This window comes from Canis lupus, chromosome 18 (genome assembly GCF_003254725.2).
Source record: "Canis lupus dingo isolate Sandy chromosome 18, ASM325472v2, whole genome shotgun sequence".
NCBI classification, from domain to species: Eukaryota; Metazoa; Chordata; class Mammalia; order Carnivora; family Canidae; genus Canis; species Canis lupus.
Window position 1 is genome coordinate 23,953,078 of NC_064260.1, and position 72,089 is coordinate 24,025,166.

A 72,089-nucleotide genomic window follows, 5' to 3' on the forward strand; every position below is an offset into this window, starting at 1 on the left:
AGACAATATTCAGTAACATAGGATGCGATTATTTGTTCATGAAGCCATATCCAAAAACATACTCATAGTTTTATTTTTTAAAATCATGCATAATGACCCCTATTTTTATGTTGGAAACATTCCTCATACCCTCAAAATATATATCTTTAAAATATAAGTTTCCATTATTTGGGAGAGATTAAATTACACTATACTGGTATAATATAAACATAGTATATGTGGTTGATAATATTCCAATAATAATGTTCCAGCTCAGCCAGTTAAAAATTGCTCAGCTATCTTTTTCCTTTTTTTATTTTGCTTTTTGTTGTTATTATTATTGTTCTTTGGAAGATTTCTGAGAAAGTGATCATATGACATATGCATATGTGTATGTGTGTATACACAAACACACACACATACACACACATATAGTATCCATTCATGAATTTTAAGGATCACTGCACTTGAAATAGGATATTTGTTTCCTAAAGCCTGTCTTTACTTTTGCCTGGAAGGTTTAGTAGTCATCATCAATCTTCTATCCTAGGGAAAAGGGAAAAAAAAAGAACTTTACTAGAACCATTTCAAGACCAATTGACTTTATTGCCTACATACCAATTCTGCAGAATTGTTTGGGAAATGAAGCAGAAGGAAGCTGCTGAGAAAGCACAGTAGGAATCCATCTAGAAAAAAAAATTAAAATGAACTAAATCACATCATCTTGATATATTACAGAATGTCATGAAGAAGGATGAAAAAAAATTAATAATTGGAAAAAAAAGCCAGGAAGAACATGTCTGCGATTATGAGAGCCAATTCATTTAGCACACAAATAAATAACATATGATATGTTATATATACGTATCTATTACAGTAAATCATGTTCAGTATTCTGATGTATACATACGTAAATGCAAAATGTATATTAAAACACTGACACATATAAAATTTTCTATTTAGTGCCTTTGACACATTTTCTAAACATTTAGCTCTGTCTTCAGGGCTGTTAATTAAAACATGACCCGTTAACTCCAATTTCGGGTTCGGAACTCACCGGTTTAGTGCTCTACTGAAACTCCGGGAGCAGGCGTTTTGGAGCAGCTGGAGCCTCGCTACCCGAGAGAAGGACGTCTGTGCCCCCCAAAGGCTCTGCGGCCGCAAGGGCTTCTCTCCCAGAGGGGCACGAGGCACTGGGGACTGCGGGAAGCCCCGTGCTCCTGCAGCTAAGCCCGAGGGCACATTCCAAGGGGGCAGCTTAAGCTCCCCGAAGCCTTACTTACACCAAACATCGCGGCAAATGGTAAAATAAACACATTTTGCATTTTAACACGAACTGTTCTCTTTGTTAGTGCCAAATATGCGCTTCCTGACAGCTTCAATGAGGAGCTACAAGTGCATTTTCAGGCTTCTCCATCAGTGGATTCCTGGAATTTCAACATGCCCCCTGTTTGGTGAAGAGCTGCCTTGATGAATCTTTTCCACTTACTTGAGCTCCATTTGTTAATTATTTGAACAACACTTTCTATTTGCTTGCTAGGATCTGTAAAGAAATAGTTAAATATTTTCCTGCTCTCCAGGTTTGGGTCAAAAGACATGAAAAGCACAAGAATGAAGTTTGCTGTAACAGAAGTCCACGAGAAACACATCGTGGGCCTAAGAAATGTGTTGGTGCCTTTACCTACGCAGAGAAACACACACTTTAGGGACGCCCGGGGGGCTCAGCGGTTGGGCGCCTGCCTTCAGCCCAGGGCGTGACCCAGGGGCCCCGGGATCGAGTCCCACTTCCGGCTCCCCGCATGGGGCCTGCTTCTCCCTCTGCCTTTCTCTTGGAGAGAAAACAATGCCTTAGAATAATCCTTAAAATAGCAGATATTTTCCAGACATTAAAAAAAAGGAAGAATGAAAAAAAAAAAAGAGGAATGAAAGAAAGACTGAAGTTCAGAAGTATCAAGACGATTAATTTATTTGACTATTAAGAAAACTTACATGGAGATTTTTTTTTTTTTTTACCTATTCTTTTGCTTTTCTAGTAATGAAATAGCAAAAGTATTTTCCAGGAAATATAATTAGTATTAAGAAAAGAGCACAGATATTTAAATATTAAAAAGTTATCATTGAAGTACACTTTTCATGGAACAACAACAAAGACGTTAGATTAGGTATATCTAATTCCAATCTGCTGGTACAAAATTTTGAGACAGGACATTTACATGAAGGGAGCCAAAGGGGATATCGCCCTCCGAGGCTGAAATGTAGGAAACTCGAGTTGCCCGTCTAATGTATTTGCACACTAAAATATTTCCATTATTACATTGTTTCATCAAAGAATAGGAAAATAATTTCTCCAGTTTACAGTCAGTGACATATAAATTAATTATATGAAAAAAAGTTATGCTGGTCTCAGGGCAAAAATCCTCTTAATTTACAAAAAAGTGACAGTTGTTGGTGACAAATCACAAAGCTAATAAAAAAAACTTACATTTTCTAACATAAGCTTTTCTTTCACTGCTTATTCTCCACTCGGGTATAGTGAGTGAGTGGCTAAAATTTATTCAGCTGGCAGCAGGGGAGAAGTCTAACACATGTTTTTTATGTGAGTGCGCATATTGGAAAAAAATAGAGAATTTATATAATGAAAATGGACTTCTCACTCCTATCTTTACTTGCAGGAAAAAATGGAAATCTTGACCTCAATGTATATGGACTATTCCACACAGCACATAACCACCAGTGAATAGGACGCTGTAAACATGACCTTTCTTGAACTAGTACTCCCAAATATTAAACCTTCAAATTTCGCTTTAAGACAGAACCAATTTGTTGTGTTCAGTGTTGCCGCCTCAGACGTAACTGAAACGGCGGCTTCTCCACCCTGCGCTCTGTTAGGCCGCCCAGATGCAGGGGCCGCAGTGACCTCTAGGAGGCGCGGTGGATGATGACGGATCAAGAATTTAATCAGATGCAATGGTTGATACTGGCTTTTATTTTTCTCTTTAATGTGCTAGATAGGGGATCCTTGGGTGGCTCAGCAGTTTAGCACCTGCCTTTGGCCCACGGTGCGATCCTGGAGACCCGGGACTGAGTCCTGCGTCAGGCTCCCGGCATGGAGCCTGCTTCTGCCTCTCTCTCCCTTTCTCCCTCTCTCTCTACGTCTAACATGAATAAATTTAAAAAAAAAAAATCTTTTATGTGCTAAACATCTAGATCCTAGTTATATGCATTTCATCAAAATATTTTTCTCCTCTATTGAAAAGCACTGCCTAGAATCTTCCAAAGTGCAACAAATCCTTTAGTTAGGTGCAAAAGTGTTTTTAAGTTTTGTAAGGGAGATACACATAAGACACATCACTGGTATTCCAGCAAGGATTCACACTTCCTCAAGTCTTGCTAAGGAAGGTTTACTTCTCAAAGGTAGAAAGAGGGCCTTATCAAAAAGTCTGCCTCTAAGATACTTCTCCCCTGGTGTCTCCATATAATCTCCTTTGGGTATTCAGAAAATTGGTTTTAAAAATCTGATATTGAAATACTATGACTTTATTTCTCTGAGTTAGTTCCTATCAAAGTGTTCATTTTTGTCGGATTGAAGAACTGCTATATGTAAATGGAAACAATATGTTTGAGAGGACTCATTTCACTGTGCCCTCCATCTATTTTTGGAATGTGGACAGTGATGTGATAAACTACTTTTTATGTTAATTCTCAGAATTCATATCCTCTTATATTTTCCACCAAAATGCCACATTTTGTGATTTTTGTATAAAGTGTGCAATCACTTATTTCTCTCAGAAATAAATAATATAAAGCTAAGTAAAAAATGTCATTTTCTGGGGACCCCTGGGTGGCTCAGCAGCTTGGCGCCTGCCTTCGGCCCAGGTCGTAATCCTGGGGTCCCAGGACCGAGTCCCACATCGGGCTCCCGGCGTGGTGCCTGCTTCTCTCTCCTCCTGCGTCCCTGCCTCTCTCTCTCTATCAGAAATAAATAAATCTTAAAAAAAAAAACTCTTTAAAAAAATGTCACTTTCTTAGTGATGCATCACAAAGCCAACACCTTATGAAACACATTTGGGATGCATTCCAAACCATAAATTACAACTTCATGAATGTTATTTATAATAATCATCATAAATACTTTTTTTAAATCCCTCAAACTCAACAATTACTATTCGAACTAAAAAAGGTATCAAAAGATCATTTAAATTATTAAGAATCTGACTGATTTGTGAAAAGTTAATGGTTATATATTTGGAAACATGTAAAAAAAAGAACCTGAAAACACTAAAAGTATTTGATGAGTAATTATCAGTGAAAAATCCTAGAGTAAAAGCCTTTCAAAATTGTAAGTACTTTTCTGTGCAAAAGCGTACAACCATCAGGCTTTGTTTTTAGTTGCCTTTTCTATATTTTCTGTATTTTTCAATATAGAAGCATCCATAGAAAAACACCGAGCTCAGTGTCTCTCCTCCATATAAAATATGTGCTCCAAAGGAATCTTGCAGCGATTATGTGAGCCCAACGCTCCCTCAAGTACTTTAAGCGTGTGGCTGCCCCGCGCGGCCGCGGCACCCGGGTCAGTGGGCGCCGCTCTGGGGGCCGGTCCTGCTCCCCTGGGCGGGCGGCCACGGGGCTCCTGCCGGGGCCCCCGCGCCCGCCCCGCTCCTCCTGCTGGTGCTCCTCCCCCCCGCTCCCACTCCTCCTGCTGGTGCTCGCCCCTCCTGCTCCCGCTCCTCCTGCTTGTGCTCCCGCTCCCTGCTCCCGCTCCTCCTGCTGGTGCTCCCCACCCCCCCCCCCGCTCTTGCACGCACACTCTCGTGCTGTTATAGATAGATAGATAGATAGATAGATAGATAGATAGATAGATAGACAGATAGATGGATGGTAGATAAAGTAAGCAAAGCATCAATGCCTTTTATTACCGGAACAGAAACGGAGTCCGGGCAAGGCCTGCCGCGGCCTCCGCAGAGCAGCCCGCCCGCCAGGTAGCCCGCGGGTCCGGAGCGCGAGCTCAGGCCTGCACGCTCCCCGCCCAGGGTCTCGGCTCCCACCCTAAGGAGGCGGCTCTTGGCCTGGGAGCTCGAGCTCTCCGGGCCCCCGCCCCTGCCTCCCCCGCCCCCCGGGCCCTCCTGCCCCCTCCCGCCCCCTCCCCCGCCCCGGGGCGCTGTCCTCGCGCAGCCGCCGAGCCCCGGGTCCAGGCCCCGCCGCCCTCGGGTCTCCGGGGCCGAAGCAGGGCGGGCGGCTGAGCGGAGGCACCACTCGGGGCCGCGTCCACACCCGCCGCCTGGCCCGCGGACTCCTTGGGGCGGTGAGGACCTCTGTCCCTGATCGTAGTCACAGACGTCATGAACAAGTTCATCAAAATCTACAGGTCCTCTTAGGTGAAGGCGTCACAGCAGACGGAAGGCGGAGGCGCTGGGAGTCCCCGACGTTCCGCAGTCAAAAGCGCGGGGACGCGCGCCCTTGACGACCCTTCACGTGCGGCCCTCCGAGCCGTGCTAGGAGTCCTGGGAGCCGTCACCTCCGCAAGGACTACACGCTTGTTATTTGACCAGGTACAGAGCCTAATGGATGTATCTTAATCTCCTCTTCTGTTAAAGTAAGACTCGCATTTCCTTTATCCCTTCTCAGTTCTGAAATAGTAATGTAATAATTATGTATAACTTATAAATCTGAGGTTAATTGTTCACAATTAACCTCTCTTTTCCTGGATTAAGTGACCCGTAGTTTCCATCCAAATCAGTGGTTCTGAAACCTTGTTACATTACATTTACCTGAGGAGCTCCTACAAAAGCAAAACAAAACAAAACAAGGGCACCTGGGTGGCTCACTGGTGAGCATTTGCCTTTGGCTCGGGTCATGATCCCAGGACCCCCGCAAGGAGCCTGCTTCTCCCTCCGCCTGTCTCTGTTGTGTCTCTTTGTGTCTCTGTTGAATAAATAAATAAAATCTTAAAAAAAAAAAAAAAACACTCATGCCCATGACACAACCCAGGAATTCCGGTGTAATATGATTGAGTGGGAATTGAGCATCACCATTGTTTAAAAACCTCCTAGGTGATTTTAATGAACTGTCAGGATTGAGAACCAGTGAATCCAGTGTGTACAATCCAGTGCATATAATCTTATAAATTTTTTGGTTGCAAATATACAATGATACCAACAGAGGTGTCAAATAAAGGAATGTGATTATCTTATGCATTTGAATAGTCCAGGGATGGCTTTGAGTTCAACATGACAAGGACTTAAAAAATGTGCCCAAGGCTTGCCTCTGATCTTTTAGCTCTGTGTGGGTGCCGTTCTCAGTGTGACCACATGAGCACAAAATAACTGCAAGCAACTCTAGGAGTGCACCTGCATTCCTCCTCATTCATATCCAATAAAAAGAGAACATCTCCCCCCGACCCCCCCACCCCCATGTATTGAAGATAATACTGTTTTTCACTTTAGTCATATTCCCTTCCCTAAATTAATCTCTGTGGTCAAAACCATGAAATGTATGCTGCTTGCCTCAGGCCTAAATGCTACGGTTTACCCAAGAAATAGGAGTAAAAATAGCCCCCTGTAAATGCAGGTGAACAAAATTTGGCATTCTGATTCCATGAAACCAGACTGCAGAGCCTTTATACAGTATTCACATTTGTAATTAATAGGGGTTAACATTTATCTGTTATATGCTGTGATATATATATATATAGTAAGTACATCATTCCAAATAGGGAAACAATGATATTACAATATGCAACGATTATATGTTATTGTACTCAGAGTGTGAACACTAAATACTCAATAACATAAAGGTAAATCCAATAAAATTGATTTGCCTCTTTGGCTATCGGTAAAATATATTCAGAAAATTCATAAAAAGGAAAAAAAGCCCTGTGGAACTATTTTATGATCCTTTCCAAATACTAATTATAGCTGGTACCATATGTAGTTTAAAATAAACCCCAAACGACTGCTGATGGACTGTTATAATGGAATTCTCAAAGTAGAAATAATCAGGAAAATAAAAAATCAGAGTTTGACATGCATGCTGTTTAATAATGTGCACAATTGGCAGCTTTCAAATTGTTTTACTACGTGAATCTAAGTAAGAAAATTATAGATAATTTTGACAGCTATAAACTCCACAAACATGGCTTAAAGAGAATGTAAATGTATGAATAATCAGGATACAAGAATCCACTAAACTGGTAGATTTCATTGTTCCCAACATAAACACATCCTACAATTATTTCAATTGATTTTAATCTAGGCTTCATTTACACAGGTCTAGCAAAATTATAGTTATGTTTTATGTAAGTTTAATTACATATTATATAGAGAGATCTTCCTATGCCCAGGTATACATTTCCAGTGATCATCTTAAATTAAAATTATTTTTTCAGCAAGGAAATGAATATTATGTTTTTGTGTGTGTGTGTTGGCTCTGGCAAATGAGAGGTAGGTGATATAAGAATCTGATATACTTATGAATGTTCTAAAATTTTAAAGTTATACTTATCTATTCTACCGTTTTTAAAATGTCAAACATAATTTACCTACTTTGAATTTAATGAGAACACAATATTCATAAATTATATCATTGAATATTTAATTAAAAATGGATTTCTAGTCTATTTCTTAATCAAAGATTTAAAATGTTAACGAGTGCTAAGATGACTAAATAATTTATAAGGACTCTATAAAACAGTAGAAATGGTAATTAAATAAAATAAGAAAAATTAAATGTATTACAAGATGGAAATGAAACTCTAAAGTGATAAAGAGGAAAAAACTGAGAGAGAAAACTAGTCAAAGCAATAGAGTATGGTAGAAATAGGCTCTCATACATTTTAAAATTTCACAGGGAGAGTTTTCAGAAACATTATAATTTTTTTAAAGATTTTATTTATTTATTCATGAGAGACACACAGAGAGAGAGGCAGAGACACAGGCAAAGGGAGAAGCAGGTCCCTGCAGGGAGCCCGACATGGGACTCGATCCCGGGTCTCCAGGACCAGGCCCTGGCAATAAACCGCTGAGCCACCTGGGCTGCCCTAATTTTTAAAATCTAAATTCAACTGGGGCACCTGGGTGGCTCAGTTGGTTAAGCCTCCAACTCTTGGTTTCGACTCAGGCCATGATTGCAGCATCTAGGATTGAACCTGGTGTGGGACTCTGTGCTGGGCCTGGAACCTGCTTAAGACTCCCTCTTGGGGCACCTGGGTGGCTCAGCTGGTTAAGCATTGGATTCAGCTTCAGCTTATGTCATGATCTCAGGGTCCTGGGATAGAGCCCAGCAGGGAGTCTCTCTCTCTCTGTCTGTCCCACCCCTCACTCACACACTCTCAAATAGTAAATCTTTTAAAAAAAGGAAAAAAAATAATCTCTCTTCTTTTCCCTATGCCCCCCTCTTTTTCTCTCTCTCCTTCTCTAAAAACGAAACAAAACAAACAGACTCACTGTGAACAATTAACCTCAGATTTAAAAATAATTAAATCTAAGTTCAACTACTTTCAACTTCATGCATTCTTCCAAACTTTCACAATTAGGCTGATGAAATGATAGATCAGAAATACGATTATTAATGGAGTTCATTTATTGAACATTTTATTGAGTGCCTAATACATGCTAGGGGCTCTACTAGGCAATAAGGATAGTGTTGAAAAAAGTAAAAACACACTAAAAATATCTTAGTACCTGGAGTTTATGCTGTAGTGAAGGAGTCAGACAAAAGAAAAATAAGTCAATTCTATGTATATGATGTGACAAGTATAAAAGAAAAGGTTTAGCATAGGAGGAAAATATTAAAATGGATATTACAGAGTTATATGGTAAGGCCTGAAAAGGTGACATTTGATTCAAGACCTAAAAGTAAGGAGATAAATTATATGGGTATTATTATGGACTGAAATTTTGTGACCCCACAAATTTATATGTTGAAGCCCTAGACCCCAAAGTAATGGTATTTGGAAGTGAGGCCTTTGAGAGGAAATTACATGCAGTTATGAGTTGAGGCTCTGGTCCCATTAAGTCAGTGCCTATATAAGAAGAGATACAGAAAGCTTGCTTGCTCTCTGTCTGCAATGGAGGCCAAAGTCAGGAGGTGTTCACCTGCAAGCCAGGAAGAGAGCTCCCACCAGGAACCAAGTCAGCTGGCACCTTGATTGTGGACTTCCCGGCCTACAAACTGTGAGAAGTAAATTTCTGTTTCTTAAGCCACCCTATCTGTGATATTTTGTTATGACAGCCCGAGCTGACTCATATAGATACCACCCAGAGCTTGCAGCATAGTACATCACCGCCGTAGGGGGAGTGGGCCTGGTGTGCTCGTGTTTGTGGAACGAAGAGTGGAGTGATGGAGAGTGAGTTCACAGAGTAATTTGGAACCTTATCATGTACACCCTGGTAGTCATAGAAAAACATTGGCTTCCACTCTGAGTGAAATGGGACATCAAGGAGGGTTTTGAGCAGAGTGGTATATTTTTAAAATATTAAGTAGAATTCTCTCATGAAACTACTTGGGTTTGAAGATTTATTTTACAGGTGATTTTTACATGCAAATTTCAATTTTATCAATAATTATAGGGCTATTGAAACCACCCATTTCATATTAGATGAGTTGTGGTAGTTTATACTTTTTGAGGAGTTGGTTCATTTCATCTGAGTTATCCAATTAATGTGTGTAGAGTTGTTCAGAGTATACACTTATCCTTTGTTATCTGTAGTGTGTCTGCAATGATACCCCTATTTCATTCCAGAGGTGAGTAATGATGACTTCTCCCTTTTTCTTATGTTCATGTTGGCAGTGTTTTGCCCATTGAAGCAATCTTTTCAAAGAACCAGCTCTTTGATTTATTGATTTTCTCTATTACGGGCTGGGGGGTCAATTTCATTCATTTCTGTTCCTCATTATTTCCTTCCTTCTGCTTGCATTGGGTTTATTTTGCTCCTTTTCTAGTTTCTAGTTTCTTGGGAGGTAAAATTGTTAGGGACTTTTTCTCTTCTTCTATTGTTAGCACTATTTTAGCCATATCGTACAGATTTTTATTTTTATTCTGTTCAATATATTCTTTAAAGACTTTTTTGAGGGTGCAGTTTCAGGTTTACAACAAAATTGAAAGGAAGGTACCGAGGTTTCCCACATGTCTCATGCCCACAAACTGGCATAGCCTCCACCACCAGAATGATGATCATTTTATCATAAATAAGCATACACTGATACATCACTGTCTCCCAAAGTCCATAATATACCTTAGGGTTCATTCTTGGTGTTGTACATTAGATGAGTTTGGACAAATTTATGCTCAAAATATTAAATATATCTTGAGACAATCTAAAAATTGATTACACTCTGTATGACTTATTTTCTTTTAAAGTTTATTTATGTCTCCATCCCTTCCTACCTCAAGCTGATACTAAAAATGCAATTCTCTCATCTCACAGAAGAAAGCTCATCCGTGGAGAATCTTCCTCCATAGCAAAGGAAGCACACATTTCCATATGCCCCAAACTGCTCCAGACTCACAGTACATACTTTCAGGGTGTGTTGAAATATACGCTGAAATGCCACAACTACTGTAGGAGGAACTATGAATACAACTAAAAAGAAGAAATAAAGGATTTTCTCCCATTCAAAATGTAGCAACAAATGTGAGGGTAATTTTTTCCAGAGTTGGGAAAGGCTTGAATCTTTACAGTGGAAATGGAGGACCCATAGCCCAAACATTTTGCTGGGTGAAGCAGTGCATGGAAAGAATCTACTGCAACATAGAGAAAAACAGATTTTTAAAAAGTATCTTGATGTAACAGAAGTTAGCAATCAAAATAAGCTTCACTGGTGATTTGTGTGATTTGGGGACTGCAGCTGCCCATCCTGCCAACTAACCCAGGAAAGGTAGCCCAGCTGTTTCCAGTGAAGAACTGCAACAATGGGAATTCTGTTCTCTGGGAGACAGGAGGATTAGCTGCCAATGATCCCAGTTGTGTGTAGGACCACACACAACTCAATTCAAACAAAAACCCAAAGTACAGCATTTGAGTGCCATGATATTTGTAAAATTCTGAGCTAATCCCCTAAAGGAATATACCATTCATGAAATAATTATAAATAAAGCGGTAACACTAAATAGTCTTTTCGGAAAAATGACTTAAGAACTGTTCACTGGTCTCTAAGTTGTTTAAATAGCCACCCATTTTATTATCTACATTGCTTATAAAATATATTGACTTTCCCCCCTCCCCGACAATATGTCTAGAAGTAAAAATTATAGGAACAATGGCTGCTTCGTTTGATGGCAGTCCACGGGCGTGCCGGACTCATTCTTCATTATATGGTTAGCCTTCCCTTTGAACGTTCATTTTTCCTCTTCTGTTACTATTTACGAAAATAAAATTTGACTCTATTTTAATTAATAAAATGCCTTTTTAAAGGATACTTGTCTCTTTTTGGAAAGAACCACATGCCTCAATCTTTAAAAATGGAAAATGAACAATGCCAAAGAGGGAAAGTCTGATCTTTGGTTTGTTATATACTTGGTTCAAGTGCTTCCATGGTTCTCCATGACCCATTGGAGAAAACTCAAGCCTTTTCAGGGCTCAAGAGTTCTCATTCCCACATCTCGTCCTCAGTCACATATCCAACTGCTCCCTGCTTTTCCCCCTATAATTTGGAAAAGTAACTGAATTTTCAGCTTTCCATAATTGTCATTTTTATAAATTCCTCTGTGGTTTGTCAGATGTAATGTTCTCTGCCAGTAACAAATGCCTTTCTGCAAACTTCAATCCACCTAGCAAACATTTTTAAAGATCCAGCTCAAATTTCACTGTAAGTAGCCTTTCTTGAGTAATTTCATGGAGAGATCCTGTACCATCACTTATGTTTTTACATACTTTTATAATAGTCCTATCACACTGTATTACAGTGGATTGTTTATGACAGTATCTCTGCCCAGGGAGTTGTGAGCTCTTTGAAGACAAGTGTTCGTGAAATTAAAATCTATTTTCCTAGGACCTTAAGTTAATTGCTTGCTCTACTATAGACATTAAGTAAATATTTCTTATAGTTATGAAAAACAATGTGCCAATGACTAAAATTTTTTGTGCTTTGGTACCAACCAACCACAGGGTGCTGTCTCTCAGCCTACAGCCTGCCCTAACCCTGCACTTGTAATTAGGACTTAAAGCAGAAGACGGTCATGTCTGTTGGTTGACTTAGCCCCTGGCCAAAAGTGGAAAGCTCAGCGAAGAACTGCTTCAAAGCATCTTCTTGTTCCACTGCCCACACCCCCTTGTAATACTGTCCTAACAACAACAGCAAACTACCAAGCAAACAAGAAAACCAGAAAGGGAAAACTATTGCTAAAAACCCAAACCACACATTTGTTTTTGTTTTTTGTACACTGTTAAGCTGTGGGTGAACAATGCCAGAGTATGTTATTACTGGTCCTTTTCTCCAGGGCATTATTCCTTTTATGCAAACATTACAGTTTTATTAACAGTCAAAATAGTTTAGAGATGTGTACAAAAACATATCTCCCATACATATTTAATTCCACCTTCTAAAGTAACCAGGATTATCAATTTGGTATCTATCCCCATATATTTGTTTTTAATGTGGGTAGAATATATTTGGAATGTGCTGTTTGTTCTTTAATGATATCGAGATCCAACATGATTTTGCATCCTTCTTTTTTAGATTTCACTTTTCTCTTCCTTTTCAAATTCTGACCAAAGTCAGAAACATGTCAACACTAGCATTCCTAGAGGGTAGCTAATGTTTGATGACTTTCTTCCTCCCTCACTAAAGACTGAATGTGACACCTATTTTGTCCCACTTTGCAGCCCTTCAGTCAATGAGGAAATTAAATAGGATTATGACTTCTACACTTCAAAGGATGTCATTTTACACAATAACAACTTGCAACACCAAGACAAGTCTGATTAGGTTCTCTCTCTGTCTCCTCCCATTTCCCCGTTTCTCTCTCTCTCTCTCTCTCTCTCCTTTTTTTTTCTCTCTCCTTTTCATGCATATGCAAACACACATGCCTACCTAGAGGCAGAAGCAATGCCTCAACTCTGAAGTTCATTCTTTGTCCATTTTCAAATTTCTTCAAAAGTGGTTCTACTCAAGATTTGATTTAGTGAAGCAGAAATTACTAATTCATTCAGCACGGGGATAATGCTTTCCTGCGTTACCTCTAACAAGTGACATTTTGTACACTCTAAGTGCCAAATAATTATTAGTTGAAATGAATGAATAAATCTCACACTACATCCATCCTGTTTTAGCTTTCCTTATACATTATGAAGTCCATGGTATTCTGGTAAACATTATTTATTTTCTTCCTTTGATGGTGGTCATTGCTTAAAATATTTCTAATGAAGCCATCTTAATGCCATTCTCAAAGCTATATAGTTTATAATTGAAATTTAAATTTTACTCTGACATTTTGTCAGGAAGAACTTTATAAATATTTATATTTGACACAAAATTTAAAATAACACCTGAGAAGAACAGCAAGTGGAAATTGCAGATCCATGGTAGTAGTGATGGTAGTGGGACAGTAGAGGTGTTTTTTCACTCAAGGAGAAATATACAGGATTGAAAGATGTTTATTTTCAGTTTATGTTCAGTCTTCTCATTTTTCCTTATGATTATACTCTCATATTTAGATTTCCTTTCTGTAAGTCTATTGTATCTTTTACCACTCTCTATATTCTAAAATGCTCCATTCTGCTTTCCATCCATTCTGCTATTTTTTTATTCTTCCCTAAATACATATAAGATTTTTAAAAATAGCAATACTGTCTTATAAAAAATAAATTAAACAATTATCTAACACCCCTGTTTCATAACATAACAGACATGTCTATCAATTTCTTTCTTTTTATGTATATTTTTGTCTTTGTAATCCAACTAAAGGTGGCAGTAGAGAACATAAAGAGATTTATTCATTTTTCTAAAATTTCATTTTATAGTTGAGGAAACTAAGAGCCCAAAATGCCAAATATCTTATCGACAGTTATACAGCTAGTTTGAGCAGATCCTGGCCTACAGATATGTCTACTGACAGTCAGTCTGTGTTCTTTCCACTACACTTCATTATCTTTCAAATAAATCCAGTATTTTCCCACAATCACTTAACTTGGTGCCATGGCATAGGTTGGTATTAAGTTAATATTATATATTTATTATAAAAAGAAAATAAATTATTGCCATCTTATTAAAAGTAGAATACAAAAGTGATAGTTTAAGCGGTATGTGTTTCTAATAATAAAAAACTATGATATTGATAGCTTTATGTTTTGTAAAAGAATAACCTGACATTTAATAACTTCAATTAATACTTTTCAACTGCCAGACTAATACTAACTAGTTTGTCATGGAGTTTCTAAATTATGGCCACAAAATAATAATAGTTCCTGTTAAACATGAAGGAAAGTAATAAGATACTTTAAACATGTCCTCATAACGTGCAATGGAAAGAACCACACACATACAGTAATGGTTCTAAATTAATGCTCAGAGGTGCACTAAAAGTATTTTTATTATATAAAGCTCCAAACACTGGAGCAAAAGAGAAGTCAACTATAAAAGTAGATGATGTTTGTTATAGTTACCATTGGCATTTTTGAAATTATCTAAATATTCTAAGCTATCTAAAAGAAGTGATTTACTTTATCATTTACTATACTGATGAGTATGTCAAGGATTTTATTCTAAATATTTTTTCCAATAGTATGGCCTAATCACTCCTTCTGTAAACACACTTATTTGCTTCCATGACCTTTATTGCTAAATTATCTAAGTTTATTGGAGGATTTAGCAGGGCTGTTAGCTTCTTGGGAAGAAGGAGATGTTGCAGCAGAGAACTAGTTAGAGCTATAATAGTTAATAAAAAAATTAGTCGTAAAATTTCTATAAGAACTTGACTCTAACTTTAAAATCTTAGAAAGGGTTGCTTCTCCTTTCAAAATTTTAGAGGAAGAACCAAGTTCTTACTGAAATTTCAGGCACACGCACACATACATATACATGCACGTATGTATGTGTGTACGTGTGTATGTATGTATGATGCTAATAGCGGCCGACCTGGACGGCAGCCCTAGAGCACAGCAAAGCCACCGTTCCCTTCTGCTGTTCTCTGCTATGTCCTTGCCTGTAACATCCCCAATGCTTTACACATTCTCAGCAACTGTTTTGACCTTACCCTTTGCCTTTTAAATCATAGCCTGCACGTAAGTATTAGTGAGGACCACTAAAAACCAGAATTTTTTTATGCTTTAAAAAATTAAATCACTTAAATTACACATAAGCAAAGTGCAGGTTTGGTGTATAGTTAGTTGATATTAATGAGTTCACAGAAAATTGTGCCAAGAAACATTTGCAAGAAAAAAGGAAATATGGAAGGGGATAATTTAAATATATATTGTAACCTCATCCAGACACTGAGGTGTCTTTTTCTGATTTAATAGTAAGAAATCTACGCCACTAGCCCAAGAAGTATTTTGATAGAGACTTACTGCAATTTGTAAAATTATGTGGCTTTATAGATAGATTGAAAAAAAATTTCTTTGCTGTATACCTTTATTTGAGCATTTTACAATGTGGAGTACAAAATATTTATCATAGACACTCAATAACTCCTTGACTTAATAAAAATAACGTGACAGTTTCTTTAATTCAGTACAGTGTAGGAATAATTCTACATATAAAAAACAAATGTTTCTTAAAGCATTTTTGTAAGAGGAAAGTGAAAATTCTAAACAATTAAGTTTCTTCATTCAGTTATTCAGCAGAGGTACCTCAACAATTAGACTGGAAAAGTCGAAGTTCAACGCTCTTCAAATTGATGTTTACATCCTTTGAGAATGGGACAGGGCTCCTACTTGCTGGAAAGCTGCTTAAGTTTGGATTTGGGGTTCAAGTAGAAGAAATGTTCACTTATTTGAGGGTATTCTGTGAAAACTGACAACATAGTCACATACCATCTCAATTCATAATACTACTGGTAAGAGCGACCCTTACTTGTTTCTTCCTACCTGCTGATCACCATGTTAACTGTTCATTTAGGATTATCTCATTTAATGTGCATAACTCTTAATAAGAATGTTTTTCATGAGAAAAATTGAAATCAATTTTGTCATATGATTTCACATATGAGAAAACTGAGACTCATAGGGTATGTAAGGCAAGATCATATGCTGAGTGACAACAAAGGACTGTGATCACAGATCTCATAAACTCCCAATAGTAGTGTTTAATAAGAGGTAAAATAGAGGTGGAAGCATTAAAACCACTAAAACACACACTGAATAGAAAAATAAGGCTACAATTTGTGATTATTTTAGAATATGTGAAGAAGAATAAAATTAATTCAATTGAGATGCCTGGGTGGCTCAGCGGTTTAGCGCCTGCCTTTGGCCCAGGGCGTGATCCTGGAGACCCAAGATCGAGTCCCACATTGGGCTCCCTGCAGGGAGCCTGCTTCTCCCTCTGCCTGTGTCTCTGCCTCTCTCTCTCTCTCTCTCTCTCTCTCTCTCTGTGTCTCTCATGAATAAATAAATAAAATCTTTAAAGAAAATTAATTTAATCACTCCAATTAATTCCAATATTAATGAGGGATGATTCCATTAAAAGAGGGGTGATCATGTCCCCTTTCCATGTGTCCTGTCTAGCTGTCTGTTCAATTCTGCTCTAATGGCTTTGGTTCCTCACAGTGAGAACTACCTCATCATACTGCAGTTTCCATTTATGTGGATTTATAATATTAATTAAACGACTTAAATTTTTAGAGGATAAATCCTTGTGATATAGGGATATAAAATATTTCATTTATATAGGAATTTTTTGATCTTACACTAATAAAAGCTATTATTATCTTTTTGAATAGAAAAGTACAAAGAATTTTCAAGCTTATCAAGTACAGAATCATAATTACTAAAATAATAATTTTTTGAAGTCCAAAGTTACAACAGTCATCCCTTGTCTAAAAAAATTATGCAACTGTTAAGATGCAAACATACTCTTTATACACCACTGTGTAATATATAGATTTCTACATTACTCTCAAAGATTCTATATGCACTTTAGCAAATCCAGATAAGAACTTGAAAATGTGCATCTTTTCATTCCTTTGTTATTACTCTCTTTCTCACAGAAAAACTAATATAGAGGCACCTGGGTTGTTTAGTGGTTGAGCATCCGCCTTCAGCCCAGGGCGTGATCCTGGGGTCCTGAGATCAAGTCGCACATGTAGTTCCTACAGGGAGCCTGCTTCTCCTTCTGCCTATTTCTCTGCCCCTCTGTCTCTCTCATGAATAATTTTAAAAATCTTAAAAAAAAAAGAGTAACTAATATAAATTATTATGTCTGGGGCCTTGTAAGGAGCCAGTCACTCTTTAGAGAAGGTAGCTCTACCAGTAGAGCAGCTTATATTCTTACCAATTCAAGATGGCAGCAATCATTAAACCATTATGCAGAAGTTATTAGAAATGTTACACAATGGTAAGTATACACATAGATCCTTAGATATACTTATCTTTTTTTTTTCAACCACTTCAACCATTTTTTTTATTGATAATACTTATCTATAACCAATTTACATTCATCCATTATAGATCACTTTCTAAAGTTCTCAGCCCACCAAAATAATTACACATCTATTTCACTCAGCAATGATTTTCCAACAATGACTAGCTGGTTTTGTGCTTCGTTAAGCATTCCCTCCTGTTTCTATTCTTCATATTTTGGCAACTAAGCTTTACAAGTTGACATATGGAATTTACAATCAAAACTACCTCAAACGAGCTCTTTCAGTAAACTTTAATGAGGAATGATGCAATCCAAGAAGTACAAAAACATCTTGGACTCATTTCTTTTTCTTTTTCAGAAAATTATCAAAATACCAGCATTTAATGTGATTATAATTCTTTTACTGCCATAATTGAAATTAATTAACAGACAATAATAATTCCCAGGAACGCCTGGGTGGCTCAGGGTTTGAGCATCTGCCTTCGGCTCAGGGAGTGATCCCGGGGTCCTGGTATCGAGTCCCACATCGGGCTTCCTGCATGGAGCCTGCTTCTCCCTCTGCCTGTGTCTCTGCCTCTCTGTGTGTGTCTTTCATGAATAAATAAATAAAATATTTTTAAAAATAATAATTTCCAGACAGAAACATTGGGCCAGAAAGATATACTAACACTGATACACAAGTGTTTCCATACTGGATAGTAAGATGATTAAAAATCACTGGTACCATGTTAGTGCTTATATTCCAATTTGATGCAATGGAGGATATATTACTTATTTTGGACTTTAATGGTGTTATAATATGTTTGTTTTTCTTGAATGTCCACAAGAGAAAGACCAAGAAATTGGTTGGGTTTTGTTTTGTTTTGTTTTGTTTTTTATCAGGGCAACTCAATTCATTCACAGTACAGGTAAAATGCATAAGTACACATAAATATTCACTTACACACATGGTTGAAAACTGTTGAGTTGAAAGAGGAAGAGAGAGAGAGGAAAAAAAAAGAGAGCACAAGCCATGAGTATCACTGCTTATATTTTGGAACACTATACATCAGAATAGAATAAGACCTCAGTTCCATGCATTTCAAACACACATCTCAATTAAAAAATTGAGAATTTATAGAAAAATCAATTTCTTCAAATATGAAATCCACAGAAACAAGCCACGTATTGAGAAAAAATTTTTGAAAGACACATTTCTGATAAAGGACTTGGATCTAAAATGTTAAGAATTCAATAATAAGAACACTAACAACTAAAACAACTCTCTGAGTACCAAAAAAAGATACAAAGATGACAAATAAGTACATGAAAAGATGATCAATATGATTTGTCACAGGGAATTACAAATTTTCAAATTTTTCAAAAATGAGGTATCTCTACACAACAATTAAAATGGCTAAAATCTAAAACACTGATCATTTCAAATGGAGCAAGAGGAACTCTCATTCAGTGCTAGTGAGATTGAAAAATGGCATAGCTCCCCTGGAAAACAGTTTGGCAGTTTCCTACAAAGTTAGACATAGTCTTATCTTAATATTCTGTAATTGCACTCCTGGGTACACAAATAAAATGGCACAAAAATCTGCACATGAATGTTTCTAACAGCTTATTTACAATTTCCCAAAACTGAAAGAGCCAAGATGCCCTTCAACAGATGAATGAATAAACTGTGTTACATACATCTTTATAGGGGATAAATAAATTTTTATTTAGCAACAAAAAATAATTATCAAGTAATTAACATTCATAGTTGTATCTTAAATGCCTATTGTAAATTGAAAGTGAAAAACAAGGGAATTATTTTTAGGATGGTGAAACTATTCTCCGTAGCACTGTCATTGTGGATATATGACATTATGCATTTGTCAAAATCAATGGAACTTTACAGCACAAAGAGTGAACCTAAATGTATACAAGTAAAAACAATTAGGAGGCTGGGTATATCTTAGGATGGAGCACAGAGTATGACAAAACTATCTAACTATCTTACGAAAACCTCACTAAAGAAATTTGGGAGAATGTACTGACATAGGTAACTCTGGAGATGAATGGAGTCTTTATGAATAAAAGAAAAGAAAGGCACTGCATTCTAACTGATAAGCATATTTCCCACAGTTAATACGGGTTAGAAATTTGTATACTGTTACACACACACACACACACACACACACACACACACACAGCAATTAGGTAGAGCTGGGAAATGGTATTAGCTAATCGTGGATAGAAAAAGGGGAGAAGAAAATGGCTACTACATTAAAGAGAGGGGTCTGTCTCCTGAAGAGGAGGAAGAAAACTGCAGGGGAGGGAGAGCAAGGATGCCACCGTCTCTCTACTTTGGAATGAGATGAGATTTCGAAGCATGTGATTGACCACATATCCCAAGTCATGAGTCTGGGGAAATGATTAACGTACACATGTGACAGAAGGAACATATCCAATTATAGGCATGGCTGAGGTGACTATGCTATGCCAATTTCCTCTAGGACAAGCCACTGTCTGTCCCGAGAAGCAGAACTGTAAGCGAAGAAGTTAGGCATAGCACCTGTTACAGTAAAGCGAGATGCTGAGGATCCAGGAGGTGGCCGTGAGGAGTAAGAGGAAACCTGCAAACTACAGGCCTCCTATTACATGCTTCTGTTAAAAAGCAGTGGTGGTGACAAGTTAACAAAATAGATTAGAGTAATTTCATCGTTAATTTTTCCCCTAAATTTAAGGTATCCTTCGGGGGTTCCTCAGGTTATGAGTGGCATTATAATATTTCGGTTGTATTGGGGCTTTGTATTGAAATGACTGGGTTCAAAAACTTGTTCCATATAAGTTTAATCATCTGTAAATGGAAATAATGGGGAAAATACTGAGAAATCTATCATAGATTTCTTAAGAGAATTAAAAACGCATATAGTAATAACAGTTTGGGCTTCCTAGGATTATTGTAAGAATTACATGTGTTGATAATATATAAAACACCTCGAACTTGGCCTTGCACATTTAAGGACTACATACTACTTACTATTATTTTTATTCTTATCATCATCATGACCATCTCATCATCTCCTGAACTATCACTTTACTACCTGCAGTCCAGGTTTTATGCTGCCAGGCTTTCCTTCATTCTGACACCAAAGTAACCATTTAGAAAGGCAATGCTGGTCCCACTATGTGCCAGTTTAAATTATCCAGAAAATACTAATTTACTTCAGTGAAATAAAAATGTGTTTACGTGGCGTATTAGGCCATTCATGATCTATCTATCGTGCAAGCATCAATTCAGATTCATATCCTACCTCTTGCAACATGCATCTTCAAAGTTAGCCACAGTTAGCTTGTTCCTACCCTCTAAAACCTGCTATATTTCATGTTCCCTTTGAGTCCAGGACAATGCTGCACTCTGCCTAGAAAGATCTCCTTCAGCTGCTGGACCTCATTCTCATTCAAGACTCTCTCGGGATATCACTTTTCAGGAAGCCTTTTTATTCCTTTTCTATTTTGGCATCAGTGTGTGCACCCAGGCTTATATAGCATCACATGCATATGCCTCTGATACAGTTCTTATAATACAACACTGTATTGTTCTTTTCATTCATCTGTGCTTAGTAGATACTTAATGTATATTTAGGGGTAAAACAAAGAATGAGTGTCATGATCTGAGGTCAGAATAATAATATAGAATAAAAAAACCACATGTCTATGAAGGATTCAGGTTTTATAGAGCCTCAAAATGTCTTTGAAATCCTCCAAATTCAGTGTGAAAAAAAAATACGATTATGTAATTATGGAGTGGGTTTTTTCTTAAGATGTTATTTATGTATTTATTATTTTAGAGAGAGAGAGAATATGCAAGCAGGAGGAAGGGCAAGGGAGAGAATCTTGAGCAGACTCTGTGCCAAGTGCAGCAAATGAGCCACTCACGCAACCCTGGAATGTCTTTTGTTTTTGCTTTTTATCAACCTAGATTTTAAAAAAAGTAAATGGATAGCTTTTGATGAGACCTAGACTTCTTACTGCCAGAGTGGGAGGTTATATATAAATAAGGAGCATAGGCTAGAATGTTCCATATGGTAACGGATTACAATTGGAAACCTCAGTATTAATTCATGTTTAGCTTAATATGGACACAGATGACTACATGTAGAAATATTCACAGGTATATGTATATGCACGTGTTAGTATACACATCACTGTCTCATAGGAGAGGGTGTAGAAGGAACACCAGCTCAGCAGCAGTGAATACGCTTGGCAACCATATTTTGTTTTGCAATATCCTTCTCCAATAAAAGAAACATGAGATACCTACAGAAATGACTAATTCTAGGAGTGGGGTAGGAAATACACAAGATGAGTCCTCTTGTACTGCCAGAAAGAAAATGCTAAAAACAAAACAAAACAAACAAACCAAAACATATACACGATGATGGGAGTATCTCCAAGGGACACCGGAGCCATCTAACCAATACTCTCTTTGATTTTTGCCGTGTATAAGCATACATACGGGTGTGTATTTGTGACGCAACATAAAGAGCTGGAAGTCATCAAATATGAAATCTCTTATAAAAACCTTAATTTCCTAAGAAACTGTTCCAAATCTGTATTTTCTTTAAATATAGCCTGCGCCTGAGTATTTCCATCAGAAGGAGGTATTATGTCAGACCGTATGCAATTTTAAAGGAGGTCTCCTATAAATAATTTCAACTTTTACCCAACTTCCATTCTCCACAGTTCCCAGCCCTACATGAGATTGACACAATTATTTAAAACAAATTTCTTTTATTATTTTTTTAAATTTTTATTTATTTATTCATGAGAGATACAAGGAGAGGGGCAGAGACACAGGCAGAGGGACAAGCATGCTCCCTGCCGAGAGCCTGATGTGGGACTTGATCCCGGGACCTCAGGATCATGCCCTGGGCCGAAGGCAGGCGCTCAACCGCTGAGCCACCCACCTCCTTAAAACAAATTTCAATCCACAAGGAATAAATTATTCAAAATAATATATTTAAAGCAACTTTCTAGAAACTTGTAGAATAAGATTAGCTAGATAAATCATCTGTCTGTGTTTAGCTTAGTTTACATTAAACTTTTTTTTCCTGTTAAAAAAAGAATTTATAGTAAAAGAAGCACCTCACCATACTGCATACAAAGGTAACTTAGTTGCTTAGTCTGAACTGTGCTTTGGGGGTCCTGTTTAACATTTAAAAATAAGCAAGATTTATTACCCCAGGTCTAACTCATTCTCAGGACAAATCTCCTCCAGCTATTTAGATATTTCTAAGTAGTTTCAATTTGCATTTAACAATTTTCCCATTTAGCAATGGAAGTATGAGCACGATTATTTTGTTCACAATATAAAGTCTAATTATATGATTAAATGATTATACCCTACAAAAATTTTAAAGCCCCAACTATGAAAAACCTGTACTCTTAGAGCTTCGGTTTCGGTGACCATAATTCTGTTGCATGCATAAAATATTCTCTTAAGAAATACAATAGCATAACTCTGAATGCAATTAGAATTTTATTGCCGTCTGTAAGGTAAAATAGTGACTTAAAAGTCAGATCAAATTTCTATAATATCTAGAGCTACAAAAATACCAGTCTGGAAAAATAGGCTTTATTCTCCAATTCATACTAAGATCATATTTCTGCAAGGACAAAATGTCCTATTGCTATAAGTTTACAAACTTCTGAATTATTGAAATATATTTTAAGAGACTGTTGAAGGGCAAAAAGGAAGTTTTCTGGTTTTACTACAAAAATGGAAGAAGGATCGCTGCTTTTTCAATCAAACGAAGTGGCACAGCAGGGAAGATATTTCAGGCAAGAGAGCTTATCTGAAGAAACAGCTCTCTGATTAGAGCAGTAGTGATAAATCAGCCACCAACGTTCTCTAGTGTAGAGCCCGGGCTTAGTCACTCCAACCAATGGAATCCCCGTTAGACTTGAACTAGTAGCTGATGGTACAGCGAAAGGGAATTTCGGAATCCACAGTTTAAGGTGTATGTGAGTATTTCATTTCGTTTTCTTCAGCTTTTTAAACATAGTTTCTTCCCAGAACTTTTCAACAAAGGATTTAAAGTTCATTCAAGCACACCATAATATTTGATTATAAATATTTATAGACTTCTTGTTTTTCATATAAGTGATTGACAGCATAAATCCTCATTCTCTGAACAGTTTTTCCAACAGAACCCAAGTGATCTTCTAACAGAAAATGTTAAGTTAACCACAGAAAAACTTTTGGCTAGGCCAAAAATGTCAGGCCACACCTACACATACAAAGAGAAATCAAAATTCAGAAAATTAACCAGTTAGTTCAGATATCATCCTCTAGGGGAAATATTGTTTAATTGCCTAACAAATTATTTATTTTACTTCATTAACACCTGGGCAAGAAAAAAAATGAGAAGAAAAGTGTTCTTTTCATCAGTGTGAGATTTATTTGTAAGAAATAAGGAGATATGGTGAAATCTGTAACTATGTCTCACGAAATATAAGCAAAACTGACTTGTTTACTTGATTTTGCTCTTAGAATGCTTAATATGAGAGGTTAAAAGTTATGATTTTTTCCCTTGTTTTATTTTAACTTCTCACTGATTTATAGTTATCCATTAACAAGTCTGAGACTGTTCCTCCATCGAAAAGTCAAAAGATCGAACTAGGAGCGCTGCAGAAGAGTAAGCCCCCCTCACTCGGTGTCTCTGCCCGCCTAGTGCAGAACCCACAAATCACACCAGCTCTCCTGCCCCATCGCCTGAGACCGGTTCAATTTAACAGATGACGAGTTCAGTTTTCCAAGTGAAATAAAATCTTGATAGAAACGCGGTCACAATATTTATATATTAGAAAGTAACGCTTTGCAAACTGCAGAAGCAAGCTGTGGCGGGGCACGGGGAGAGCAGGCGGGTCCCGGCCCACGGGGGACGGAGGACAGCAGGCCCTGAGGCTGGCAGGCAGGGCTCTGAAGGAGAAAATTCACTCCAAAGCGTGGCGGAAAAGAATAAAATTCGCCAGCAGTGGTACACTCTCCTTTCTTTACCACGGCCTTCGCTTGCACTGTGAGCTGTAAGGTACCAGTGGCTTCTGACCGATTGGGCCGCCTGGCCTGGTGTCTGAAATCCTATGACTAGAGGGACTGAACAGCTACTTAGCACAGGATACACCGAGGACGCATTGTGCAATTTAAAGACACTTAAGTAACTTATATAAGTCTTGAATTGGATGTAAAAAGTTATCATTCTTCATTATTTGTCCTCGCCTTCCCTGGAAGAGCTTTATTCATCTCCACAAAATGCAGGTACTTGTGCTACGTTCTCTCGGCAGCTGTATTCTTTCAGATACAATAGAAGGGCTCTGCGTGGGATGGTCAACGAAACAGGAGCTTAACTAACGTGTGTCTGGCTTGAACAGGGGTTCTAAAAACCACTGATTGGTGTTTCTACTGGATCCTTGCTTTTGTGGTGGTTGTTTTTTCCCTCTGTTATGAGAACATTATGTCCCAAGGAGAAGCTGATCTCGCAACTTCGTTTCTGAAATGAAGGCACAAGAACAGAAGAGCTTCACACACCTCCTCCAACCTATGGTCAAATATAACCTGAGTATTGCTGTAGGCCTCTAATATTCTGGGATTGCTTGTCTCTGCCATATAATCTAACAGAAGCTTTCAAAACAATAGATTCCTCTGTTGGGTTAAGGGTTGGAACCAATCTTCATGGAAGATTTTTCCCAAGTTGAGCTTCCAAATGAAAGAGCACCCAGCTGACACCTTGATATGGCCCTTGTGAGATCCGGAATAGAGAACCCAGTTTAAACATTCTGGAATACTGTATGGACTTTTAATAAATTATCGCATAGCTAACTTTATGGTATTTGGTTATGTAGCAAAGGAAAAAGTAATCTTATTTCACAAAGCAGCCCAGTTTAACACAGCTGATTATTCTCATCACCCTCAGTAAACATTTTTTTTTTTACTTGGCTTGCGTGTCACCAAACTCTTGGCTTTATTCCTACCTCACCTTGGCTATTTCCTCTCAATCTACTGACTCCATCCTTCTTTTCATTCATGACTTTTAATATAGACACATTGTAGGCTCAGTATCTATTTATCTTAGTATATCAACCCATTCTCAGTAATCACACCCATTTCATTTTATAAACAAAAAGGAAAAACCTCTATACCTTTCTTTTCATCTGCAGTCTTCTGTTCAAACACCTCCTAAAAGATATCTCAAACAACATAACCAAGCGCACCTAGGATCTTATTGCCATAATCTGTTCTACCCACAATCATTCCTACCTTAGAGTAGGTTCATTTTTCCAGGTGTGTAAGTAGGCAACTTTAGAGTCATCTTTGATTCCTACCTGCTCCAAGTCTAAGACATCAGCAAATATATTGAAAACATATCTACACACTATTTCTCATCTCCTCCACTGTCACCATTTCCCTATGGATGACTGTATCAATTTCTTAACTGGGTTCTTGCTCTGATCTTGTCAACTCCATAGTCTATTTTTGAAACATCCAGAGTAATCCTTTCTAAAGGAATTAAATTACACCACTCCTATACTCACAACTTTTAATAGTTCCCAATTTTTCTAAAATCTAAGTCTTTACAGTGGCTCACAATATTTTCCAAGATCTGGTCCCATGGTAGCTCTATGACCCCATCAACCTCTACTCTATCACTTGTTCACTTCATCTGGCCACAGTGCCTTCCTACTGGTCCTCATACATGTCAGGTGCACACTTAGGGTTCTTACACTAATTGGTTTCTCAGATTGGAAGACTCTTGCACTAGGGAGCTATATGGCAAATTTCCCTATATCCTTTAAGTCTATGCTTAAAGATAACTTTCTCAATATGTCTACCTGGACCACCATTTTGAAAATTACAACAGGTTTACTGCATGACATAGAAATTTTTCCAGGAGTTACTGGCTGTCTTCTCTTCAGTGGAAAGAGCTGCCAATTTTTTTTTTAACTTATTTTAAAATCTAGTAATCTAATCAACGCAGGATTCTAGCATTGTCATTTGTTTTAAATCTAAACAGCTGTCACTCAAGATCAGATGATTTGATTCTTTCCCCTGTATGACCTTGCTCATACCAAGTCAGAGTTTGAGGGAGTAGACAATGTTCAATTTTGAATTTTTGACACACTTGAATATCTGGCAAATAAGATAAACTTAATATAAATTGAATAAGCCACTCTATGAGGTACTGTCAGGACATCCAGTTGGAAACATCTAGTAAATGAATGGGTATATACTTCTGGAGTTCTGGAGTATAAACTTACCATCATTTTTGAATCTGTGAATATGAAAGGCCTTTTTATCCCCAGCTTTCCTGGGGTATGATTGACAATCAAAAATTGTACACATTGTATGTTGTACAATGTGACGTTTTAGGGTTTTCTTAGATGTACAAGGTAATGTAATATATATTAATCTATATATTAAATATAGATTATAATATAATGATTGTATGTATATATAATGTATAGTATGTACTATTACATATTATATGTAATAGATATACATATATGGTACAAGACATTTTTTAAGGAAGAGTTAGATGGAAAGACAAGAAAGAAGAAAGTAATACCAAAATTGAACGGATGAATGGGGGGAAGAATTCTCGAAAGATCACTGACAAGGTGAAGTCTTAAGAACATCCAGGAAAGAATGGAAATATATATATGTTATGTACAGTGAATATATATACATATAGTTAATATACATGTACAGTTACATATGTATATTAATATTTATGCATAGTTAATACATATAGTTATATATAATTAACACATGTTTAGTTAATAGTTTTATATAGTTTATATATATGTTAGTTAATAGTGATTTTAAGGAGCAAATGGTAGTCATATGAGAAAAATATTATAGCAGCTAAATGAGACAGATATTGAATGTTTTATCATATATGGCAGAGAATGTCACCGGTAATTATGTAGTGCTGATTCCCCAGGAACAGAAATCAAGTCCCATATTTGCATGCAAAAGGATTATTATTATAGAAAAAAAGTACCTGTTAGGTGTCAGGGATTAAACAAAAGGAGATGCTGAACCACAGTGTGATTGAATGTAGGCAACATTTTCATGAATCCTAAAAATGGTATGTCTCTTCATAGTTCCCCACCTTAAAGCAAGGAAGACTGGTCTACACCAGGCCCTACTTCTATAGGTCATAGAGATAGGAAGCCTCTGTAGAGAAGGTGTGATGTTGGGGTCAGGTAGCTCTGAGCTCCTTTTTCACTGAAGACAATTTCCCTCAGTGAGAGGGACTCACTTCACAGTTCTCTGCTGCCAGTTCTACCAGAAGTTGGGAAAACCAGGGCCTCAGCCCTGAAGGGGAGATCAGGATGCCCTAGAGCATCCTACCAAAACAATGATTTTACAAACTTTGCCGTACATCAGAATCACCTAGAGGGTTTTTTAAGACAAAAATTCCTGGGCCTATTCTGATTCAGAATCATATCTAGGGTTGGACCTGAGAATTTTCATTTTCACCATGTCCCAGGTGATACCCACGCTGATACTGCTGTTTTAGGAGCCACACATTGAGAACAAATGTACTGCAGTAATAATTGCAAGCATATGAGAGGAATTACAGGCCAAAAATTGAGACGGATTTCTAGGTTGTTTTAAAACTGAAAAAGATTGAGCATTGAATGTGATGAAGTCATCTCACCATTGATAATTTCCCCAAAACAACTCTAATCCTCACGCCAATCTCAAACCTGTTGTTATTTTGGCTCCTGCACTCAGTAAATGGTACCACTCAGCTGTTCAAGTGAAAAGTAGTGGTCATCTTTTATTATCCTCTTTCCATTTCCTTCCATAGCAATCCATGGTTGAATTTTGCAGGATAAACCTCGAAAACATATCCCAAATCAACTGACTTCTTCATCTCTCCTGTTCCCACCATCATGCTGCAGTAAATACTCTTTCTTGCCTAGATTCTTGCAATATTTCCCTCAAGATTTCTCAGCTTCTACTGATGCCCTTACAACATATTCTCTCACTGCGAACACAATGATCTTTCAAAACTATACATCAATTTGTGTAAGTCCTCTGCTTAAAATGTTTCATTGCCTTCCCTTAGTAATTAAAGTTTAAACTTATCTCAGCTCGCATGGCCATACTGCCTATGATCTTTCTCTCAACTATAATTATTTCTTTCCTTACTCAAAGCTTTCCCTTCCGCCTAGTTTCTTTGTGCCTATATTGAATTTGGGGCCACTGGGAACTTACTATGACTTAGCTAGAAAATCTGTCTGCTAACTTTACCAACAAAGCAAACATTAGATCGAAACTTGGCAAGTAGTAACAATTGATGAGTTCATGAAATGAAATATATGCTAAACAGGACACTAACTTTTGTGTTTATTTTTGCTTTTTGCAGACTTAAATATTTTTATTGGCTCACAGGATGACTCAAGTATCCAGATTTAAATGGATGGAAAGAGAGGAATATGGGAAGAAACAAAAAAAGTGGAGGAAGAAGTAACCAGGATTTGAGGGAGCACTGACAGCTCAATGCCCAGTGGTTGGTACAGTGCTGCTCATAAGGGAATTTAAGTGGGACCATCTGGAGCTGTGAGAAGGGCTATAAGATGGTATTTTTATATATGTAGATCAGAGTCTAGGATAATATGATTTTATTATAAAATGTCTTTTCAGGGCTGGACTTGTGTTCTGAAAAAAGAAAATTTGCTCCACCCTACTTCGTGATCTTGTGGAATATTTCTAAACAGCCTGACCACCAGCACATCTGTCCCCTTGCTGGCTTTTAGATCAGTAGACCAGAATGTAATAAATCCTTCAAGACTAAAGTATGCTGGGTTAATCTATGGCAATGCAGTGTGTCACCATAGAATATAAGTTTACTAACATATTATAGGCCTCTTCTGAGGTTAAAAAAACCTGGATTCCTTCAAGTCATCATCCAGAGAAAGATTTATTCTTGGTACAGTGAAACTTATGTGACTGCACTTTTCTTAGCTATAATTATGAACATTCAAGTTTACTTTTATAATGTACTTTTATATCTCCAAATTTGAGAAGTTTCACATAATGGTGGATCAGCTAATTTAATTTTTTATCGTTTATTACACACGGGGAAAAAACACTCTTCTAAAATAACTTCTTCAAAAGCAGAGCATTTTATTACAGACTAGAAATAAATAATAAAAGTCAGTGACCCTTGCTTCAAAAGTATGTGGTAATGATAAATTTTGATATTGTTAATGAGCCCCTGTTAAAATCTAATCGTTTTAGTCAGAAATTTATTTTCCTTCCAGACCTGGATTTGATACAGTCTATATATGTTAGACACTTTGATGATGTTGGTTATTAAAAACATAAAGCTGGTAAAAAACTATACAGTAATAAGAATATTTTATTTTACTAGGACAATGTTGGTAAGATTTTCTGCAGTATGTAATAGGTAGATAAAAAATTTCACTATAAGTCATTTGATATGCATTAAATATAAATTAAAAATTAAACTTACTGTACTTTTATTGCTTAGATTTTAAAAAGTAGTCTAGAAAATGGTTACATGAGAGCATGAAGAGGGAAAATATTTATAATCTTTTTCAACGGTACATATGCAAAATATTACTTAAGCTATCTTAATCAGAAATCATATGAAGGGTTTAATCAAACTACTAGCAGTAGTTTAGCATTCATTGAACAAGTGGACTTGCATTTTCTACAATCTGATCAGCAAATTTAAATGTTTTTTTTAAAAATAGGAAAAAGGAACACATACCCTCCAAATTTAGAAAATATTTCCCAGAGAAATTTGCAGCACTAGGAGAAGCTCCCCTAGTGACTCCTACCCAATGCTTAACTCTGTTGTGGCAGCTTACAAGCACTCTTTTCCTTTTTAATTTTTTTGAAATATATCTCCATAAAACAGATGCATGCATAGCATTTACATAGCAAAGACAAAATACTCATCCATGTTTCCATTAAAGAATTTAAGAAATAAAATAGCAATGATTTAAAGTCCCAGGTATTCCTCCCAAGTACTTCTTTCATCCACTCCCAATTTCTCATTGACTCTACATTCTTTGTCATTCCCTCTTTTCTTATACATAACAGCCTAAGCAATTTTTAATGTAAAACTTATCATGTCACAAAAAGTATACAATATGTTACATAATTCATATATATATGTGTGTATAATTGTAAATAATGTAAACATCCTATTCACATAAACACAAAATAATACATGTACACATATAATAACAGTCATTTACAAGTATTGAAATTATTTAAAAATGAAATAAACTCAGAGAAGTCAAATAAATTAATATAACTTTATGTATTTAAAATTAAAAGAGAACTCAAACTCAGACATTTATTTCTAAATCTATGGCCTTTTCATAAGATTCCATGATATGCCAAGGGGTTATTTTTAGTAAACCAATATTTGATAAAAATATTACTAGAAAAAAAATATTACTAGATTTCAGATGTGTTCTAAAATAAATTTCTACGTTATTGAACACAAAATATTGACATAAAGCTATGCTATATATTTCATTCATTCAGAATATGAGCAAAGTTTGTCATGTATCTGGGTTTAGGCATGTCTTCCTGTACATCCAGTGCCCTTCAAAGTTCCTGACTCTCAATTTGGGAAAATGACTCTATTCTAGAGTCTAATTACTTAGTTTTGCATTATTCTGACTCAAATGCAGCAGTGATTTTGCTATTTATAAAAGGAATCAATCCTTTAAGAAGATAGTCTCTTTCTAGTAAAGTGCAAACTGGCATATCAAATTCTACCTCAAATAGGAGATGCATCTATCCAAAGCACTGTATGTATTCATAAATCAGAAAATTCCACAACCAACCAAGAGAAGAGATTACAAAATTCTACTTAGTGCTCTGAGCATTTCATTCTGATTTGGAAAAATAACACTAACTCAGTCTTCTTTTGATTACTTTATGTCATGAAATATTCTCTTATGAGGCTCTCACAAGATAAAGAAGAATATAAGAATATGTGAGCAATGAATCTTATGATAATCGTATGCTAACTAGAACTAGAGAATGGGTAAACAGTTTCCATAATGAAAGACTTTATAAATTAACAAGTAATAAGTGGTAAACTTATTACCCAGAATATATCTATGCATGCAAAATTTAGAATTATGCAAATGCCCTCTCATTTTTGTGAGACCTAGAACTATCAGAAAACATTTCCTTTATCATCTGGTCTGAATTTTACACAAATTTGTCTAAGCCCTCATTGCACGGATTTCATAGTTACAGCTTAACTTGGGAGGACTGTATGACTGACCACAATGATGTTTTGCTTTTTAACAACTTGACCCCATTAGTTCACCATTAGCTGCTATAGATGATTTCCAGGAGGCTGAAAGCTTCTTCCCTAAGTACCTGTGTCTTTTCTCTACCCGAGGGTCTCCTTCAGCATCAGGAAACCTTAAGGACACTTCCAAAGGCAACCTTCTGCCAATGGAGTTGTGATGTTAGTGAATAAATGTCCAGATTGCTCTCTTCCCTTCCCTCCCTGCTTCCACACCTCGGTGGATTCTAAGACGTGTTACACACGGCTTCCTACAGAGTCTCCAGCAGGAATAGGCTCTAGCTGCCATTAGTAACAACCCATTCATAAGACACACTTTCTCATCTTATTTCTCTTGTTAGGTCTCACCTCCCCTTATTCCATTGAACTGCTTCCCAAGAGCACTCCCAGTAATCTACTTGCAGTCAAGCCGTTCTTAGTATCTACCTTTGGAGTACTCAGACTAAGACTTCATTCTCATTGTGTGATCACCAGAATCATCATCATCACTGCATAAGTAACATTAAGCACTTCATATGTGCCAAACATGATTCTAAATATTTTATATTTATTTATACATCTAGTCCTTCCTCAAAACTTTTGATATATCTATCTTCATCATCCTTAGTTAAAATGCAAAACCAGATTTTTCATGGAGCCAGTATGGTATATGAACTTAAGTTCTGCTTGCATTGAGTATATATGTGTGATTTTTATTTTTTTAAAGGTTTATTTGAGAGAGACAGGGAGCACAAAAGTTGAGGGGAGGGACGGGGGGAGAGGGAGATAAGCAGACTCCCTGCTGAGTGTGGAGCCCAATGGGGCTCAATCTCATGACCCTGAGATGATGACCTGAGCCAAAATCAGTCTGATGCTTGACTGAGCCACCCAGGTACGTGTGTGTGTGTGTGTGTGTGTGTGTGTGTGTGTTTAAAGATTTCATTTATTTATTGGAGAGAGTCGGGGGGAAGAATCTCAAGTGACTCCACTCTGAGGGAGCTCAGTGCAGAGCCCATCTCATGACCTGGAGATCATGACCTGAACTGAAAATAAGACTTGGGATGCTTAACCAACCACGCCACTCAGGTGCCACCCATATATGTGGGTTGTAAGAGAGATTTTGAGCCATGCCTTTTTCCTTAGATGACACTGGTGCATACATTTTCTTTCATCGTCACAGCTAGATCCACTCTGGTATTCCCTCAAAGGAACCCAAACCAACATTTCTGCCATACTTTTGCGACACTCCAAGTTCATGTGTGCACAAGTTCTATAAGATGTGGGGATGACAGGTGTTTACTGAAATAACCAGTCACATGTTTTATATTGGTCTGATAGGCAGATCACTCGAGGGTAAAACACAACTTAAGTGTACTTCTGAAATCCTACATTTCCAGACTTTATGACACCAGGTAGATCTTGATAGGTTACATATGATTCTCATTTGGTAAATTTATTATCAGTCTATTTGATAAAACAATGCCATGGAAGAAATGGATTATTTTCTATTCTTGGCTAAACTTTTACTGAATAGCACTAAGGATGAAACTCCCAACCATTTAGTAATACAGACTTTAACAATGACTCTGTATCCATATATTTGGTAATATTAAAATTCTATATTACTGTATTATATAAAATCTACCTCTCTGCATATGGTCAGGTATACTTGCTATAATCACAAGACCGTATGTTAATTATTAATCCAAAATGCTATGGCTGTCTTTCTTCCCTCTCATCTCTCCCTTCAAAAGTTGGTCTTTGTCACATTTCAAACTACTAAAAACAAATATTTCTTTTTTAATTTCCAGTATGATTAATATACAATGCTCTATTAGTTTCAGGTATACATTATAGTGATTCAAAAATTCTATACATTACTCGGTGCTCATCATAATAAGTGAATTCTAAATCCTATTCATCTATTTCACTCATCCTCCTACCCATGTCCCTTTGGGTAACCACTAGTTATTCTCTATATTTGACAATTTTTGAATCTTTTTTATTCATTTTTCTTAAATTCCACATGAATGAAACCATATGGTATTTGTTTTTCTCTGATTTATTTCACTTAGCATTATACTCTAGATCCATCCATGTTGTAGAAAATGGCAAAATTTCACTATTTTTTTATGGATGAGTGATATTGCATTATATAGATACATACATCACATCTTCATCTACCAGTGAACACGTGTGTTGCTGCCATACTTTGGCTATTGTAAATAATGCTGCAGTAAACATAGTGCTGTGTGTATCTTTTCAATCTTTTCCATTTCCTTTGGGTGAATACCCAGTAGCAGGATTATTGGGTCTTATGACAATTCGATTTTTAAATTTTGAGGAAACTGCATACTGTTTTCCACAGTGGCTACACCAGTATATGATCCCAGCATCAGTACAGCTTTTTCTCCAAATCCTTACCTTACTTGTTATGTTTTTGATTTTAACATCCTCACAGGCATGAGGTGGTATCTCATCGTACTTCTGATATGCATTTCCCTGAATATGAGTGATTAAGCATCTTTTCATGTGTCTGTTGGCCATCTGTAGTTCTTCTTTGGAGTAATGTCTGTTCATGTCATCTGCCAATTCCTTAGTTGGATTATTTGGGTTTTTTGGTGTTGAGTTTATATACTTTGCATACTAATCCCTTATCGGATACTTCATTTGTAAATATCTTCTCCCAATCAGTAAATTGTCTTTTTGTTTTGTTGGTTGTTTCCTTTGCCGTGAAGCTTTTTACTTTGATGTAGTTCCAAAAAGTTTATTTTTGCTTTTGTTTCCCTTGCCTCAGGAGACATAAACAGAAAAATGCTGCTATGGCCAAAGTCAGAGAAATTACTTCTTTTCCTGTCATCTAGGATTTTTATGGTTTCCAGCCTCACATTTACGTTTTTAATTCATTTTGAGTTTATTTTTGCATATGGTGTAAGAAAACTGTCCAGTTCCATTCTTTCGCATACAGCTGTCCAATTTTCCCAACATCATTTGTTGAAGAGACTGTCTTTTCCCATTACATATTCTTGCCTCCTTTGTCATTGATCTATTGTTCTTTTTCATTTCTATTTTGTTTCTCTCTGCTCTAATATTTATCATTTCCTTTCTTGTACCGGTTTTGGGCTTTGTTCTTTTTCTAGCTCCTTCAGAAGTAAGATTAGGTTGTTTGAAATTTTTCGCTTAAGGTAGGCCTACATTGCTATAAACTTCCCTTTAAGAGCAGCTTTTGTGGCATCCCAACAATTTTGAACCCTTGTGTTTTCATTTTTCATTTGTCTCCATGTATTTTTTTTATTTCCTCTTTGATTTATTGGTTGACCCACTCATTGATCCATGGTATCACACTTCCATGTTTTGTATTCTTTCTATATTTTTTCTTGTAGTTAATTTCTAGTTTCATAGTGTTTAGTCCACTTACATTCAAAGTAATTATCAATAGGTATGTATTTATTGCCATTTTATTTCTTGCTTTATGTTTGTTTTTGTTTGTTTGTTTTTACTTCTCTGTTCCCTTCTTCTCTTGCTCCCTTCTCTCAGTTTGCTGGCTTTCTTCAGCAATAGACTTGGATTCCTTTCTTTCATTTTTGCATATATACTACCTATTTATGCAGTGGTTACCATTAATTTTATTTATTTTTAAGATTTTATTCATTTATTCATGAGAGACAGAGAGAGGCAGAGACATAGGCAGAGGAAGAGGCAGGCTCCCTACAGGGAGCCCAATGTGGAACCTGATTCTAGGACCCTGGGATCACACGCTGTGCCAAAGGCAGACACTCAACCACTGAGTCACCCAGGCAACGCTACCATTAATTTTATAGATAACATCTTATGCATATAGCAGTCTGTACTAAGCTAATGGTTGCTTACGTTTGAACTCTTTTTAAGATCACATTTTAGGTATATGGTGTGATACTTTTTACCCCCTTTTACTTTGTGAATCTTTTGGCTGATTTTTATAGATATACTTAATTTTACTGCTTTTGTGCTTCCTACTTTTCTTCCTCCTGTTTATGGTCTTTCCTTTCCACTCAAAGAGTCCCCTTTAACAATCAAACAAATAGATTTTTAAAATGTTAAAATTGAGAACTAACTAGAACCATTGACAGGGTGCAGACTCTGACATAGCTAAAAGAACAAATAATGATACTCTGAAATTAAGGCAAAATTATAGTAGTAACAAATTTGTCATGGTTTGAGGTATTAAGAAATGATGTTCCCATGTATATTTGGTGGTTTATATGATGCCAACATGGATGTTCATATCCGGAGGTTCTTCAAGTGGCATATAAACTTTGGCTTACTTTGTTGCTCTGTGAAAATTAGAACTGTCCCAGATGGAAAAATGTGTTAAAGTATATATTCCACATCTCTAAATCTACATTTTTTTCTTTGACTGCCAAGTATTTTAAGAACTTACATGTATCACAAAGATAGATGGTGACTTAAGGGGTGTTAAAGAAATAGCTAATTTATCCCATATATTCTGAATCTTTTAACAGATGAAACATTTTCAGCAGACATTATTTTCTTCAGATGATCAACACCTGATAATAGGTGGCTCGACACATTTTTATTTAAAATATGGAATTCTATATTTAGATAAGGTAATATTTTTAAACTTTTATAAATTTTCCTTTTGATAGTGTTTACTTATAATAAATTTATATAAACTTCAATAAATTATCCCTATGAATGTGACTACCTTCATTTATATATTTATATTTAATGAAATTAATATGTAGACAAAATAGTTTCCATTAGTCTTTTCAAATGCCACCATTTGCTTTTACTTAAATGGTAAACATGAGATAAATTGAATTTATTTAATTAGTAATTAAATAGTTCAACATATTTAACTTGTTGAATACTTATATTTTAACCTTAAATTGGTGGACACTGGACATTAATATTGTGCATTTCTTCCCAAGTGTGTTATAACAAGTTTTTTCTGACACAGTGATCTAGAACTAAAACTTGCCATCATGTTAAATGAATATTTAAAATAATTTACCTTCCACAGGAATGCATAATGTAACCAAAGACTTATAGTATTGTGAAACAGCATGGTACTTAATATCAAAATTAAACCTGAGGTTGAAATTACAGAACATCTATCTAGTTCATCTCACTGCCAGTAAGAATGATTAGGTCCAAATCAATGTACGTAATTAAGAAATTGTTTTTAAGGCAAAGATATTAGATAAGATACTTTGGGAATAGTGGCAACACTTCTATTTATTCTTTTTACTTCTTACTCACTGGACATGTTTGTAACATTTAAAGATGTACATTTTTGGAATGTGTGTATGTAGATTTTTTATTATAGCTAAAATTATAGCTTTGCATTTGGAACTAAAAGAAACATTTTAAATTAATTTTTTAAGGCAAAAGAGATTAGATAAGTAATATCAATTTGAAAAAGATTATTACTTTCTGAAATGTGTTTATTAACCGTAATGACTAAATCCATTATATATCTCTATGCTGCTTATGTACTTTTGTAACTCTTCAATTTCTCTGTAGCTATCATCAATCTATCAATCTATAATATTAAAATGGTAGAGCTGGTTTACTATCCCCTACTTCTCTGATTTAAATCTTCGTCAAATTTCACAAACTCAAGTAGAGCATAATGTCAGTAAAAATAAAAAAAAAAATTTATTTCTAACATAACAAATTGTGTAATATAAAACTCAAACCAAAGTCCTTGACATTTTTGTCTTCAATTAATAAGGCACTATTTATGCTAGGCTGAATAGAGTAATCCAATATATTGTGATTTAATAGTCCTCTGATAATATATGCTCAGTTTGGTTTTAGATATTAAACCAAGCATGTTTTAGCTTTGAGAGTTCATGCTTTCTTTTTTTAATGTTTGGAATATATAGAAAATAATTTGCTTAATTTTGTAATTTATGACATTTCTACTGCTCCTTGGTTTCATATACAGGGAAAAATTACATGACCTTTACCTAACAGAAATAGTGCAGTTGATAGCTTTACTTGGAATCCTATTTGTCATTTGTACTATATTTTTTGGATATTATGCATCACACATTGAACGCTTTGAGACAAAGTGAAAACTGATACTCCAAACTTATGAATATTGCACTTAATATTTCTATTCATTTGTTTATTGTTTTATTCATCTTTATAATTTTTAAAGCTGACTTTAGAAATAGTCTGTGTTGGGTTATTTATATATTCATTTATTTTTTCAAAAAATAGAGTTCTTTGCAATATGAACTATTAGACTGAAAGGATACAGTGAAGACCTAGTATGTTTATTCAACTGGAAGTTCTCTTATGGGAGAAACTGATGTTTAACACCATATGAAAAAAAAAAAAAAAACACCATATGATAAAATGCTGTAACACAAAAGACAAATATCTAAACTTAATTAAATCGGTCTTAAATTTATTGAAACCCATAAAAGTATGTGGGAAGAGAGCTATAGACAAACCTTTGAAATATGATGATGAATGTGAAATAATATATGTAACTTATACAACGCAATTATTTATATATTCAACACGTTGTTAGTCAGGGTATACATTTGTTACCTACCAAACTTTCCAGATATATTTCTTTGCCATCCATATCATCTCCAAATATAATTTCCAAATTTAAGCTGAGTCTTGTTAGGTCCCTCAAACAAAAACCACATATATTTTCAGGTAGAATTTGCATATATAAATTTTTTATTTAAATTTCTATTTTTTGAGAACGTTAAGAAATTTTGCTTTGAAGTCATCTGTTCTTCTTGTTTGTCACAGAATTCCTAATGTTTCATATTCTAGAAAAGATTTATTTATTTGAGAGAGCGTGTGTGTGTGTGTGCACAAGTGGGGGAAGAGCAGAGGGAAAGAGTCTTCAAGCAGACACTCAGTCTTATGACCCAGGAGCTCATGACCTGAGCTAAAACCCAGAGCAGGAAGCTCCCCGGACAGAGCCACCTGGGCGCCCTCTCAATCCTTACCACACGGTTGCTTGTCCAGGCCATACTTAGGCTATGCCAAATGCAGAGCTGGAAGATGGGAAAGCCCTGCAGTGTACAGGCCACAAGGACTCGTTTTTGAATGCTTTGCGTACAGGTATATTTCCAATACAACTTACCAACAATTTTTCTCTAAACTTGGCCTGCTGCAATATGGAGAAAGAAAGAAGGCTGGCAAATATGAACAGGAAATACAAAATATGAACTAAAAAACCTGGACTGGAAATATAGTGTAAGTAATAAGGCCTGTAAATCCACAGCTGTCTGTGAATTCACTGCATAGATCACTGCAGGTTATTTTTGGATATCTGATTCCTTATCCTCTCCGGGGCTAGTGAACACTTTAAACTGGAGTTCACATGCTGAAAATAAACCGTTTAGGCAGCATTTTCTGTTGCCTATATTTTTACCTATCCCTAATTAAATACAAGCTTAATTTTAATTTCCCATATTCCAATCTACAGTCTACTTATATTCCACTTAAGATAAAGTATTTCAAAACATTAGTCTATAAAAGGTGGTGAAAAAGAAGGTTGCAAAGAGAGAAGAAACTTCCAAAATTTGAGTTCTTCACCATATGCAAAAAGGATAGTCATATTTTCTTCTTATAGGCCTTTTAAAAGACTGAGTTACATGTAGTTTATATAAGTAAAGTAAAAGAAAAATAATATAAGTCAAAGAAACTTAATTTGTATAGTGTTTGTTTATTTAGGGTTACTAGAAATTTCCGGTGTCCCAGAAATACTGCAAAACTCTCACTTTGAGGTGGGAAATCCTATTTCTATAGCAATAAATCAAAGTTAAATTTTAAGGGTTAGATTCACTTAAATACCTAGACCTTATAGACTAAGTGTCCATATTATAAATAAAATTTGAGGCTGAATTGAATAATATTATGTAGAAACATTCAATTTCAAATATTATATTTATGAACATATATTAAGGAATATGAAGCCCACAAACATTATTTAGGTGTCTCTCACACAGCCAGCAGATATTGATAGGTAGTATAACATAGATAGGGCAAAAGTAAATATTCAAAATAATCATTTTTTTAAATTAAGCATTTCATGGAAGAACTGTGCCAACTCAGAGTCTGAACACACCTGAAATATAATGAATCAATCAGGTACTAAGTAATGCTGTAGAAGGAAAACTATAGACACAAATTAATTCATCCAAATATTACTTATTAGTTCTTTCTCATTCTTTAGGTGCCACTGATTTAATTCTCCTTGTATGGGTTTCCTTCTATCAATTCATCTGCTCCAATTTCATAGACAATGCAGAATTTTTAACACACCTTTCTCAGTCCAATGCAACTGGCATCTATGAAACATTATTTATGTCACAAGTTTTTGTAGGATTTGAAAGCATAAGAACATAACTCCCATTACTGAATTAGTTGCACTATAGCTGTGGAAAGAAGTAATCACAGAAGTTCAAATTTTTTGTGGTGATTACTATAATAAAAATGTACAGAAGATTATGAGAAGATTGTTCTGGGGGAATTCATGAGTTGAATATTGAAGCATATGTTAAACCTCGCAGGATAAAAGAAAACTGGTAGATGAGTGTTTTGACTAGAGGGAAACATTTGCAAAGGCACAGAGCTAGGAAACAATAAATGCATAAACAAATGCATCGTATTTAAGGCAAAAAATCCTAGACGATGAGTTTAGGCAGATAGGCATTTCTTGATGATTTGAGCTATATCTGGTAAGTGATGGGATGACAGTGGCTATTTTAAGCAGACCATTGACAGCATGTAGTTTGCATTTTAAGTGAATCCTGCCCCAATATAGATTATAGGTTTGATTTAAGCAGGACTTCAGGCAAGGACACAAGTTAGGGAGTTGCTGAACGGGATTGACAGGCATGAAATGATGAGGGCTTAAACGGGTCCCCAGATTAACACCCGTAGGCAATGCCGCTACAAGAGAAATATCATGACTCTGGGATCGATAAGAGGTGCACGTGAGAGAAAGACATTGTGAAGCTGGAGCTCAAGTTTTGAGGGTATGTTAGTGAAGGCGACCTAAATTGAGATAAATATCGACGGGGAAGATTGTGAAGCACGACGGCTATTTTGAGTGTCAGTGGCTTATGGGAGAGCCAACTAGAGGTGCCTAGAAAGGACAAGGGCTGCGATCAGGAAGCCGGCCGTGTTTACGTGCAATCGCGCCTGCAGGAGCTGGGGCGCGGGGAGAAGAGCCTCCCGCAGGGGAAGCCGTCCACACTGCGGGCAGCTGTGCGGTCCGGGAAGTCAGAGCGGAAGGGTGTCCGCGGGTCGCCGCGCTGGCCCAGGGGAGCCGCGGACCCCGAGCATCCGAGCGCAGAGCCCCAGTCTTAGGGCCTGGCGGGGGCACGCGGGGGCACACGGGGCACGCGGGGGCAGAGGAGCAAGGAGAAGGAGCTCAAACCTGAAAAAGAAGTCCCCCTGTTGTGGTGTCGTTGTTTTGTCTTGGTCGCCACCCCCCCCCCCACCAGTGCTGTCCCCGCGGCGCCGCCCACCCACCCGCTTCACGTTTGTACGCGCAACCCTCCCGAAGGCGTCCCCAGGCCCCAGGCCCGAGGCAGGAGCTCCGCCCCCCCCCCCGCCCCCCCCCAGCTCAAGGCAGCTTCTGGCCAGAAAACCGACCAAACAAAGAGCTACTTTTCATAATACTGAGCTTTTGTTACCTAGAAGACTTTAAAATGTTCAAGAAATCATCCAGAATGTTCCACTTGGCAGGAGCTTCCCTCGTACCTCCATCATTTCCAGGTTAAAGCCTTTTTAAGAGTCCCCTGAGAAACAGACGAACAAAAACAAACAAGGGGACAAAAACCACTACAGGATTTCCAAATACAGAAAGAACAATAGAAAACTGAATGCAAAATGGAAAAGGAATATTTGGGAAGCAATAAAGCCTTTTAATAGAATACTACCGGGAATTCAAGACAATACTACCGGGAATTCTATGGGACTTTAAATACAAGAAAATATTTACGTTTTAACAACTTACCCAGTTGCATCCCTTCCAGACATGCACCCTCTGCCGCACGGATACGCATAATCCAGTGGCTTGAGCACTTGGTTACTCAGACCAACTTTTACACAGGAATTCAATTTTCATTGTTCTGTCCATTCTGCATCTATGATCTCAAGCAGGGGTCCGTTTAATCCTTACAGGAAGAGTCGGATGAGGAGCACAAGTCTAAGAAACGGATTGCACTTCACGTTTACTGTATTTTATAAAAGCCAGGAAAACTATGCCAAACACTGCCTTTCCTCAATGTGACCTATTTGTTCATCCCTAAAATAGTTACTCACCTGGGGCCTCACCCTGGACCAGGGCTCTGGAGTCTGACCCGGCCGTTCCTCGGCTCAGTCCAGGTTCTGAGGCGACCCAAGCCGCCCCCCTTTCCAGCCTGGGCTCTAGGCCAGACCCAGCCGGTCCCCAGATCCCCGCGGGGCCCAAGCCGGCGGCGTCCCAGCCCCATGCAGCCCTGCTCTCCGGGTGTGTGGCGGTGGGATCTCTGGGTCTGCGGGTGTGCGGGCGTCCAGGTCTCTGGGCGTGCGGGTGTGCGGGCGTGTGGGGGTGGGGGTGTGCGGGCGTGGGGGTGTGCGGGCGTGGGGGTGTGCGGGTGTGGGGGTGTGCGGGCGTGCAGGTGTGCGGGCGTGCGGGTGTGCGGGTGTGCGGGCGTGGGGGTGTGCGGGCGTGGGGGTGTGCGGGCGTGCAGGTGTGCGGGCGTACGGATGTGCTGGTGTGCGGGCGTGGGAGTGTGCGGGCGTGGGGGTGTGCGGTGTGCGGGCGTGCGGGGGTGGGGATGTGCGGGCGTGCGGGTGTGCGGGCGTGGGGGTGTGCGGGCGTGCAGGTGTGCGGGCGTACGGATGTGCTGGTGTGCGGGCGTGGGAGTGTGCGGGCGTGGGGGTGTGCGGTGTGCGGGCGTGGGGGGGTGGGGATGTGCGGGCGTGCGGGTGTGCGGGCGTGGGGGTGTGCGGGCGTGCAGGTGTGCGGGTGTGCGGGCGTGGGGGTGTGCGGGTGTGCGGGCTGCGGGTCTGCAGGTGTGCGGGTGTGCGGGCGTGCGGGCGTGGGGGTGTGCGGGCGTGCGGGCGTGGGGCCTCCGCAGGGAGCAGCGTGGGGACCAGGAGTTGCGCGTGGGGCCAGCCTGTCCCCGAGCGGCTCTGGACTCTGGCTCCGACCCCGTCACGTCCTGCAGGCGTCCGGACGCGAGATAGAAAATGTAAAGGGAAGGGAGCCTGCGAGCTCCCCGGGACGCTGCGGCGGGAGGACGGGTGCGCGGGGTTCGCGGCCGCCTGGGAGGGGCAGGACAGCGGCGCTGCGGCTCGGGGCGCGGGGGGCGCGGAGGGGGTTACCTCGAGGACAGCAGTGCAGCCGCGAAGGACACCCAGTGCTCCCTGCACGCTCGCTCCCCACGTGGGCGCCAGCACCCGCCCCCGCCCCCCCCCCCCCCCCCCCCCCCGCCAGCCACCCTCCGTCTCTTCCCCGAGGTGGGGAGTCCCCGAGGCTCACCTGAGAAGAAGGGGAAGAGCAGTGAGAGGGCGGCGAGCGTGCCCGAGCTTCCCCGGTTAGGACGCCCTCCCTGAGAGCTGCGCCCCTAACGGAGGTTTGGTGTAGTAATGGGGACCCAACTGTGACTCCATTTAGGGCCTTATCTTTAACGAGAGATGATAATTGTATTCTGACTCATGCAAACTGCCAAAAGTAATTAGAAATTCAGGAAAACTAGTTGGATATTTAGTGATATTTAAGGAATATTGATATGCTTATTTGGGGTATGATAACGGTGTTGTTGGTTTATTTTGGAGAAATAAGACTTTTCAGATCCTTCTTTGAATTCAAACAACATGATATTGACGTCTGGAATTTGTCAAAATAATGAACCAGGAGGCGTAGGTAGGGATAGATTTGAAATGACATTGGATACTGTGTGTAATGAGGTAACTGAGGATTCGTTAAGCAGTTTTTCCTATTTTAATCTGCTTTTGAAATTCTCCAAAATAAAAAGATTAAATTTTTAAAATTAAAAGCGATTTTGAATTACGGACTAGAATTTCAGCATTGAATGAATAGAACTTACCCAAATTAGAATCAATTTTATGTATGAATAAACTGTAGAAATAGGTTGGAAGCAGCACTTAAATTTTGTCAGCATTTAAGAGAAAATACAAAGGAAATGTCACTCTTTTATAGATAACCTGAATTAATTTATCTCTCGATTTTACTTCTCTATAAATCTGAATGATTTAATTCAAATAATGGGTTATTGATGGCATTTTTCTAAATTTTCCATCGACTTAGGAGAAGCAATTCCTATTTACATATTTTACTGGTGAATCTTAATTATCCACAGAGTAGAATGTGATTTCTTCTCTTAATTAAGAAATACTATAATCCTTGTGATTAGTTTCAGTTTAAAATTGTATTAAGTACATATTAAATGGAAAATTTTTATAAATTGGGAAAAGTAATACATCTTCTCTGTCCCAAAACTTACGGTATGTTTTGTGTGTATGTATGTGTGTTATTTTGAAGATTATAACTTAATCATAAATGATATTTATATTATTTGGAGGTTTTATATCTCAGGCTCCAGAAAGGCAAGAACATTAATCTTTGCCATAGACAATATATGTCAATAAAAACCGACTTAGGAATTTTATCCTATACATTTTCAATAGTTAGAGAAGACAGGTGTTGCTTTCGGCTAACATGAAACTGTGACATTGTAACGATCACAAATTATGTGCGCATGAGTACCCATAGCTAAACATGTGAATTATTGGTTTTAATTGTTGTCTTAAAAGTTATGGTTTTCTTTCCTTGATAAGAAGTGGGCTAGTTCATTGCATTTGATTAATAGGTAAAAAGCTGGTTTAAAAAAATATATATGACTGATATTTGCCTTTCTGCAAAATGACCTTATATTGCAGTTGAAGGGTTGAAAGTAAATGGTGCTCAAAGAGAATACAGAGTTTTTGTCTTTGAAAAAAAAAAAGATACGCTCCTTGGAAATGCACCACTCGAAACGTGATTACCACATAGGAGAACCCAGTAATTTCTCTTGCCTTGAGACATAGAAACCCCAATTTTTTAATGATGTGCAAAGCATTTAAATAAAAAATAAAAAGTGGATGTATTACTTAGTACTGCTTTGAAACAAATTCGTTCCTGTAAAACATCAGTCTCTCTACGAATGCAACCCACCAAGAGCTTACCATTCAAAGGTACATATTCTATATCTTTCTACTCCTGTATGAAGATTTTCTAATCATTTCACATAAAGGTTTTAACTTGTCTTAACAGGTTTTTTAAATAAACAAGTATTTTGTATTAGACACTAATTTTCTTTTTTTTTTTTAAAGATTTATTTATTTATGAAAGAGAGAGAGTGAGCTGCAGGGAGGTGCAGAGGGAGAGTGAGTCTTAAGCAGACTTTGCGCTCAGGTCTCATGACCCTTAGACCTGAGCAGAAACCAAGAGTCAGCACTTAACCAAATGAGCCAGCCAGGGGCCCCTAGGTACTAATTTTCTAAAGATTACTAGCTAACTGCTCATTATACAAATGAGTTTAATGTTATCTATGAGGTTTAAAAAAATCATCTTGAGGAATTTGTTTGCCTGTACCAGAAAAGTGAACTTTCACTGCCTTAATTATTGTATTTTCCTTAAATCACTGGTGTGTTTTATATGCATTCTAAAGGCTACTAAATATCTAAGTATAAACATCACTCACTTGCCTATAACCTTCTACATATAAACTATTAAAAACAAGAACTAAGAAATGTGTTCCTCTCTCCTTGAGTTACCATTTGAAAAATAAAAGCTTAGAGCTCACACATAAGAAAGAAGTATTTATTGACTGTTCTTTCTGGGCCAGACATAGTTAAGGTCCTGTTATAAAAAGACAACGAAGCAGAGTGTGAGTGTGTTCTCAAGGAGGATACTCTTGGGTTAGCAAGTTAACAGACAAGGAAATACAGCATTAAAATAGATTATAATCTATGCTGAGAAAGCACGAATTAGAGAAATTCCTGGAAGTGCAATTTAGGTGGGGCTTCCGGGAAGAAATAAATACCTTGCCTGAGACTTGAGGTAGCAATAATTAGCCCTTCGTGTGTGTGTGTGTGTGCGTGTGTGTGTATGTGTGGAAACTGGGTGACTTGGAACATCAACGTGGAGATGAAGGGAAAGGACAGGCAGTAGGGAGCCCTTATGCAAGAGAGCTTTGGGCTTGAAGGAAATACAGATTGTGCCTGAGGCTCAAAGATGAAGCTCCAGGGGGAGAGCCTCCCATGGGGGGTGGGGGGGGAGCAGAAAGCATTTGTACCAAGCTCATGATTTCAGTTCGCTTGAAGACCGTGAAGAATCACTGGGTTGTTTTAAGTAAGGGAATTATGTGTGAAGACTGCATTGTTTATTTGTTGAAACCACATCCAACTCAGCAAGTTTACTGTTTCTGAGAATGCTTTATGATCGTAAGAGTGAAAAGTCGGCCACAGTATAACAGAGTTTAGTTTAGAGTTTATACACAGAGTATAACTGTGTTATAACAGTATAACACAGTATTTCAGGTCCTAGTGACCCACATTCAGTTGGCCTAAAATCCTGTGACGTTTTTCACACCTGAGCTCCACAAAATACAGAAAGAGACGGGAAACTCAGCGCCAGATCGTCTGTATGCTAGGAAATCAGTGAACATAATACCTGGAAAAAGAATATATTACAAGAACAATCCTTTAACTTAAAATCAGTATGAGTCTTTGAAGAGATCCATTTCTCCTTTTTCTTAGGTGTCTCTAAACTAGAAGTTTTTGACTCCGTTTCCATTGGAGCTTCCCACCCAGGTTCCCACAATTGATTTCATCTTCTTCCCTAACTTAACCGTTTTGCAATGTAACATTTTCATAACCTCTTCTTAGGCTACCCCATCAACAAACTTTTCCCCTTATGTCATGAATAACAAACTGAATGTGTTTGCATGCGGGCGCGCACACCACACACACACACACACATGCAAATAAATGAAATCCAAAAATACTCTTTCCACTCAGTGTCAGATTTCCCATAGTTAGGCTTTACAGTTTCGCCCCCATTATTCATTACAGAGGGAATAGTGAAAAATTGTACCTGAGGAAGGTGTAATCCTTCTTTACCTTTCTGTCACATATGATGCTCTCACATTTACCCATATGAAATCACCTATGACTTTTTCATTTGCCTCTTACGCAATTGATTACATATGGAATATACCTTCAGAGCTAATCTCTTTTCTTTCAACAGAGATACAGACCTTTATTATTCCATTATGCATGCGAGTTTATAGCTATTTGTACTGTTTAGGAACAAAGGAATATTTGCATTATTACCAGGATGTCAAATTACCATGTGAGACAACCAGTAACTGTTTTGGGAGGTTATTTTCACAGAACACACTAACAATCTCCAAATCATACTTCCAAGACCAGTTATATTATGAGATCAGGACACGCGGATGATATGTCTAACTGCCACAGAAGCCTCCATCTTTCACAGGCAAAAAGGACTGATATCCTGGTGAAGGGTCTCAAGTAAACAGCGTATTGTGTCAGTCTTTGAAAGATCTGCAACAGAACGGTCTCTCTCCTCTTGTGGATACAGGGTTGAAAGGGAGCATCTTTTCCTCTCTTTTTGAGACTCCCTGTTTATCCTGAAGACGTTCATTTCTAAGGCCCACTTCCAGAACTTCATTAGTTAACATTCAAAGTAAAACAGCAGACCTGATGTGATCATGACAGTGCACCCCACCACTATCACCACCACCGAGACTCCCCGATCTCCCAAAGGAGTCAAGGTTGAGCTGGCACAGTGTTGGGCTTTCCATCAATACAGGTGGGGAGAGGAAGATGCCGGGTTGTTCATAATTGACATAGCCTCTCCATTTCTGTGCATGTCTGGAAACGTCCATAATAAAGAGCAAAACATTACAAAAAAAAAAAAAGAAGAAGAAGAAGAAGACCGATACAGCTACATTTTCTCATTAGGCAAAAATGGGGTAAGTGGTTAAGATTTTACTTATGGCAAAATAAGCAGCATACAGCCTCAATCTTCCGCAGATGCAAGGCCACACCTGGAGCCACAGCACGATGACAGCGAGCACACGTCCACACACCCGCCCCCGGTCTGCAGGCCGGGCTCCCGGAAGGCTGGGGAGGGTGGGTGTGTGCCTCACGCACGGGCAGGGGCCTGGGTCCACGGGCAGTTCTCGAGGTCCTCGTTGACCCGGAGGCCAACTGGGGCCGACAGCGACCCGGACAGATCTCAACGGCCAGACAGGGATGGGGCACGGAACAGACCTCGACGAAGGTTCATCGGAAGGGCCCGGAGGCAGGGAGAGACGTGGTCCAGAACACACGGCACACGGCTTCTCGCGCAGCCTCCTCCACGCCCGGCAGCCGGGGACCCCGCAGGGCAGACAGGCCAAAGTCAGAGATCCAGGAGGGGGCGGCAACCGGGCTGGCGACCCAGGGCTTTGGAACAATCAGTTTGGGCTGACGGCCGACCCTGCGTGCATTGCGCAGTGGCGGCAGCAGCGACACCTGCCGCGGATGAGCACGGCCAGCGCCAGCACCGAGCTGAGCAGGCCACCGGCCTGAAGGAGCAGGGCTTGAGGACGCGCTCGCTGGTCCCCCTGGAGGACGGCTGGGTGTCCACGTTACAGCCAGCTGGGAAGGGCCAGGGCCCAGCACACGGTCCAGGCAATGCGGGCAAAAGGCCGCACACGCTTGAGGCGGGTGTGCCGAACGTATGAACAGTAGGGGTGAGGCCCTGTAACGCGGAGCACTGATGTGAAGACCCACGAGGGCCACGAGGAGGCGAGAGAACATGGTCGCTTATACCTATTCTTGTAACTGAAGTCCCGGGGGGGGGGGGGGGGGATGCCAGTGTGCGGAGGCCACCATGAAGACACGGCGGGCGGGCGGCCTGGTCGGCGAGGCACAGGTCCGACGGGGGTCGTGGGGACACTGGGGCAGGGTCAGTTGGGCTCGGGCGCCCGGGGGCCCGGCCTGCCCTTCTCGGCGCGGGCCCCTCGCTCATAAGGTAGTACTGCAGGGGGTTGGGCCACAGCGCCTCGCTGATGATCTCCACCGTCTTGTCCGACTCGATGGAGCTGTGGTCGGAAAACCACCCAAAGAAGCTGCGGCTGTTGTCCGGGCTCCCCGGGCTCAGGGACGGCAGATCGTGCCCCGGCAGCCCCTGGACGGGGGTGGGAGGGACACCACCTGGCCCGAGGGCCCGCGGCGTACTCCTTGATGAGCACCTTGTTCTGGAAGTAGGGGTTGCGGCCGAAGTAGAACTTGATCTTGTAGCCCAGCCTGGCCAGGCTGTAGAGGTAGCCGAGGGCCTCCCGCTCCTGGCTGTTGAGAAAGGACGACAGCTGCGGGTGGTCCTGAAGGCGCGCCCCAGAAGCCAGGATGCTCGGGATGAGCAGGTTCCTGCGCTCCAGGTGACGCAGCCGCAGCTGCCCGACCCTGCGCCACAGGCCGGCGCGTTCATGGTCTCCAGCTTCAGCGGCACCGCCTCCAGCGTGTCCACGAGGCCGCCGGGGCCCGGCCCCCCTCCCCCGCCTCCCCCTCCCCCTCCCCCTCCGCCGCGCCCGCCCCGCCCCGCCGTCCCCCCCCCCCCCCGCCCTTCGGCCTCCCCGCGGGCCCTCGCCACCCCCCGCCCCCGCCCCCGGGCCCGCAGCGCGAGGCCGCAGTCCAGGGGCAGCGCGCAGGCCTCCCCCGCCGCCTCCGTCTCCGCCTCTCCCGGGACCCAAAACTGAGTCAAAACAGCATTAAAACAAAGTATATTATACTATGGAAATAGACACATAGGAACAGCTAAGTCTTAATACATGGCGTTAAATGACACCAAGAGAGATACGTGGTTTTGTCAAGTAAAGATGCGGGCCCTACGGAAACTAGGTGAGGGCAGAGGTAAGGGAAGCATGGTTGGAGCACTTCATTCCACTCTGGAGTCTTAAAACTTGAGAATTGCTCAGACAAGAAAGAAAACAGCAGGTGGGGGGGAGGAGCACTACTGTCAAAGAGAAGAGCATGAATTTAGGCCAAATGCTGGAAAGAACAATTGGGTATTTTAGTATTTGTATTACAAAAAGTGAGACTCCATTGGGATATACTTGAAGTTCAGCAACTGCCTGTACCTCCAGACTCCTCTCTGCCCACCACGCTTCGCTCTACAGAAGCCTGAGTGGCTAAATCTCTGTAACTTTAGAAGACCGGAGGTCAGAGGGGGCTTGCTCTGTGGGACCCAGGAAATTGAACAAAAATCCCCTACCCCTGGACAAGCAGAGCAGGACTGATTCCATTTTGTGCTACACCCGCCTCCTCCCCTATGATCCTCACATGACCTGCTTATTGCTTAAGGCGCTGCCCCACCCTAGTCAGGCCGCTGGGCACACCCTAATCGGCTCACCCATGATAGGCCCCCACATTGGGCTCCATGCTTAGTGGAGAGTCTGCTTCTCTCCTTCTCCCTCTGCCCCTCCCCTGCTTGTGCACATGCTTGCTCTCTCTCTAAAATGAATAAATAAATCTTTAAAAAATAAAAAAATAAAATAAGTAAAACAAATAAAACAGCACCTTGTCTTTCTTCCCAACCACCTTTTACTCTTTACTCTCTTACCCTGATCTATTTTTCTTCAGAAATGTGCTTCAAAGTTACTTAACTACCTATCAACTCATTCAAATACGAGGTAATCCAATACAATTTATTTTTAATTCATATAAAATCTTTCCTTTAAAATAATTGTTTAATCCTTCATTAAAGACTAAAAAGTTATTTTTAATAAACCCATCCCATAACTGCCACATACAGAATCACTTTATAAATGTCACTGAGCACTCTTGTTACATATGTAGTAGCACTTTAAATGTTATGCAAGCCTCAAATAATATACGGATTTTCCATGTCTCCATATAAATGTCATTATTTGAAACAGATACTGGGTATATTTTTGAAATGTTATCTCATTAATCATCATTGTTCTACAAAATGATGGTAGTAAAAATACAGTTTACAGTAATGTAACTGTGCAAAATGATTTTAATTAGAAGACAATATTGTGTGTGGTTCTATAAATCTAATTTAATGCTATTCATTGCCTGGAAGGTCAAGAAATGGGCCGACCAAGAAGTAGGTAATAAGAGAAACAGGATTTTACTTATGGAGTTAAACTCTAACTTCCACACACTATATGATATACATAGGCCAGAGATATCATTTTATGAAGACAGAATCACTTGCAAAAAGAATATGATGGCAAATTGATTAAAAAATTAACATTACTGAAGAAAAAATGTGCCCAGATTTTGTGAGAAATGTATATGGAAAAAAAGAAGATGTTGGCAGCAGCTCTCCACGATTATATGAGGAAGAGATTGCCCTGAGTCAACAGTTTGGCCCCTCTTTGGAATGAGCAAGGGAATCTATTGAGAAAATGGCTACATCTGCCTATTTTAGCCTGTAGGCATGAAATATTCAAATCCTATAAGTACCCCTCTGTTTTATTCCCACCTCTCAGACACCAGTTCTGATTCTATTGTCAACCAGCAGTCTTCTGATAATGGTCTCCTCATGCAGCTTTCCTAAAGGAAATGTGCTACGACAGTTATATTTCTGTCATAAGATAATAAATTTGCATTGTAGCTTATATATGTCGCTTCTGATTTTAATCAACATGAAGCAGCCTTCTCAGCTTGATGAACTTGATACTATTGAACTTACCAAAATTTGTCCTAATAATGCAAAAGACCAGGTCACCATGTCCTATACTGTGATTAAATAAGCATTGTAAATTGTCCCTTTGCAATGTCTCTCTTTGACAAGTTACGAACTTGTTTACAACATCTTCAAGATCAAATCTATAAACGGTATGGTACTACCCCACAAATAATTGTAGACTTCCAAGAAAGTACGTTTTCTTCTTTTGTAAAATCTTGATAGATTTCCTAGGTGTCATTGCATTACCGACTATGTTAAAGATGCAAATCGTTCTGCAATATATGTCTTTTGCCTTACTGGAGAGTCAGCTTTTTCTTTCTTTATTATATGGATAAAGGAGGGGGATTTCTTTAAAGTCCTAAAGTATAGATGTAAAGAAATTTACACATTTTCTCTAATTCCTTCTTCATAGAACTCCGTCTTCTATGATTCTAACATATCATCTGGAAATTATATTTCTATTATTTCTTTCAAGACTTTGCTTCAAGCACCTGCATCCCAGGAGAGCATACACATGAGAAATCTCCAGGTCTTACATAATTGTCTCTGAATAACCCCTGAATTAGTTCTTAATCAAAAGCAGGAATTTTTCCATCTAAAGGCCCAACCCTATTAATAAAGACTGAATTTTGTAGTATCTTGACTCTAGTCCTCATTCACATGGTAATGACGGTTCCTGCTCTTCCGTAGTAGTTTTGAATCCTTCATCAACAGATTGTAGGACAAATGTTTAAATAAGTCTTTAATGTATGTAAATGTATCCCTGGATTCTTGTTTCCTACTCCACCTTCAACTAATCCAGTAATTAAACACGTAAAGAGAAAAAATAGAGTAATAAAATTAACACTTTATACACGTGGAGTGATGTGAATTATTTGTTCCTATATTTATTCTATAAGCACTGCATCTAACCGCTGGACACTGAAAAATCAGACTACAAACTGGAAGAGCTAGGATATCTACACACAGAACAAGGCACATAGAAATATGCATTTGCCTTAAGAGAATCACTTGATTTTACTTTAATTGAAACAATATCGGGACGCCTGGGTGGCTCAGCAGCTGAGCGTCTGCCTTCAGCCTGGGGCGTGACCCCGGGTTGGTCGAGTCCCAGGTCGGGCTCCCCACAGGGAGCCTGCTTCTCCCTCTGCCTGTGTCTCTGCCTCACTCTGTGTCTCTCATGAATAAATAAATAAAATTTTTAAAAAAAGAAACTAATTGAATATTTCTGTCATGTTAAAAACGTGCTAGATTAAAAACTGCAAAGTACTAGGATAAAAGATGAAAGATTGCACAACTCAATATAGAACTGCTATATGCTATTATAAAAACATAAGTGCATCCTGAACACAATTCCAATACGTTAAAGAGGATTTTTTCCCCCCACACCACCAAGCAATGCTCTGACAGCAGTGGAGTGTCTAAGAATTCAACTCAATTCTGACACTATCTACTTGGCATAGATTCCACATTCAGTCCTCCAAGACTGCCCCCTGCCCCCCACTTCAAGTGCCAGTTGCAAGTCCAGGTGTCACCTGTACTTCTGACCAGCTGGCTATAAATCATGGGCTCCCACAGCCTCCTCCTTAGGTTCCATTAATTTGCTAGAGAGGCTTACAGAACTCAGGGAAACATTTTACTTACTAGTAATGACCTCGTTGGCTTATTATGAAAGGATGTAGCTCAGGAGCAGCCAGACGAAGAGATGCTTACAGCAAGGTATGGGGAAAGGTCATGGAGCATCCACACTCTCTCCAGTTTTGCCACTATCTCTGCATCTCCACCTGCGCACCAACCCAGAAGCTCTCTGAACCTGCAATTTTGAGCTTTTATGGAGGCTCTATTAAATAAGCAAAATTGATGAACTCATTGGCCATTGGTGATTAATTCAGCCTTTAGCCTCTCTCCTCTCCCTGGAAATCAGGGAGGGAGACTAAAGTTCTGAACTTTTATTCACAGTTGGGTTTCCATGGCGACCAGCCCCCATCCTTAGGTGCTTTCCAAAAGCCACCTAATTAACATAAACCTGGTTGTGGTGGCAAGGGGCTTGTTATGAATAGCAAGATATCAATTTTACCTTTATGGCTCCAAAGCTATTTTAGGAATTAAACACAAGAGACCGAATATTATACCAAAAAATGCTCCCATTGCTCTTATCACTCAGGAAATTCTGAAAGTTTGGGAAACTATGGATAAAGACCAAATATACATGAGCGGTGTATTTTGGTCATTGAATGGCCAAATATGGATTTCTTATAAATCACTATTTTGTGAAATATATACCAACTTTGATTATAGAACAAATTAGAATAACTTCATCTCCCACGCAAGGGGTGATGGTGAAAGGAAATGGAATTTAGGGGGGAACTCTCCAGAAATAATTGTCTGATTTTTATTAAATGTCTTGAATACAAGCTATCCTCAGGTAGCACCCTAGATGTAAGGAAGGCAGTAAAGAAGGCTGATTTTAAGAAGTATTCAAATGAGTCAGAGGCTAGAGTCTCAGGCCGTGGGAGACAGGTTTCCAGAAGAAAGTTGGACCACCCTTATCGAATACTCAAAAAGGTGGCCGAGTAATTGGACTGAAAAAAGGTCAATACGGTTTTGGTTTCCACTGATGAAAAATGTTTCTGAAAATAAGTCAGAGCCCTCTTTGTTTCATGGTCCCAACTTCTTTCAGTTGACTACATTATCAGGCAAGTAGAAAAGAAGCTAAGAGAGTATTATAAGTCTCATAAAGACACAGCAAAATCCAGAGGAAAGAAAAGGGTATTTTCTCTTTTTGAATTAAATAATACCTTGCCCAGAAGTGCTCTCCCCAGAGAATTTTTCCCATTTGGCCTATAGATAAATCATTTGTAAAGAGGATCCGACCACCACTAGGTTAAATAAATGTAGCTTCTCCCCTGATGCTAAAGATGCTGCTAGCTTTCCCTGAATCAAGTGGCTGTGAGGCAGATAAGACAACCTGATTACAGCTACAGTTATTTTAGGAAGAAGAATGTAGAAAGAATGAACACTAGATAGACAAGTCTTCTGAATCATGGCATCTCACACTTTAACGTGCACATGAACCACCTAGAGATCCTGAGAAGTGTGGACTTGGAATCAGTAGAGTCTGTAGGGGACCCTAAATTCTGAAGTTCTAACAAGTTCTCATGTAATGTCAGTAATGCTGGCCTTGACAATAGTTTGAGTAAGAAGGTGCAAGAACAGCCATTGTGCACTTTCTCTGAATTTGGCCTTCATTGGTACTTGAAATACAAAATAAAGTAATCATAATCTCTCTCCTCAAGGGGATCTAGACTACTGAGGGATCTATAGTCTAGTGATACTCTAGATTTCTAGCACGAAAATAAAACCATGTGAAGATACCATTACAATCTCGATATTAGAACTCATTGATAAACTTAATATTTAATGGATTATATTAATTACATGGATTACATGCTAATCCAATCACACTGCAAAAAATCTTTTAAAGCATTAACTCCTTTATTCCTATTGTTAATTTATGTGATGTGAAGGTAAGCTCTACATTTTCTCACTATATCTTTAGATATGGAAGTATAAAAAAGACCTCTTTTAGTTTATAATTTTAGCCTGTCTACTCACCAAATTATTTGAGTTTGCTTATGAAATTATTTCTGATTTCCTTGGTTATTTTGTACCAAGCATGCATTCAATTATAATAGCAAATTAATAGATCTACATGTTCATGGAGAAAATTCTTTTTAAGACTTCTCAGTCTTAGAGAAGACTCTGTATTAGAGCCTGGGTCTTCTGAGAAGCAGACCCCAAAACCGGATTAAATAAGAAAGAACTCTCATAGGAGAAGGCACAAGAGGTGGGGGGGGGGGAAATACAGAGTTACCAGGCCATAATATAAGTCTGGCTGCTGGAAAATGAATGGAAAAGAAAGAAGGTTCTAGTGAATGACAGATTGAATTATTGTGGGGCATCTCAGACTGTCATGTAGTTCTAATAAAAGGCAGTCTGTGAGTCCTTAAGCCAAAATTATTCAGCATGTCCGAGGGACATGCTCACCTCACCTCAGTACCCCCGCCATGCTCAATCATGACAGGGAGCAGCATAAGGGAAGCCCATTGGCACAAGCAGCAATGTGAATTTCAGAGGGTAGTTTCCAGGGTCTTGGACACTTAAGCTCCCTTAAGCAGCTGGAGATCTGAGAGGCACATTCTCATGGCCACCGTGGTTACATCAACCAGACAGTATCCTCTGCAAATCTAGTAAAGCCAAGCCAAATCCCATATATTTAAATTTGTTCCATTCAACCATAAGCATGAAATGACAATTGACCTACAGAGGCTATCAGCATATGCTTCCTGATGTTTTGAAAACAATTCCAATTCATCTTATTACTGGCATAAGCAAAAGTATTAGAGTTAAAATAATCCCAGTGTGCACGTCCCTTCTGGAGGCTTTAGGGAATTCCTAGTGTTTTGAATAGTACAACTGAACATGCTGAAGAACACATTTCAGTACATCGCAGGGAAGCCCTGACATGCAAATTTATCACCACAGCTACTTACTACGGAACTTGGTTACTTCCACAGCACATGAAGAAAAGACAGAGAAAAGGGAACATGAAGAAAACCACATAACATGATGAAAATCGTATCTAGAAGACTCTCAAAGTGTTGCATGACACACAACACAGACCAAGTATTGGGGACATAAAACTTACAGATGAAATCTCAAAACTGAAACATAACACAGACATATTTTTGCTTTCAATATCAGTTTCTTTAGTTTCTTTAGTCACTACTTTCCTTTCAAAAGAATTTTTATATTAAAATGTGAATTCAGGATCACCAAAAAATGTTGGGCTCTTAAACTTTTTTGGTCCCTATTGTGATTTCAGTGGTGCACTCACCCAGGATAAGAGTGAGCTTGATGCTCAACCATCATAAAATGGCAGCGATTGTACATGGGAGAGAAGGATAACTAATGTAGCGGAGCATCAAGACTTGGCTTTAAACTACTGCAACTGTCAAGTTCTCAGAAAAAAATAACAGCTGCCTAGTGCCCTACATTCAGGACTGAGGTTGTTCTGCAATCAAGACTTCTGGCCAACCACAAGTCAGAAACAATTTTTCAAATAGTGGCTAGTTTTGAAAATGCATTCTGCAGTAGCAAATCAAGAATAAATTTCATTTGTGCATCAATACGGAACAAACTTTTGGTTTGTCATCATGCAAGTATTACAAAACTAATCAGTTCCACAAAAAATTGGGGTACACACTGGTATGGTCAATTTCTTTGCATGGTATTTCAGCTGCATAGTATTTCCAGATATGTACAGTATGATAAATCTGAAAAATAAACAAAATGTCATTATTCCTACTTGAAATAAAGACTTGTAATTCTATAAGAAAAGATTATTTTTATCTGCTTGCAAAATGTCTACACAAGGCTTTCTGATGATTAAGAGATTTAATAAAGAGCTTATTGTTTCATATAATTCAATAAAGCCAACCAAAAAAAAATTATTAAAAAAATACCAAGCCTTGGAGAGATTTTTAAAAAAATAGCTTAAGAATTTAATTCAGTTTGTTAAAATTTCACAAACAAAACATATTACAAAGCTTTGAGAAAAATAATATTTCAGAATTTAATAGAATAAATTTCTGCTTCAGAAATTGCACAAGAAATTGAAGTAATAGCAAGTAAAGAAAACTGCATTTTCTATAGAAATGTAAGCTGCTGTTAATAACCAGTGTATTACCAAAATTATTAACACAAATGTAATATACCAGAACATCAGGGTAGATTCAAATATTGCTCTTAAAAACTTGAAAACCTCTCACAATTGCTATTAAAAGGAAAATTGAGGTGCTATAGAATATTTTAGAAAAGTACTTATAAATATTTTTAAAAAGCATGTGCAATAGCTTTCTTTGTCATAAATTAAAAGAAGCAGTCTCATATGCTTTTCAGTTTCCCCTATTGCTTCTGCTTAAATTCAGAGTAATTTTTAGAAAAAAAAAATTAGAAGGGATGCTTAATGGCTGGTAACTCTATGACAAAGGCAATTGAATTTTAAAACTTCAGATAAAAGTAGCATAAGAGATTACTCTTTTTAAAAACCTCTTGTTCAAGGTCTCTAACACAAAGACCAATTTGAACTTTCTTGTAAAAGTTCTTGCAAAAGATGGTAAGCAGAGGCAGGGCTTAGGCAGAAGCAGGACGGCAAGCCCATCCTTTTCCCCTCACTTCTAAGGAAAATAAGAAACAGGTTTGCAGAAGAAAATAGCAGACAGCTCCCTTGAAGGCCAATTTTCATTCCAATTTTACTAGATCTTAGCTACAGTCTGCAAAATCTACTTCTGATATTTTATGCTAAGCACATCTGTTGTTAGTAGCTGGAAGACAAGCATGCTCATTTTTTAGAAGTCTGTATAAATGGAAAAGAGTGACATTATGCAAAGGCTTTTATAAGTATCACTTAGAATCAAATCAATGCTGTTAGTCCACGTAAGCATATTCAAGAAGAATTTTTCTCTGATCCTTAAAACAGATTTCTACAAATTATTTCATTTTAAGAGATGTGAATCCCTCTTGTGAATTAAAAACAGAACACGCCACAGAAGGCCACTTTCCAATAATCAGGTACTTATACACTGTAACAAATATGTAAATAATTAGATCAACCAAAATAATTAAAGAAGCAGATTCCTCTATTTAGATTTCATTATTTCTGACTGTGTTTTAAAAAGAGGGATGCTGAAATATACCTCAAAAAAGTGACATTGTGTCATAGAGAACCTACTCAGAAAAGCACTGACTTTTCTTTGATTATAAATTCAGATAAAATTGAGTGTGTGTGTGTGTGTGTGTGTGTGTGAGAGAGAGAGAGAGAGAGAGACTGAGTTATCATTCAAAATATTTGTGAGCCCCAGATCATTAGAGGAAGGCCAAGCAGGCTCTCCATACCCAGCAGATGCCACTGTGCTAAGCCTCTTTATAAAGTGCCATTTCCGTTTAGAACCAAAGGATGACAAGGAGGCAGATACATGAAAGGAGTAAGGTATTGTGAAGATAATTATACCAGGCAGAGAAAACAGCACTTGCAAGTCCAAGAAGCAGGAAAGCAGTTGCACTCTCAGGTTTGAGGAAATGAGTGAATGACGACAACGTGGCTAGGAGTGGCTTTCAAAATACCTGACTCTGACCCACTGTACCTAACTGGTTTTATACTGTCTTCTAGTGCCCATCCAGACGCAGACACACGGACACATATGTGACTTGAATGTTATGAAACGTTTTCCTTCCCACATGTTACACACTTTGATCTCTGTTTCAATTACAGCAGCCCCCCCATCCTGCAGGGATATGCCCCAGGCCCCCAATGGATGTCTGAAACTGCAGAGTACTAAGCCCTAACATATACTATGGCCTTTCATATATGTTCACACCTATAAAGTTTAATTTTATTTATAAATTAGTCACAGTAAGAGACTAATAACAATGATAATAAAATAAAATAGGATAATTATAACAATATACTGAAATAAAAGTTAGGTGAATGTGATCTTTCTCAAAATTTCCTTCTCAAAATATTACTGTACTGTACTCACCCTTCTTGTGATGATATCAGGTAATAAAATGCCTATGTGATGAGATAAGGTGAGGTGAGCGACATAGTCACGGTGATGTAGACTGACGACAGTGTGACAGAGGAAGGATCCTCTGCTTCTGGGTGCTGCGTGACCTCTGGTAACTGAAACCACAGGTAACCAAAACTGCGAAAATCGAAACTACCAGTAAGGGGGGGAGAACTGTACTTTCTTTTTTTCTCTCTCTTTTTTAATACAAATAGAGACCATAAGTTGATCTCCGGATCTGCCAAGGGGTCACCCTGCAGTTTGTAAAACAAGGAGTAGAGAAGAGTGTGGTAGAGACTAGTGATGACGGCAGCCAAGGCAGGCCGGCCTCAGAGCAAGGTTTGTAGTCCAGTAAAAAGGATTTGCTTTACCGGTTAGATTAGAGTGACAGATTTAGTGAATCTGTCAGATACAGATATATTACAACTATATATGCAGATTGGAATTTCAGGTAAACAACAAATAACTTTTATTATAAAATATCTCATCTCATACAAGTACTACAATAATACAATATTCCTCCTTGCTGTGTAGCACCTATCCTATATTTTATCTGGCAACACTGATGTAAGGGTGATGGGAGGCCATTAAAAGATTTTTGAGCCAGAGAGTGATAAATGGAAAGATAAATGACCTGAGAGTCTAGTTGCCATGCGAAGAATTTGAGGTCAAAAGAGCAGCTCAGGTAAGAGGCTGCTGCAGGCGAGACTCCCAAAACCTGTTTACAGAGGAGAAGCGGAGAGAGAATACAGGTTTCATGTAACTTAGGACAGTGAATTTCAGTAACATGCCAGGTCTCGGAGCAAAGGTGGATTAATTGAACTAAGTCAACCTATCACACACTGATGTATTTATTATATATACTTTATGCTGTAATTTTGTTTCTCCAAATAACATCAGTGAAAATGTTATCCAGATAATAAACACACATTTTCATAACTCTTCTATGTGAAGAACATCCTTTTCCCCTTCTTTCTTTTCTTTATGTTTTTAGTTTCTCCTGGCCCCACTGAGTGGAGCATTCTTCCCTGCATCTGAAAGTTGGGAGGTTTGGTTATGGTTTCAATACGGAAGAGGACCCAGGCTGCTCATCATCACTGACCTTGACGGCATAGCCTGTGCTGTTGCCTCAATGCATAGCCCTTCAGTTTTGGGTGGAAACTTTAGAGTGAAATTTTTCATGTGGTAACATGTTTTCACATGTAAACCACATAGTGGTGTCTTAAGGGCCTTTTGCTTAAATATTTTTATGAAATATTCACAAATGCTTATTTGATGTCATGGGTTCTTAGAGGATAGTAAGTCTAATTATCGTTCCATAATTACTCCAGTATGTCAAATTGTCATTTAAAAATGTATTTTACCTTTGCATTTTCTCATAATTATTTTTTAAAATAATTTTTAAAAATAATTTCTCAGACTCATAGTCTTAGAGCAGTGATAGCCCTGTATCTTTAAGGACTAAACAGACCAGTTTAAAAATGTAATGTTGTTTCCACATCCCTTCAACTAGATTTTGGAAAGTGAACTCATTCTAATTTAGTGAGACTTAATCACACTGCATAATTGTACATGAAATCTCCACGAGTCTCAGCATTCCTTAAAAGGGTGTAGGTAAAGCACTGAAGCCCTATGAAATAAGTTAAACAAAGAAAATCTTCTGTTCTTTAAAAGTTAACTAACTCAGCTGAAATAGCACAGGACAATCCCTGTGGCCAACAGAAAGGTAGGTGGAGGAAAGCTTATTTGAGTATCAAAATTAATTCTAATATAAGCCACTCTGAATAAATTGCAATCCTAAATGATAATGTCTATATGTAAAAGAGTCCCAAGTAACATAGTAGATGACTACTTTTGATGTTGGCATTTTACAAGAATACCATAAATGTATTACATATAGAAGTTCAGTTGACTCGCAAGCCATTTCCATATGTCTATTATGTTTTAATAGACATAGTTATAATAGGATTTTTCCACATTAAATTGAAGCCACCTTTCATTTTACTAAGCATTTGGAAGAATTTAGATTTCTTTAGAATTAGAGCAATTACAATCTACATACCTCCCCTCTCTCAGCAATTTTCTTTTTAAAGTGAATCCAATTATACCTTTTTCTTTCCCTAATATTAACAAACCCTCATACTAATCAATAACAAGAGCATTTTTCATTATTCAAAGCTGTAGGAAGTTGGAACCTGTGATGAAGATTGTATTTCCAATTGTTTAAACCAATTCCTCATTATAAGTCAATTCAAGGATTTCTAAAATCATGTCAGATGACCTAAAATACACAGTTCTCATTCATCAAAGACGTTAAGAACTCCCTGCAGTGTGATAGAATTCAGCTTATTCCAGTATAAATGATCTTATTTTCATGATCTGAAGATCCTGGAATTATTTTTTTATTCAAGTTTTCATGTATTTTTAATTTGTTTTTAGATCTAAATCTTTTAAACCAACTCATAATCAGCATATGATTTTAGTTTCTGATGCATAAAATAGCTGAAATAACAATAATGAGATAACAAGGATGTGTTAGTAAGTCACGGAAGCCAAAAAAAGATCAAAAGTCTTAACTTTAGTACATCACAGATGCACACAACTGTCTCCCCACTCATTGACTGTTTTAGTCTCCATTGCCCATTTGGGAAGGAGCTTTATTGCTAACCTACTACTTTAAAAACCTAGTACCTTGGTTAATGTGGTAGAAAACTGACCTGTGGCTTTGAATATTTCCTTTCCATGAACTTGTCTACAACATAAGAAAGAGCATTTGAAGATCAGTTAGAAAGTTTCCTTAATTTTTCTCCAGAAGTCTGCATGGGAAAGATCTGGTAAGCCCTCTTAGTCTTGTTGAGTAAAACAAACCTCACGTGTAACCTCTAGTTTTTTATGCCTCCCTCACATAGATGCCATTAAGCATTCAATATATGATGCCTCTCATTACACATAGTACTCAACACGTTAATATATTTAGTGATTAATGGAAGTATCCAAAGCGTCCCAGTTGAGCATGCCAGGGATGCCAAATCCTGCCACATTAGGCAGTGAAGTTTCACCTGAAACCACAAACAAGAGCAATACTACGAAGCTGATAGATATTAGCAACTTTGGAAACTATAGTTATAGGACAGTTGATACAGATTTAGCTATAGGGTGTTCATGTCAATATTTATAATGTGAAACCATGAACAAAATCTAAATGGTCCAGAAATAGAAATTACAGCACAGATGAAATAATACATGAAAAGAAGTTTAAAACACAGCTACAAAACAGTATTTATGAAAGGAATCTATTTAGAGGACAAAAACGTCTACGTCTCTGTCTAAAAAGATGAGCACAATAATGTAAAAAACTAATGATCTCTGAGTAGATTATGAGCCATTTACTTTTTTTATTTTGTATTTCCCAGTTTTACTTCTATGATGGTTACATATTAGTAAAGTCTTAAAAAGTCAATATAATGGGCTTTTTCACAAAAAAAGTTATTTTGTAGATAAAAAATACTACCTGGGCTAATAGTATATTGCCAAAGCATATTAAATATCATGTCTCCATATACTGAACACTTGAACATGTATGCTCCTTTCTCTCCCCTAGGAAAATACAAATTAATGTTTCTATACATTTATTCCATCTCCTGTTTAGAACATCATATTCATTTATATGATCCCTTCAGTATTGTTAATTTTCCTTATTCATTACAATGGAATGAATTTGTAAGGTGACCCTTTCTCAAATCTCAATTTTAATAAAAAAAAAAAGTTGAAAACAATATTATATTAATCATGTTTAGCTTAAGTAAAGAAATTAAGCTTACTTTAGAAGTACTAAATATAATTTTTCCCTTCAATAAACTAGTATATCATTAGTTACTTGTGCATAAATTTAGCATTATTTCAGGACATTTAGCATTATTCACATGTAATACATTTAAATCATGAAGTATGTTTTAGTAAAAATTATTTTAGACTTGTTTTCAGAAAATTTCGATACTTATTTTCAAATAAGAAGATGGATTTTCTGAGCAAGTGACCTTCACCTTTTTAAGACTTCGTTCCTTTATCTGAAAAATGAGATCTCATATTGCTAAAAGTATTTGCTATGAGTACCAGTTTTTCTTTGTCCACTAATTACTTTAAATTTTTCATATTAGTTTTAATGTGCTTTCTGCTATAATTGGTGGCTTAGTTTTTATAGTTGCTCTCAGTTAAGTCATATATTTTTATTCTTTCTGTATTTGACAACTAGATTATTTCACTATTTAAGTCACAATTTTAAAATTTATTTTTATTTTTTAAAATGTCTTTCTTTTTGCCTAATTTCTTTTACTACACTATGTTCCATTTGGTATTGGTTTATTTAGATTTTTAAACAATCCTTTTAGAATAGCTTAGTTCTCCAGAACTCAGAAATGTTCTACCATATACACTCTTACAGAAAACTAGGAAATATAGACATTCATGAATTACTTTAACTGTCAAGAGTTAGTTCTATCTATGACTTGCCTCTGGAACAGTATTTATTTTCCCAGATCAACTAAAAAGGATCAAAACTGAAAACATTAAAGATAATTTCAATATTTGTACTGTTTTCCTAAAAAAACAATAGAATTTAATTTTTGCTAAAATGTCCATATTTTTACTTTATAATACATTTATAATTTTTAGTAATAGCACCAGATTCTCTAATAACAACCGACACAAGATGTGAGCATAGTTTATTTTATTTTCCACTGCATACTTAACAATTTTTAAAAGTATTATTTGTGGGCTTAAAAATGTGCAGACGTTTTTGTTTCAGAACAAAATCAATTTATATCTTAAGGTATTAAATTCTCAAGTTAACCTGGCAAGTCTGTATCTTAAAAAAAGCAAAGTGGAGTTTATATGACTTAAAACATGGCTCAGCTTCACTTTAAAGTAAAGATGTCTCTAAAAAGTTTTTAAAAAATAAAGATGTCTTTCGAAAAAGAAGACACATAGGGGAAAGTTAACACAGGTAATGATGGAAAGTCTTGCTTCAAACATATAATAAATTAAAAGCAAATGGCAATGATCTGTTTGGACAAAGCACACTTGAAAAAGAAAAGAGACAGCAGGAAATGAAGAAAGTAAGACATTTTGTAAAGGTATGCTAGCCCATCAGAAAGAGGAGGAAGTATTAATGTCAGGTTATATATATGGACACGCTTTCCAAATTACAGGTTTGGGAGTAATAAAACATATAACAGACATTAGTCCTTTTAAAAGGAATGATTCTTATGTAAAAAAAACTCTAACATGCTCTTGAAGGGCACAAAAGTAGACTTGGATGTAAAGATTTGTCATGCTGTTTGATACAAGGAATCAAAGTCTTATAGATATCAATTATCTTTAATAATTTATGAATTCAAAATAAACTACAAAATACAAACAGGTATTTTTGTGGAAGTAAACAAATAGATTCTGATGTTCATATGGAAAAAATATTTAAGTAGAAACAGCAGGACGAAGTCTTTAAAAGAAATGAGATAGGACTAGCCTTACCAGGTAATACACTGTATCATACATAAGGTCTCAAAAATTAATAATATTGACATATGAAAAGACATAAAACATGAAAGCCAGAAATATAACCACACACATTTTGGAAATTTAGTATATGTTAAAGGCAGCCTTTCAGATCACTAAGCTAAAGATAGACTTTTTAATAAATGGCGTCCAAACAGGTACAACCTGCAAAAAAAAGACCAGATTAGACTTGTGCCTCGTATCAGACACTGGCAAAAACTACGAATGGGATGAAGATCTAAATACTTTCTAATTTTTTGTACTATAAAGTTATTGATTTGGGGGGGTAGGGAAAGCCTCGGTATAGAAGTGAGATCCAGAAACCATTAAAAACAGATGGATAAGTCTGATTACATTAAAACCAGAAAGATGCAGAGAGCAGCGTCAGCAAGGTCAGGAGGCCGAGGGCACTCGGCGCCTGGGACCAGCGTTCAGGGGGGTGGGGGTCGGGTCGGGTCGGTGCGCCCACGGGCCGGGGTCGGGGTCGAGGTCAGAGCCGGGTCGGGGCGAGGTCGGGGTCGAGGTCAGGGCTGAGGTCGGGGTCTGGGGGGGGCGGGGGTCGAGGTCAGAGCCGGGGTCGGGGCGAGGTCGGGGCCGGGGTCGGGGCCGGGGTTAGGGCTGGGTCGCGGTCGGGGTCAGGGCCTGGGTCGGGGCGGGGGCGGGGCCGGGGTCGGGGCGGGGGCGGGGCCGGGGTCGGGGTCGAGGTCGGGGTCGAGGTCGGGGTCGGGACGCCAGCGGGTCGGGGCCGGGGCCGGGGCCGCCGGCGGGGATCGGGCGGGGAGCCCCGGGCGGGTGACCGGGCCGCTGCCCTCGGGGTGGCGCGGCCGCGGCGGAGTCAGGGGGCAGCGGGCGGGTCCCGAGCTGCGGGGGCGCCAGGCCCTGCGCACGGCTCGCCCGGCACCGGCCCGGACTCCTTGACGAGCCTTTGAAACGAAAACGAAACAGAACCGTGAGACTCTTCCAGGTTGGAAGGGCCCTAAGGGCCACGACAAATAAACGCAGCGAAGGAGCCTGCATTGCACCCCGTCGGGCCAAGCCAAGCCACACCCCAGCGAGAGTCTGGGCGATGCTGGGCCGAAGCAGCCCGGGGGGACACGCCCGCGGACACGCCCACGGACACGCCCACGGACACGCCCACGGACACGCCCACGGACACGCCCACGGACACGCGCCACCGCGACCCGCAGCCGCACCTGCAAGGCCACCCAATAGCTCGGCAGCCTCAGCCCGTTTTACGCGTACACGTTATGTGTAGACATACGGAAATCTAAATCGACATGAAATATACAGAAAATTCATTGAGGATATAAACAAGGTTTTAAAAGTGAAAATATCTGTGTGATCATAATAGAGTTTTTTTTTTTTACTTTTGCTTATTTTTCTCTTTCTACAATAAATATGCACAAATGTTATAGTAACAAAAGGCTCTTTTTAATCTTTAAAACACCTCTTTCAGACATAATATGGTCTCTCTTGGTCAGCCACCTGAAGAAATATGAGCATCTTTAACATCGGATTCTCCTAATTCTATTTTACATAACATACTTGTCTATGTTTTTATAAGTTCTCTAGATCCAAAGAGCAAGGAGATTCAAAATATTACGCACATTTTATGGAATCTGCATAATGACAATTTTAAAAGAGCTGCTCACGTTTTTTATTATTCTATCCTTCATATTGATTATTCTTCCCCTAGGTTTTTTCTCAGACCTTAATATTTTTTTTGGTAAGGAAATAATTTTTTAACACCTTCGAGGTACTTTTGTTCTGTCCGGGGCTTTCTGATTTTGTGAGCAGTTTTATCTTCCTCCAGGACATGGGTCATGTTTTTGCCTTCATAAATATTTAAATGGGCGTTATCAATATTCTTCCCATATATTTAAAAACAACTCTTCATAAAAGTGGCGCTGCTGCCACCTGTACAACCTAATTGACACCTTTGGATGGATATTGTTTTGAGAGGAGCCCTGAGGAGCAAAGGCGCAGCCTGACAGCTGCAGTGAGCGACCGTAAGGCGGTCCCAGGCAGGGCGGGTGGCCCCGTGGGGTGACAGGCTCCAGGGGGCTCATTTGTCTCCTGGTACCTTGCAGGGCCTCTCTGGCACGCCGCCTGGGGCAAAACACCCAGGTTGCCAGCTGTGGTCTTATTAGAGGGACCCTGTAGAGTGTAGATCTCTTTCAGGAAATAGTTCCAAAAATTCATATTTGCAGGAAAGCAGTTTAATCACTTCCCTTCTAAAAGTTTACTTCCAACAACTTAAGCTGCTCTGTGTGGTCCTGACCACTGACTCTGTCAAACAGAGGATTGAAGGGAAATTCTCTTAATCACACCTTCTGCTCTAACCTAGGAATAGACATCACAGGACTCGATTTTAAGCTTCGATCCTAATGGATATGAAACTTATAAAACAATTATCAGGATTATTTTCATTTGTTAAATGTAACCTCTGTTCCCCTCTCTCTGTGAAAACATTCATCATTCATGAGGCCTGCTGGTGTTTCCTCGTGCCCCCAGAAGTGTGCTCCTGTGTAGGCAAGAATGAAAATGGAGAGGAGTCGGGGTTTCGGCCCAAGTCACGACCGCAGGGTTGTGAGACTGAGCCCCACGTCGGGCGCTGCGCTCGGTTGGAGTCTGCTTGGGATTCTCTCCCTCCCTCCATCTCTGCCCCTCCCCCTTCTCTGGCTCCCTCTTTATCTTTTATTCTCTCTAAGATAAATAAAATCTTTAAAAAAGAAAAAGAAAAAATGAACTGACCAATAAAAAGAAGAAAGCAAGTAAGTGAGCAAGGGAGGAAGCAAGGAAGCAAGGAAGGAAGGAAACAAAGGAGGAAGGAAACAAGGGAGGAAGGAAACAAGGGAGGAAGGAAAGATGGGGGAAGGAAGAGAAACAGGAAACAAAGAGCTTTGTCTCCATCAAAATAAAAAGGATTCACAACCAGATCACATGATAATTCTCTACTTCTCTCTTTCTCCCAATGGATGTGCTCTCTTCAGTGTGTGTTTTGCAGCTGTAGCTGCAACAATCTGGAGAAACCTGGAAGAAGATATTAAAGAACCCAAAGAAGAAAAGGAGAAGGTGGATGGAGAAGGATTGTTTCTGTTTTGAATTATAGAAACACTAGCAAAGAACCATTTCCCCCCACCTGTGTCTATATCAGTGCCATTTATCCCAATATGGAAATAATTTGAGCTGATGTACACAGACGGGAAAAAGGAAAGGAAAACAAACTATGACCAGACTATTAAAATAATCTATCCTAGTTTACTCACTTAAAAATGTGAAAAACAAAACCATGTAACTGGAGCATCACTGCCACCCTCTTTTCCCCTTATCTCATCCTTCATTTGCCATCTGTGCTTTGTGTTTTGCCTCCTTTTTTCCCTCCTAATTCATTATCTTATCTTTTCTTTTCCGGTTCCCTGACCCTATAAACGGGTGGTCTGTTTCATGTTCCTAGACACAATATTCCTGCTCAAATTTGATGGGCGACATAAGGTTTATGTATTCAAATACCATTTTATGCACTGTTCCACACTTCTTATCCTTGGGATCGTTAGTCACAGTATGTGTTCCATGCTGTGCCCAGAATGTCTCAGCTGATAATGACATACTCAAAGAGTATTTTGAGTCTCTATTCTACTAACAGAGTATCAATATCCCACACAATTTGTCCCATGTGATTCTACTCTTTCCAAAGCTGAAGTCTTAACGTACAGAAAGCATTTATCTCTTTAGAATTCCCAAAATATGTTTTGGTCGATGACAGTTTTTCAGACTTAACAAAGAGAAAAAGCCAATGTTTTTAAAGCTTGAGGCTAGCAATACAAAATTTTAAATAGGCTAGAATTTTCAAATATACTTCAAACTGATTCAGTTTTAATCATACATGTTATCCATGGAACAACATGGTATAAAAAACTGAAGGAAGGGAGAAATTATCATATTTAAATCTTGGGATTGAATTAAAATTCTTGTAATGTTACAAATCATTAACTTTTGTAACAACAATCAGAAAAACTTGTAAGACAGCCTCATATGGAAAAAAAAATCAAACATTTCTTAGCTTGATATCTACAAAATGTATATAGATTTGCCAGAGATCATTAAGAATTCACACAAGTCCAATAGAATGAATGTTGGTATGTTGTAATCTGAAGGAGAGAATATGAAAACTGTGCAGTGGTGGGAGTAAATTAAATTCATGGATTCTATCCTAATTTTAAATTCTAGCTTCCCAGAAATGCCCTTATAATTTCTGTGGTCTGCTTGGCCTCTGGCCACATAGTTTACCTGGGCAATGGGCATTGTGGTAACTAAGTCTCCAGGTAGCCTCCTTGTGAGCCATGCTTCCTGATACTCACATCCTCGTGGAGTGTCCTCCAACAGTGAATCTGATCTGACCCTATGATCAGATAGGGCCTGATTACCAATGATGTGGGAATTCAAGGCCAGCCTTGAAGTCCCAAAATTCTTATACCGGACTCTTGACATGTTCACTTATCATAATAGCCATGTAAAAAAAAAAACTAACAAACCTGGACTACCATGTTATGAGAATACTCAGGCTAGTCAGGTAAAAAGACCATATGGAAAAATAGCCATCCCAGCCCAGCTGTCAGGCATGTGAGTAAAGGAATCATCTTGGATATTTCAACTCCAGTAGATCTCAAAGAGGGAGGAAAAAAAAAAACAACTGCAAACTTATGGCCCTAGTTAAACTGTCCTAGCCATCTCCAGCCGTTGCCCGTCTCTAGAGAAGGCCCAACAGATGAGATCCCTGCTGTAGCCTGCTTGAATTCCTAACCCACAGAATTTTTATCAAAATTTAATGGTTGTCATTGTATGCTATTAGATGTTGGAGTACTTCATTATGCAGCAATAAATAACTGGAACAGAATTTGGTTCCTAGATGTGGGGTAGTTGCATGAAAAAAATAGAATAAAGTATGTGACATTTGCTTTCATACCAGACCATGGCCAGAAGCTGGAAGGACATTGAAAAAATGGTTATTATAAACTGACAGGGACTCAAGGAGACTGTTGATGAGGGCCTGAGGGACCGTGAAGAAAAGACACCTGGTATATGCTAACGGAAGTGTTGCAGAAATTTATCTGTGGGAATGTGAAAGACAGAAAAAGATCTTAATGCTCTTGTGGATAATTAAGGAGATGTCAACACTGCATTTTGAAAGTTGTACCTTACTTCTTCTAGACATTCATCATATGAAAGAGAAAGATTCACTAAGGGAAAAGTAGTCCCAGTTTAACATAATTTAGATCTAGATGTAGACAGATATAGACAGGAACCAGGAATTGCTAAGTTCAAAAATAAAAATCCTTATCCTCAGCAAAATATTCTCCAAGTAAGAGATCAGCAAAGATCAAGTCCCAAATGAGGCAAGTAGGTCCTTCATTAAGATCAACGGGGCTGCCCCTTAGAAAATATCTGCTGTTCAAAAGACCTTAGGGTCTTAAGCACATATCCTTTCTTTTGCTTTCCTTTCCTTTTTTTTTTTTTTTAAGACTTTATTTATTCATGAGACACACACACAGAGAGGCGGAGACATAGGCAGAGGGAGAAGCAGGCTCCCTGCAGGGAGCCGATATGGGACTCGATCCCAGGACCCAGGGATCACGCCATGAGCCAGAAGTAGACACTCAACCAGTGAGCCACCCAGGTGGCCCAATTATCTTATTTTTCTAAAATGGAACTGAATCTGAGATAAGTAAGTGATTTTTCTTTGGATCAGCAAAATGGAATTAGAAAACATATTTTAACTTTAATTCCGGGACCCTGGAATCATGATGTGAGCCCAAGGCAGACGCTCCACCTCTGAGCCACCAGATGTCCCTACAAAGTAACTTTTCATACAGGTAAGTAGTTTACATGGTTCCAAAAATCTTAGCTACTCATATCACCTGAGCTACTCCAAAAGAATATCAGCCAGGAGATCTCTAAAGTTGGAGAACAACCAAATTTCTCATTTTGCCACATACATTTCAACTCTCTTTTCTCTTTATACAATCTACTTCAATTTCATCAGAAGCTGAAAAGTCTTTGGAATTTGAGCTGAGAATTTTAGCCTGTATATTTTCTTGATCTAGTTATAAAATTCACCTTAAAAACTAGAGAAAAGAATAGAGGCAAAACTGACAGCCCATATATTAGAAAACTCAAAAAAAGTCTACTAGAACTTATGTGTTAACAGAAGTTAAAGTCATGTTAGCTGGCGACATGTGAAATTTTAAGTGCAAAATAAACAGGATGTTTTACAAATTTTTATACAGCAAATTTATTTCTCAAATGGAACCAATCTTAGACCACAATATATTCTAACACAGATTAAAAATATCTCTGGTGTACATTATAAGATTTTATTTTCCTAGTCTCCTAATCATAAAGGCTCTTTCCAGGCTCTTCCAAAGATGCTTTCTTTCCTTTCTTTTCAATCATTCTTATTTTGCAGACATAAATAATTTGATAGATTTTAAATACCTAAAATACATTTGATAGCTTGGAGGCCAAAACTGCTGGTTTTATAACTAGAAGAACTTTACTACTTAGCATTAGCTAGTTTTCTTTACATATTTATTGAGCATTTGGGGTTATGAACTTCACGATGAAAGCCTTTGAACTGTTTCTTAAAGTGGAAAAAAATAGTATATTATATAAAATGCAAAAAAAAAAAGTTTTTAAATAAACCTAATAAACCACACCTAAATCAGAGCTAGTCACTTCTAATATCACTTTCTTATGATCTGAGATTAAATTAAATTAGGAAGAGCGGCAACTTATTGATTATATGTATATGTGTTAAAAATACTCTATGGAATGTGTATATACTTTGAGTCTAAGTAAATGTTTTCTATTTATTTTTATTTGTTTTCTTTCCATTCCACTTTAGAAATTCCTAAATCGTCACAAAATCTTAGAAGAAGCTTTGAGGCACTGTTAGGCAACTTGTACTTGAAAGACATCAAGGGAAACAGTTCCATGTATGGTAATAACCTATCTTATATAAATTACCCTCAAGAAGATCAGGGGCCCCTGGTTAAGATTATTTACCCTTCCTATTTTAAAACCAGGAAGTTTGGGATATTTGATAAAAATTCTATCCCATTGTTCTTGTAGTGCCTAAAATTAAGAAGGTGGATTAGACGTTGCCTTAAAGGTATAAAAATGTTACAATGCTAAAATTCTGATCTAGAAGATCAAGCTTCCATATGAATAATGAATAGAGAAAAAAATAGCTGACTTAAACATCTCCCCTTCTCTTTTACTCTGTTTTACCTGTACTCATGTTTTTATTTC

At 38.4% G+C, this 72,089-nt stretch overlaps 2 long non-coding RNA genes across 2 annotated transcripts; one reads left to right on the forward strand and one right to left on the reverse strand.

The window, feature by feature from the left end:
* The first annotated feature begins 5,309 nt into the window (after nucleotides 1-5,309).
* On the forward strand, nucleotides 5,310-29,337 carry LOC112661421 (uncharacterized). The gene is made up of 4 exons (XR_003137678.3): nucleotides 5,310-5,528; nucleotides 28,462-28,567; nucleotides 28,908-29,051; nucleotides 29,186-29,337. It is a non-coding gene; the product is annotated as an uncharacterized LOC112661421 (long non-coding RNA).
* A 12,160-nt stretch (nucleotides 29,338-41,497) lies between these two features.
* LOC125752915 (uncharacterized) lies at nucleotides 41,498-53,524 on the reverse strand. The gene is made up of 3 exons (XR_007403526.1): nucleotides 53,242-53,524; nucleotides 41,833-42,024; nucleotides 41,498-41,614 (listed from the first exon to the last, which is right to left on the reverse strand). It is a non-coding gene; the product is annotated as an uncharacterized LOC125752915 (long non-coding RNA).
* Between the last annotated feature and the right edge of the window lie 18,565 nt (nucleotides 53,525-72,089).